Consider the following 55,158-nt stretch of genomic DNA (forward strand, 5'->3'; position numbering starts at 1 on the left):
AATTATATAAGTATGTTTACATACTTATATTATACTTAGTAAATCGATGGTCACAAATGTTAAATTTTTTAGAACCATTTAAATTCTTTAAATATTTCAAATCCACTTTAAGTATTTTTAAATGCAATTTTTTATTTATAATTTAACCAGATTTTATGCAAAACCTACTGTGAAATTATAATTTGTTAGAAAAGTTAATATTCTACATTTTTTTAAATAATTCTCGAGAGGGAATATAATGGATTTATTATAAATAACAATTATTATTATTTTTTAATATGGACATATTATATTTTCCAATTAACATTAACAAATTAACATCATAGGTGCATAGCTAATTTTTCTATTTTAAATAATATAATCGCAATTCAATTTGGACTTATTTTTATTAATTCAAAAATAACATTAGTTCATTTATTATGATTATGTAAAAATAATGCAATACTTTTGATACTTGATATTTGGCAGTATCGTAAAGAAAGCCTAGATATCTTGATTGGACATAATATACCAACATTTTTTGAAAAATTGGACATATCATATTTGGCCTTTAAGCCACCGATATATGGTATCTGTGAACAGTGCCTATACCTGAGAAATGTTTAAATACAACTACGCAGTAAATTGTATAAATATAACCACGGATCATGGGTAACAAAATGGATCAATAGTTATTTTGAATTTTCGTGGATGTGGGACAAAAACGGGAACATTTAAAATGGCAGACGCACGTTTCAAACAAGCAGCACGGTCAGGTCACACCACAGACCTAAGTCCGCGGGTCATACCAACATTTTAGAATTTTTTTTAGATATTTCCTCCGTGGAATTATTATCGAGGACCTTAATCGACTATGCGGTACATGCACGTCGAGACCATCAAACATAAATTTTTTTCGATAAAAAGAACTATGGCATTGGTATTCTCGCTGCAATAACATTATAGACAGGTACTACATCACACACACTGAGGCGTCGTATCGTGACTATCGCGTATTCGCGTGTTGTAAATAATATCATTATCGTTGTGCGCAACAGAAAACACGGTGTGCCGATAACGCCCATCAATATTAGAAATGTTGTGGTTAGCGTACCGTCACCGCGGTCATACACTGTTTGTGCATGACGTATAAAACAGTGCGGGTCGCGGAGAAGAGAAAAATCATCGGCGATGGTAACAACAACAACAATAACAAATCCCGGTAAACAGGTCACGGGCGGGCGAGAGCTACAACGACTACGCCTACAACTACGTCCCATACTCGCATACGATCGCGGCGGCGCGTACGTCGCCTCCAAACGGCAACGCCGCGGACGGTGTGACCATAATGATGAGTGAAACAACCGTGACGGCTCGGGAGTGATAAGACCGTGGCGACGTACCATTATATTATCAGCAGCAGCCAGCAGGCCATTCCGTCGCGGTCCCGGCAAGACGAAACAACAAACAACGACCCGCACCGCCATATTATTATCATATATACATATATATATATATAATATTATAACATTCACGCTACGCGCCGTCAGCACCAGCAGCGCTGCGGCTGCCCAGGACGTTGTTCAGACCGTTCAGTTGCTCAGTTGCAGACTCGAACTCCACGCTCGCCCGTCAACGCCGTTTTCGTCGTCATCGTCGTCGTCGTCGTTCAGTGTTTTTTGCCCTTAAAGCGCGTGCGTGCTGGTGGTCTGTGTGCGCACACCTGACCGTGTGTTTTTCTCTGCGCGCGCGTGCGCGTGTACCGCGTCTTCATTGCGTTTGTTTGCGCCTCTTTGAGTTTGTGCGTGTGTGTGTGTGCACAACACTTTGCCGTTTGGCGTCCCGTCGATTTTCCGCTGTTTAGCAGCGTCTCCTTTCGCCTTCGTCAGTCAACACCGCGCCGCTGTCGTCATCGCCGCAGTCGTTTTTAAACGTCCCACCGTCGTCACCGCGACGGTTACTGTCACGCAGCGAAACACGCCCGTGTGAACGATAGGGGTTCCCAGGGACCGGACACGCGTCGTCGTCGTCGGCACGCCGTCGTGCGGCTGTGCGCGCGCGAACGCAACCGTGGAAACCGCACGCTCCCGGAGATGTGACCGTCGGACCCGTGGCACCGCTGCAGACGCCACCCGCAAGCACGCCGTTCAGTTGACGCTAGCCGCCGCCTCCGCAGCCGCCAGCCGCAACATGGCGTCGTCCAACACGGATTCGCCTGGTAAGTGTCTTCTTCCCTGCCCATTGCCACCCCAACTCGTAGAGGCAACACGTCTCCTCCTCTCTTTCCCCCCTAACGACGGTCCGAACTGGTTGGCTGTCGCTCGCCGTGTTCTTTGATCGTTCAGCACTAGGTACCTACCTAGTGATACATATATATACATAATATATAATATATTACATTGCCTACCTATGGCGAGCATCAAGCCGGGTTCACACGCTTGCAATGTTTAGGAAGCTATTTCTGCCCTCGTACGACATTAACAAATGGTATGCCATTTGATTCCAACGTTATTACGGCTTGCAGTATTTACATTACATTCAAGAACTTGCATGCGTATTAAGATCCGTACGATTTTGTTCTTGGCACGTCTAACATAACGAAAGCGAGATGAACCAATCGCAGTGCTATTAACTCGGCTTTGTGCAAACATCGACAGCTAGTTTGAACGCTATTGGTGCAATTGGTCATTCTTTTCTCCGTCACTAGGCATCACAGCGCTAAGTACCCAACTGTATTTTGTTGGTGCTGCTGCTGGATGCAGATGTCTATTAAAAAAATGTAACACCGTGACTCACACTTTATTGCAACTTATCATCCAATGTTTATCAGCATAGTTTGTGTTTATTTTTTACTATTTTGGTTCCTTTAGCATAGGTATAACCTTTTTAATATTAAAATATAACTATACTCTGTCCAGCAAGAGAACCCAACGCAAACCTACCAAAATCAGTTTTTCTGCACATCCCCTAATGATACCCAACCATAAGCGAACCAGTTTTGGTAACATGGTGACGCGTGGAGTTGTGCAGAATCGGCGCGGTCTCTCGCTGGACAGACTATAGATACACATTTTTTCTATCTATTATTATTATTTGATATTTTATTTACCAATTTTCTTCATTGTTTTTCTGTTTTAATAATGTCAAAATAAATTTCAGGACTCAATATTTTTAGGAGAAGGCTATTCTGATGCTAAATTTAAAATATATCTTAAATATAATTTGAATTATGTTAGATAAAACTGTCCTTGAGATGACGTTATACCCACATGTGTTGTCTCTGTTTTACTAATGTAGATCATAACAAATTTTCGTGCAACAGAACATAGTTTGGGATGTTAACTTTAATATTACACTAAATTTACCTATTATCAAATTTAAAGATAAAAATATTATATAGGGCATTTCACAAGCTTTTATTGATATCTTAATTTTTAAGTGAGTTATGGTTATGTAAAATATTAAAATTTTAAAATGCTCGTAACTCGCTTAAAAATTAAAATACCAATAAAAACCTTTGAGATGCTCTAGATAACATTATTACCTTAAAGTTTGATAATAGGTAAATAATTGATTCTAATATTAAAGCTAACATCGCAAAATGTGTTCTGCTGAACAAAAATTTGTTATGATCTACACTAGTAAGACAGAGACAATACATGCTGGTATAACGTCCTCTTAAACATAAAACTAGCTAGCTTAGGGTGACCATTTAACACGTCGACTGCCACATGGCCACCGGCGGTCATTCAATTGGTATTTGTTTTACGCCAAGAATATTTTTCAATGTATTCTAAATTTGTATACTCAAATATTTGAAAAAATAGAAAAATTGAAAAAAAAAAGGGGAAAAAACGTAATATATCAAAAAAAAATTGTAATAATTCCCTCTACGCCACGGTCCTTTTTGTTACCTTTTGAATTAATTAACCTAACCTAAATAATAAAAGTATTCAAATGTTTAGGAATATTTATTTTTTTATTATTATTAATCATATTTACCATAAAATAAATTCTCCAATTTCAATATTGACCATAAAATAATTTTTCCAAAACATATTTATTCAAATTTAATTTAATATTTTCCAATACAAAAGTCCTAATCTAATTTTGGTAATTTTGGCATTTGTGTATAGCTGTGTCATGTCATTGAGATAATAGTTTAGACTAGTGGTATGCGTATGTAATCATTTTTATTGCTGGGTTAATCGGATAAATAGTAGTATCGATTATCGAATGGCTTTATTATTTACCTACCTGGTTTAGTCTACTTTTTTTATTGTACTTTAATTATTACTAATATCACCAATAAATCATTTTTGTTTTGTATTGGAAAATAAAATTTTGAAAACAAATAAACATCTTTTTGGGAAAATGGTATTGAGAAAAAAATGTGAATGATTCTAATAAAACAACAAATTTTTTAATTTGCTAAATGAATATAAAAATATTAGAACTGGAATTTAAAAGATATATTTTATTATAATTTATGAATAATTACATTTATTTTAAACATATGTAGTTGTGTCTTATTTAGTTAATTATAAAACATGTGACTGTTATATTACAAAACAATAGGTATAGTTCAAATTACTATACTATTATATGCCACAAATTATATTTTATCATTTTATTAATTTCTACTTTTTCCATAAATTTTTAAATTTGTTATTGATAATACAAGTATATTTGTATTATTTATTATTGAAAACTATTTTGGTTCAATATTAAAATATAATTAACGTGTTTTCAAATCATGTACAGTCGTTGCAAGATAGATTGACGTGGCGGCACTTTTCAGTAGGTGTAGCCCAAACTCATCGCGGTGTGTATATTGATGTCATTATTACTTTATTTTATTGATTAATACAATTTCTACTTTTTGTCTTAAGATGAAAGAATATTACCAAAATATTTGATTTTAAATTAATAACGTAAAATCAATTTTAAAGTGTTTTGTGACATTTGTAATTGTTTATTGATAAATTTTTGGTAACAAATTCAAAGTACGGGGAACACCTGGTTTTTCGTTATTGCGCCACCGCTGCCGTGGTATCAATTTATTTGGCAATGACTGTAAAAGTATTAAATTATAAATTTAATTTACAATAAAAATGTAGAAGTTCTCTTATCGCTGACAGTTGATTCTTATCAGTGATGCATATCCTGCTTTTGTAATTAAAAATTTCTGAAAACTTACTTACTAAAAATGTTTTCACTAAATATGTGACAGCTGTATTTATATTTAATAACTAAAGAATTAGTGCTTACTTAATAAATAACAATAAATGCACAATACAATATGTGTTATAAGAATTAAAACAACTCTAATACTATTTTGTTATTTAAATACTTATTCTCAGTAACAATGTATAATAAATCAAGAAGAATAAGTTATAATCCAAAATTAAGGCTGATTTTATTTTTTTGTGGTTTGCAATGCTATTTTAAATAAAAACTTGATTAATATCATGTTGAATGTTAACATATTATACTATATTTACATAGGTACACAGTAAATTTATAACCACTGAACACAATTAAACCAACTTAGGCATCATTAAATAAATATATCATTAGCAATTATTATGTACAATAATTAATTAATTAATTAATATTAATTAAAGATTTTATATAGGTAGTTAATATGTTTATTGCAGTGTTTCTTAAACTTGTTTTATCCGTGGAACCCTTTTTGATGTCCGCTTTTATCACGGAACCCCTACTTTTTTTTTTTTTAGCTTTTTTTAGGATATTTTGCAAATAAATTATAATCATATAATAATATTGTGTTAAAAGTATTTAATTCAAAAAACATGTTAAAATAAAAATAAAAATAATAATAATTGTATATATATATAATAATACTTTAATAATAATTACTTTAATTAGACTAAGTATACATTTTAATGGGATAACTGAAATTGCTTTTTATTTTTACAAATATTCCTAATATTGAGCTTTATTGATGAAAGTTGTATTACAATATTAGGTTTGGCATCAAGTTTGTTGCGGTATTTTGTTTTTGTCAATACATAGGTGGAGAATCTAGTTTCACATATATAAGTGGTTGTAAATGGTAAAAGTCTCAACACGGCCTTTTGTGACAATTGAGGATATTCATCTTTTGAACTGCACCAAAATTAGACATAGGCTATTTTATACGGCTTATATAATTATTTAATATACAAATATTTTTTTTCTTTAATGCAAACTTTTTTTCCCCACTACTAATCTTTAGTTTGATATTTTAAATTAATTTTCTTGAAAATTTTGAAAAAATTACTTAAGCTTCGCGGAACCCTGAAGTGATCTCACACAGTTTAAGGCTGGTTTATTGTAATAATAGTTATGCATTTTACAAGTGTATTATTTTAAATTATTGGTATAATTTATAAGGGTTTTAAAATATATAATTCTTAGCCTTACTTGTAACTAAGGGTTGGATTTTATGTAAATCTATATTCTTCTACAATTTACCTAGAATAATTTTGATTAATAATGTTGATGTTTTGTAGTGTGTAAAGTCTATTGTCAATTTTTTTTTTTTTTAATTTGCTTTGATTCACAAAATTAGTTTTTATTATTTAAATATTATTTGATCAAAATAAAATTTATAATCAACATCTGAATGTATTTAATTAAGATATTTGTACCCCTATGGTGGCAAATTATGTTTCACTGTAGAAGTTACAAAACTAAAAATTTAAATGATTTTTTCAAAAAATATTGAACTTAAATCACCCGAAAAGTTGTCACTACAAAAAAACTATACTATGTTATAACAATGTGTTACATAAAATCACAAAAAGAAAAGTAGGGGACTGTTTTATTTGGGCATCAACAGATATTCTGAAAATTTTTCTGTCGTTAGTTTTACATTTATATAAATATAATAATAAAGAATAATTGTTTGTTATTTTAATTGTATTTTTTATTACTAGTTATTTTTTTTTCATAATTTTATGTGCACATTCAACAACATTCGGTTAGGTTGAGTTAAATTATTGCAAGGCATATTATATTTTTTAACTTCCATACTGCCTTATTTATTTTTGTAATCCAATTATTTCAATCGTAGCTAATGATATAAAAATTGAATTTTGTTCTAGGTACAATTTATAGATGGATAGAGAAAAAGCCTCTAACAGAAGTAGTAGCATGGACAGCAAAAGAAAAATTTTGGTTATCTATAGCTATGTGTCATTATGGGACTCATGATTGGTAAATATAAATCTTTGTTAACAGTCACATTCTGGGTTTTGAAATTAATTCAAATAGTATAAATTCATAAGAAAAAAAATTTAACAATTTGCTTTTTATTGAATTCCATCATATTATTGTTTTTAGGAAATCAGTTGCTCAAGTTCTTAGACATGCGGGAGAACCTTATAGACCTCGAGAATGGTTTACACCAAAAAGCTGTGAACGCCAGTTTAAAATTCTTGTATCTAATCTTAGCAAGGAAGCAAAGTCATTGCCCTATCTTGAAATGGTGCAACACATTGCTGAAGGTTTAAAAAATGGTAACTAAATGATAATAGTATAATATTATACTTAAAAATTGAATTGAAGTTTAAAGAAATATCTATATTTTTTTTAATGAACATAGATTATATACGAGAAATTAATAAATCAAGAGACACATTAAAATCAAAGTACTGTAATTTATTCAGTGTTTTAAATCGTGTGAAACAAGGAAATTTGTCAAGAAATGAAGTTGTTAACCTTTATTCACAAGCAAGAAGGTTGAAATTATTTGTTTAATAGTAAACAGCTCATATATTATTACTTAAATTTTATTTGTGAATATTTTTATTTTTGCAGAACTGAAATTGAGGGTAAACAATATATGGATCAACTTATGACTAGGCAAAATGCTAGTTTAGCTTCTGAAAATTCAAGTTCTGGGTTAATAGAAGAGGTATAAAAAAAATATACACATTAAATTAAATCAATTGATTATTTATAAAGGTTGTTAGGTTAGGTTCGAAAAATAAAGCATTTGGGAAATTAAAACATTACCTGAATATCCTAGAACTTATTACTTAGAATTAATTTGTATTAAATTTGTAAATTATGATACAAACAACTTATTTCAAAAGTGAAAATCTGTCCTTAATCATAAAATGTATTTAAAAAAAAAGTAATTTTCTAAAAAACTGTTGTCTATCTATCTTTATAAATAAACAATTTAATATACAACCTATATATTATATATATATTAATATATAACCTTATCAATAATTTAAAAAAAAATCAGTTTATTATATTCATAACCAATTATGTTAATTCTACAGCCAATTAAATGGAATACACCATCTGCACCATTATTAACGAGTCTTCTAAGATCTCGCAATACCATACCAGCTAATAGAACTGCCACTACTATTACTTCTTTATTACAATCTCCTGGTGGCACATCAAGGACTAGATCTGGAAAATTATTACCATTAACTCCTAGCATTAGAACTACACAAGGTAAATTTTGATTTGTTTAGTATCTTTTATTACAATATTATTATCAAAAATATGTGGTTTGATTTTATTGAAAATATCTTAAAAATTATTAGGTACTCCTACACTTTCTAAACTCCTTGAAGCTCCAGCAAATCCTTATATACCAAGTCCACCGCAAATAACACAGAAGAATAAGCTAAGTAAGTATAAAAATGTGTATAGTATATTGGGCATTTAAAGTTATTATACTATAAATTTATATTAATAACATAGTTTTATTAATAGTTTTCTTTGATCAATATTAACTTTATTTTTATTTTTAGGTGAACTTGTAGTAACAGAAAAGCCTCCTGCGAATACTTCTAGAAAAGTGAGTTCAAAATTATGTGATTTATTATAATATAATTCAAACTAGTGTACTTTGTTTTAATATTTGCTTCATAAAATCATTTCTATGTCTGACTGTCATTTTAAAGTTCTATAGGTATGAAATCTGATTACATCATATTATTTTTCAATATATTACAAATAGATATCATTTTTTTTTTTTAATTAAATACATTTTTCATAAAAGTTCATTATAATTTTGATTATTACACTCAATATTAAAAACAAAAAATAACTAAATTTAATCTAATGGTAAAATAATATTACTCATTTATATTTTAGTTCTTCAATATTGTATTTAAGAGAGCGTCTTACTCGCATGTATTATCTGGGTCTTAAAATTATGTAACAACAAATTTATGCTCAGAAAATTACGTTTAGCTCCATTAGTTTAAAAAATAGAGTGAATTGATCTTTTATGAAACTTGATGGTATGAACATTATCTGTGTTTGTATGTTGGTTTTTTAAGATAGTTCAATTTTTTTACAAGATGCGTGTGAAATATAGCATAAATTAATAATGCTCATAACTCACCTAAAAACTGAATAATAATAAAAATCCAATGTACAAACATAGATAATGTTCTTATTATCAAGTTTCATAATAGGTAGATTCACTCTAATTTTTAAACTAATCGAAGTTAATAAACGTAATCTGCTGAGCGTCAATTTGCTATGTTGCACACTTGTACAACGGAGACAACACATGCGGGTGTTGCATCCTCTTAAGTATAAAAATAATACATTATATTATTTATTGATTATAAATTATTTAAATTATATTAGTTTTAATGAATGAGATTTAAAGAATTTGTAGAATGTAATAATAATCGAAAAGCATTTCATTTTAAACTTGTATCTTTAAAAGTTATAAAACAATATATTTTTGTATGTAACCTTTCTATTTATTTTAAGGTGTTGAGAGCAGGCCTTTTTAAGGGAGATAATTAATATAGTAAATATCTTTTAATGTTTATGTGAGAGTGCTGTAATATGAGTGTATACTTCATCAGTCTGCATGCTATACACAAAACTATTAGTAAGAGACTATTGGTCATAAGGTTGAGAAAGAGAAACTTTAAAATATTATATGCATATCATACACATACACATAAAGTAATATATCCCATTTATGTGTGTTTAAATTTAATATGTTTATATTCTGACACAACTATGGAAGGTACTAAAAGTGGAAGAAAAATTCACCCAATATTGACCGTCAAATTTTAATTATAAAAATATTTTTCATTCCTCCATTCTAGATTTTGTAGGAAATTTTTTATGTTATGTTTATTTATTATGGTGCTTGATGAGTACTTTTTTTAAAAAAAAAAATTTACTTTAAATAATTTCTAAAATTAAAATATAAGCTTACAAATTTCAATTAGTTCCTAAAATAATTAATTTTTCTTTCACAAGTATGAAGAAATGCATGTAAAATTAAACTGCTTTAAATTGCTTTAATATTCTTATTTAATTGAAAACAAATTAAAATTAACATGTGAATATTTTATAGGAGAACTCGCAGTCACCATCATTAAATAGAGTACGAGTAGATAATGTGACAACTCTGGGGTCTTTTAATCAAATCAATAAATCTGATTTATCAGCTTCAAAGAAACAGATATCAAAGAGTCCTGTTTCAGCAGTTAAAAATGGATCTAAAGCAAATTTAAGTGTTCATTTAATAAGTGACAGCGAAAATGAAGAAGATAAAAATGTCAGTCTCAAAAGTTCATTTGGAGATAAGAAGGATACAAGTTACAGAGTGGAACCTAGAGCAACAAGAAGTCAAACTAGAGCAGAAGGTGGTTTTAAACTATTCAATGATAATAAACAATCTGATGGAAAGAAAGAACGTGAAAGTTTGCGACAACAAAGTGGAGGATCTCAAATTATTGAAACACATTTACTTGATGATATGGCTGATATTGACCAAATTGAAGTTGAACCGTTATCATCCGTTCAAGATGAAATACCAAATCAAATTCCTTCTAAAATGACACGATCTTCCTTGCAAAAACTTCGTTTATCGAGTCCAGGAGATAATTTATCAACAAATAATAAAGTTAATAATAGTAAAGAAATAAGCAATAAAATGTTGGAGGAAATATCAGCCAATTTTGTTTTAAAGCCTACAGAACCTTTATCAGAACAATATCAATGTTTGTTAGGCACGCCTCAGAACAAGGACAAAAATTCGGAATGCCTGATCCCTGTTGATCGGACTGCTGTTAAAGATGCTATTTTGTTACGCAAAGATAGTCAATCTTTGCAAAATACATTGACTACATCTGATGGAAAACTATTAAAACAAAAAGGTGTAATTGAACTAAAATCAGCAAATATAAGGTGTGTTGATAGCAGAAATGATTCAAAATTGTTGTCATATAGTAACCAGCCTATTGTAGTAGTTAACAAAATCAAGAAACCATTTAATATTAAACTTACTTCAGAACAGCGAGTGGCGGATATTCAAGTCACAAATGCAGATGTAAAAAATCCTACAAGATTAAATAATAGTTCTCAAAATGTGGTTAAAGTAATTGACAATAATTGTACAGTTACTGCTGCTGCTGCTTCTACTGCTGATGACGATGATGATGATGATGATGTTATTTGTATAGAAGATGATCATAACACAAATGATGATAATAAAATAACAATGAAAACCAATAATGTTGAATCACAAAACTTATCATCAATAGTTGTTGGTTCTAACATTTCAAGTAATTCAAGATCATCCTTACTTCAGTTAGATGGGAAAAAAAATAAAAATGACAAAACTCCATGGAATGTGTTTGGAAAACCACAAAATATTTTAGATTCTACAAAAAAACAGTATCATCAAGATAGTGTATCTAAAGGTAGAATTAATAGTAATGTAAGTGAGACTAACAACCGATTTATTAAAGAACTAGATTTTGATTTTGATCAATCAATCTCTCAAACATCCTTGGCTGAATTATATAATGGCGTCGAAGAAATTGTTGAAATGCATTCTTTTGATAATGAAGAATTGAATTCTTTAATTGAGTGTGGTTCATTAGATAGTAATGAAACAGAGGAACGTAGAAATATAGTTAGTGTAGATCAAGGCGATTCTTCTGTGAGTGAAAGTGATTCAACTATTGGAGCTTTTGATACCTTTGCTCAGATCACGAGAGTACGACAAAAGTCATCTACTTCTAAAGACATTAAATTAAATACCAGAGAATTGAAGACTACTAACCAAGGAATAAAACATTTAAAAGAGAGTTTTTGTCAGTCTGATAAAATAGAAGATGATCAAAGCTCTGTAGTATCTGTCACTGGAATACCTGTTTTACAGGGAATAATATCAGATGTTATGAATCAAATTGGTTTAGATAGTGTTGCATCACTTACAACATCCAATTATCATAATCCACCTCCTAGTGAAGTTGTTGAAATATTTAGCAGTGATGATGAAATGACTATGAAGAATTTAAAAGCACGTCCCTTAAACGTGCAAAACAAACCTATTCGAACCCAGGATAAAGAAGGAAAATCCTATAAATTTAAGGAAGCTGAGTTGGTAAAATTACATGAAGTAGAATCCAAGATGTACAAAGGTAATAACACAAATTGTGGAATCAGTACTAATAAACCTATTGAAATTGAAATGCCACCATGTATTGTTGTTTCAAATGATAAAATATCTGTTAACGATAGAATACAATTTGACAAAATACTTCAAATTAAAAAAGAAGTGCATCAGGAAAATAATGAAGAAGTGTTGTATGATACAATTCCTGATGAGATAATAGTCTTAAATGATGACGAGGACATGGAACAAAGGGAAATAGCAGTTAAAATTGCTAATGAAAAATTATTAAAAGAAACTGAAAGAATGAAAAAAGAAGCCGAAGAAAGAAAGAAGAAAGAAGAAGAAAAACAGAAGAAAGAAGAAGAAAGAAGACGAAAAGAAGACGAAAAATTAAAGAAAGAAGAAGATGAAAGAAAGAAAAAAGAAAATGAAGTTAGAATGAAGAGAGAAAACGAAGAAAGGAAGAAAAAAGAAGAGGAATTAAAGAAAAGAGAATTTGAAAATATGTTACTTAATGAGAGAAAGAAAAAAGAAGATGAAGATAGAAAAATCAAAGAAGATGATGAAAGAAAAAAAAAAGAAGAATACGAAAAAAAGATGAAAGCTTTACAAGCAACAATGAAAAAAGAAAAAGAAGATCAAGAAATGCTTGAAGAAATGGAAGAAAAAGCAAGACAGAGAAGTATAACTGAAGAAAAGTTAAATCAATTTCATTTAAGGATGAAACGTGATATGAATATTTTAAATAATAGAATGGAGAAGAGAGTTGTTGTTAAAGAAGAAATCATTGACGAATGTGTTGATAATATTTTGGAAGAAAATATAATAGATGAAGATATTTTGGAAGATGATTTGTGTAGAAACGATGAATATGTAGATGATAGGAATGATGTGGGAAGAGTAAATTTGTCAAACGTTAATGATAAAACAAGAGGTATGAACAATATTTTAAAGCGTACAGAATTGGCTCAATTAAGGGATTATGAATCACAATTGAAAGATGAATCCCTTAAAAGTCAAATTAATGTAAAAGAAAATCAAGTTCAAGACTTGTTGAATAAAAAAGAAAAAATGAAATTATTAGAAAGAGATGTTCCAATACAGAAAGGGTTTATTAGGACACCAACACCAACTATGATTAACAAGCTAGACTTAATCAAAGAAGCTGATCTACAAAAAGTTATGGAGGCTGAGAGACAAAGAGCTTATGAAATTAAATCCAGAGAAGCCAAGGAAGCTGAAATGAAAAGAGTAAAAGCAGCTGAATTTGAAAGAATTAAAAATGAAAAGATAAAAAGAGCAGAAGAAGTTGAAACAAAAAAGTCTAAAGAAGCCGAGTCAAGAAAAAATATAATTGTTAAAGAAACTGAAATAAAGGGATTGGAAAAGAGAAATATTTTGAAGAAAATGAATGAACCAGAAAATAATCGATCTGTTGCACGTTTAGAGGTCAGTTTGGTAAGGAATTTTGGAATTGTTCCTCCTGTAAATATTAAGAAAAGGAATGAACTTGTACAAAATGATACAAATATAGAACAAACATTAATTGAAACTAAAAAAGCAACAGCAAAGGAAGATATTGAAACATTTAATGTTAGAGAACGAGGAATAAGGAAGTCTATGGGATCTGAAGGAAAAAAAGTCATAGAATCTAAGTTACCTGAAATTAAAATGGTTACTAGGACAAGGGGGCTAAAGGCTGAAGAAAAGCTTAAAGAAACAAATGTTTCTAAAAATATGTCCACTAAACTACGACCACAAATAAAATCTTCTGGATCCACATCTTCTATTCCAAGTTCAACTATTGATGAAAATCTATCAATTTCTAGTTATGAGTATAAAAAACAAACAAAGAATGCTGATGATGGAAATAAACGGAATAGCACTTCAAACATACCATCTGATAATAGGCACTTTAAAGATTTAAATGTTGATTCTAGTGCTATTGTTAGAAAAGAAAATTTGAATCATGAAGCTATTGGTACACCAAGAACTCGTACCCGTTCTTCATCATTTAAACAAAGAACAATTTCAGAAACTAAGTCTTCTAAGCAAAGCCAAGATAATGGTGCAGCTATCATTCCAAAAGAAACTACTGGAACAAACACTATATTGACTTCTACAATCCCTGAAAATCAGACAAAAAAACATATTTTAAATAAACATTCATTTAATGATGGTAAAACATTGATTGTCCCTGTAGTAATGTTAAGTTCAAGTGATATTCCAGCTAGCATATCTCAACGATCAGTTATGAACTTTCTCAAACAACCACAAAATAATTTGTAAGTAAATTACACTTTACTAATATAAAATTTAATGTTAATAATTACTTATTGTAACTATTATTATTTTTTTATAGAACACATAATAAAATAATAAAACCAGTTGAAATTATTAAAGAATTAGAAAAACCACCTCCTAAGAAACGAGGTCGTAAACCTCGAATTGATGTACAAAATGAAAAACTTCAAGAGTCTATTAGGTATGATAAACTAATTGATTAATCAATGTAATTTATGATATTTAGTATGGTGTATGACTTGTTTCTATACTATTATTGAGAATTGATTAAATTTTTTTTTTAAATTGATAAACAAAGACCTTAAACAAAAAAATGTATTATTTTAAAATTATGAAAATATTAATTTTAAATAGATTTTTAGTTTTAAAATTCTTATTTATATTTCTAGATTAGTCTTCTGTATAGTTGAATTCTTCTTCTTCTTTGGTTAGTAGACTTTCATAAAGTGAATATCTATTAATTATGTTATATTGAGTTAAATTACTATTTGAAAAACTGTGTTGTTTTTAAATAAAATCTATAAGTTAAATGTTATTACAATAATTGAAATATCATGTTTTTCGTTAATATTCAAGAATTACGGGTCTATTACATTAAAACTTTTATACATATTTATTTTTCATTTATATATCATTAACTGTAATTGTTTTTCTATAGTTAAATGTGCTATGTTGATAATTGTAAATTCTTAAGATAGAAAAAAAAACCTATTGTAGCTACATGTATTCTTCCTTTGGCAATAGGTATTATAAATTATTTTAAATTTAAATTTCTATCATGTATGTTATTTTCAGAAATAATAAATTAACACCTCAAAATTGCCGAGTAACAAGAACATCAATCAAGGTATGTTTATCTATTAGTATTTTAAAATTATATTATTTTGTTAATTTTTTAAATGGTTTTCTTTAGGAGGTGGAACCCCTAGCTAAAAGAACCAGAAGAAGTCTTGGGCTACTTAATATTAAAAATGAATCTGTGAACAAGTAAGATGCAATTTTATATTAATTTTTGATCAAAAATGTTTAAAGCTTAAAGTTTGTTTATGCTTTTATATTATAAATATTTGTATTTATTTTATTATTGTTATTGTGTTATGTGTTTATTTAGGAAATCTGTTCAGCCACGTAAATTTAAAAAGGGACTTGTGGACAAGTAAGATAAAATATTATATTCATTTTTAATAAAACTTTTTATTACTAATTAAAAGGATGTTGTTCTTGCATGTATTGTCTGTGACATTCGTAACAACAACTCCATGTACTAGATTTTTCCTACAGCTTGTTTAATATTTTTATTTTATCATGATTTATACATTTAAAAATATGAAGAAAAAAAATGAACATGAATAACTTTTAATAAAGTTTGTTTCTAAATAAAACATTTGATAACATATACATTTGCCCTAATATTAACCACAAATGAGCTGTTGTAAAAACTCTGTATTTTAATTTGTATATTAATTTGTATTATAAAATTTAAATTTGATATGTTTAAATCTACTTATTACAGTTTTATTTAAATTTCTAACATGCAAATTGGATCATTGTTATTTATTTTATAATAATTATTAGAAGATAGGTATAAGTCAAAATGGTTACTACTAGTAACAATGGTATCAATGGGGCATATACCTAAACTTTGGAAATGCTAACCCAATAGTATATCTAGCATGGAGATAGCTTATTCTGTCTATAATATCTATCCATGTGTTCCATTTTTTTAAACAAATCTTTTAGCCTGTTGGTTGCTTTTAGTGTGTATAGCGCAGTATACATTATAAATAGCAAGACGGCATAACAAAGTATACCATATGGAAATATCAAATTCATAGATTTGTTAAAAAGCTTATACTTTATAAGTTTATCCTTTCTAATTGAAGTTCACAAAATAATTGTTCCTAGTTTGGTCTAAATATTACATTTGCTATATAACGACCTTTACAATCAGTTGTTTCATCAATATTAATATTAATATATCAATATTAATCAAAAATTGTAGATTTGGATATGCATAATTTAGATATATATAACTTGACTAATAATATACTGCTTATCTATCTGTCTATTATTTCTATTTTGCTTCAGTTGAAGTATTCTCAATTGTGTTTTTCATTTGATCATAATAATTATTTTATTGAAATCAATGGTAATCCTGTATATTAATCAAAAAATATTCAATGTTTGTTAGCCAAAATAAAAGTCAAGTGTGTGCCACTCTATATGGCGATATTTATTATATGAATTAAACAAATTAAATATTATCCTTGAGTCTTAAGAAAGTAGTTTTTAATATTTAGCGAACAAAGAAAAAAGTAAATTTAATTTTTATTTATAAAGATAATATTTCAACTGAGTTAAAGTTCTATATTTTATTTTGTAATAAATATATATTATTTTAGTATATACATAAATATGTTCAATTATGATACATTTTTTTTTTAGGTCTATTGAAAATATTAAAATGAACAAGAAAGTTTTGAAATTTGTTTTTAACAACTTATGTGAAAGAAGCAAATATATTTCAAGTCTCGACAAGGCAACTAAGAATTTACCTAAAAAATGTTTAGCCATTGTAAAATTGTAAGCATATTTAAAATTAAAATTAAGAATTATAAGATATGAATGTAATTAATTTTAATAAAAGTTTATTGGTTTAACTTATGAATAAAGATTAATATTAGTGCTATCATATCAATACCATTATCTGGCAATTTTTCCATTATTTGAATTTGGAACGTACCTATTATATTTTACAGGATTTAACAATCTGATTGATTGCAATTCAACAGTAAAATGTAAAATATAAAATATAGATAAAAAAAAAATTAAATTTGATTAGAATTATATATTTAATTTTACATCGTTTTATATTATTTATTTAAATTATTATTTTATTAATTCTAAATTAATTATTGTTTAATATATATAATTAATATAAATATAGATGGATGAATATTTATTATTGTATATGTTTTACTAGTGTTTAATCAACTTTTATGGTGTTCTAATAATTTAAGATTTGTTTATTTTACAGTCCAATTGAATTAAAAGAAATTAAAAGGAAGATAACTGCAGGAAAAATAACAAGTATTGCTGAACTTCAATCTAATCTTTTAATCTTGTCATATAATGCTCTAATGACTAACAGATCTGACAGTAGAGTTTTCAGTGATGCTTCCAATTTTCAATCTGAACTTGAAGAATATTTCCGGGTATAACATATTATCTTAAATATTGTATTTAACTTTTTGTATTTATATATTTATTTGTTTATTTTTAGTTACTTAAAAATACAGTTAATGATCAAAATGTTAGGAAGTGTCAAGGTGAAGATAACTCATTTTACATGTACAATAAATGTTTTAACAAGAGAAGATATCCTGGTTCAAACTATGATCCCAATAATGCGCATTTAACGGTTAACAAAAAAACAATTGCTAATATATATAAACATATTGATAATTCTAGTGATGAGTCAAGTGGTTCTGAATCTGATAGTTATATGCCACCTAAAAAGAAAAGAAAAAAAAACGTTTCTGATTCTTCCAGTTCAGAAAGTGACTGAATCCCATATTGTTTAAGATAACTTTAATAATTTATCATACCTTTATATATATTTATATATTCTATTAATAACTATAATTCATATTCATTATTTTAGTTAAGAATAATTATTTTTAGAGCCATTTTTTTTTATAAATTATATAGCATCTAATTTTATTTTTATTTGCTCAAGTCTAAATTATTTTGCACGCAAACCTATAATTTAGTCTTTTTATTTCAGATATATTAAACTCGTGGCATTTTTTACTGTAGTATCTTGATAAAACTCTCTGTGTGTTATTGTACATATTATGATTTTAAAATAAGGAACAATAGTAAACTGTTTCATTAAATGCTTACACTAATTTTTAACCTTGAAAAATCTTAGAACCAAAGTATAAAAACAATTCAATTTAAATTATTGCTTATAAAAAAAAATCACACAATTACTAGTTTAATACTCACAGTGTATAAATATAATAAAGATTTTATTAATATTTCAAAATTTGTAAAAGAATTTAAATGATGCCTAGGCAATTTTAAAATATATGTTTCTAATTTACATCATGGATGTGATTAACTCATCAATAATTAATTTAACTAATTAATTTTACTAAGTCACATGCTACTTACTGTGAATAAAAACCAGATAACACTAATAATATTTTAGATTTACCTTGTGTAAATTACTTTATTTTATTTTAAATCTTTTAAAATTATTTATATAAATAAAAAAAGAATTAGCACCTCTCAGAGCAAATAATTAGATCCGTTACAATAATTTATTATTATTAAATGAATCAATACAAATGTTTAAAATAAATGTAGATTCAATTTTCTTTTTATTTAAAATTTTTTTTTACGTTTTAGGTTTTAACATTATTCAATAATGTTGATCTTAGTGTAATAAATTTAACGTTTTGAATGTGTTGATTATGTTACATCCTCTTCACATTTAGATTTGTATACTCATAATTTATTTAAGAATCCAATAATCGTTTTATTTTTGGATAATTAATTTTTTTTATGACTTGTGCATAAAGAACATTTTACATTTGTTTCACATCAAGAATAATTTTTATTAGGGATGTTTCTCTTGTATTAAATTATAATTAGTATGTAAAATATTGTAGACATATTGTGATTGATATTTATTTAAGAGAAATATTTTATAGGGATACATGGTATTAGTGTGTAAGGTAGTAGTAACTCCATTAATTGAAAATTCAAAGAAATCACATTCTTAAATGATATTGTAAATAATCAAATACCAATGGCTTGTACTGCTATGTAACAATCTATTTAAGTATAGTTTTTTTTTAAATTTAAGTTAGATTGTGTATTATTAATACTGTTTTGTATCAATATTTTTATAAAGTAATAAAATATTTATAGCAGCTATTTACTATTTTATTTTTATTTATCCTTAGATTGATGAATGTACTAAGCTTAAAGCAATAGCTTTTTTCCTTTGAGTTCAAATTTTCTTTTACTCAAAAAAAAATATTTTAAATAATTAGTGTTAATTTCAAATCAATATAGTATATTATAACTTTATATGTGTATGTATTAAATTCACACATACCTTTAACTTGCCAAAATAAATATAACATTACATAAGTCGTAAAGTATAGTTATGATTGGAATTATATTATAAGAATAGAAAATAAATAAATAAGTAGGAATATTATTAATTTAAAAAAAATCTGTTAATATTATTATTTTTTGTATTATCTTTATAACTTCATATCTTAAAAATAATGGATTATATTTTTGTTTTATACTATTTAAATTGTTATGCATTAAAGTAGTTTTAAAAATAAATAAACGGTATTTATTTGTGATAGATGCATATTTAATAAATAAGAATTGTATTTTTTTTAAATTTATTGCACGTTTGACTAAGTTTATTTTCCTACTTTCTAACTTGTTTCTATTTTAACTGAATTTTTAGGCAAACCTTTTATATAATAGTTTCTTTTATTTATAACTAAAATTATTTTGTATTGGCCAGTAACATTTGTTCAAACGGGGATTATTATTTTTATTGAAAAATAGTTTGTATTAAATTTAAAATTATTAAGTGATAAAAATTGTCATCATGTTGTAAAAAAATAAGTAAAATATGAATTTAATTAGATATGTAATCATGTGTTACCTGAGTGTTTAAGATATTATTTTATTATTTTATAATAGTCAAAAAGTTGCAACTCTAAAAACTCTCTTTTGGCATTCAGTATCCACATTGTGAAATCGATCATTACATGAAATGGAAACAAATTTTTCTCGAATTGAACTAACTTCAATCCTATACATCTTTTTTAGGTCTTATTGTCTTTCATCCATGCACGAAGCATATTTTTTACGTTCTATGCTACTTTGAGGATGTCTTGATCTTCCTTGTACAATAATACTTAAGTTTCTCAACTTAATTAATTGTGGAATTTACAAACTCTACTTCTAAGATAATGTTATTATCTTAAATTTATTTTAGATTAGGCATCCACATTATATTATTTTCTTTATCTTCTTTTTTTTTATGTATTAAATACTTTTCCTTGGCCACTGTTAATTTTTTATAATATAATAATCTTGTATTTTCTTAGCACTTCTGCTAAAAAAATATTAATTAAATTTAAAAATAAATATAGTAAATGGTTAGATAAATTAAATAATTATAGTTCTTGTATCATGATTAATATACTATGATACACTTATTTGAATAAAGGTGATGTGAACAACCAATGATAAAGCCGGTTTGCAAGAAATTCATTGTGTTTAATCTTGATTGAATGTGATAAATGGTAATTAATAATAAGTAAATAATCAAAAATGGATTTCGATGCACCCTGTATATTTTTTTCTATTAATTAAAAAAAAAAATGAATGCAATTTGGTTGATTCCATAGAACGATATTGTTATTCCCATAGAATTTATTTAATGTCTTAAATAAATATAAACTTTCAATTTTAAAAGTTATATAAACTGTATTTATTATTAATATTATTTAAATCAACTCATTAAATGGTAATGAATTTGTCAAAATTATTCATTTTTCGTTGAAAATATATCAAAGTTTAATATTAGACCATTCTTTTAATAATCAGAGTCATATGTAATCTTTTAATTTCTGTATAAATTCCTAACTTGTACAGTTCTGAGTCAGGACTTTAGAAATTCCTTCCTTCTCTCTTTACTCTTTAGACCCCAGGCCTGGTGTCAATTAGTGTTATTCTTACTTCATTGAGATTGATATAACTGTTTAAAAGAGCTCAAAATAACATTAGCTATGAGACCTATGGTCTAAGTAATAAATGTAAACTAGAACCACGTACTTTATATGTTGAATTTGTAAAATATGTTCTACGGACGATGATTGGTAGTGGTGATACAATTTAGAATTAACAATTATTATATCAAGTGACTAGTAGGTACCTATATAATTATAATAGGAAAAATCAAATAAATTAGAAAAAAATATATTCATATTAATATTTTTTTATTTAAATTAATTTAATACCTAGGTACATCAGATATCAGTTCTGTTCGGAGCAAAAACAATGAAATTAAAAAATATATTAGGTTGTGATTTAAAAATTAAATTTTTGTTACCGTGAAGATGGTTAAACAAAAATTAAAAATTACTTAGCGTTAAAAAAAAGGTTTAGCAATCTGACAACCTGTACCAATGCGGTCAAATGATTTTGTTACGGGGGGGGGGGGAGTGTGTTTGACGTAAAAAATAAAGCAAAATTTAATACATTAACACTATAGTACAATATACATAAATTTAATTTTTATAAATATTAAAAAAAAGTCAAGGGAGGATCTATCCCTCTCATTTCCTCCCGTTTGACCCTCATTTACCTGTACTTATTTAACTAGTAGATTGATTTACATTGTTAAATGCTAGTCAATTTGCGTTGCTTTAAGCTAAGGGATTTAAATAATTATATGACGTAGGTAAACTGAAAATATTAAATGAAAATTAACTATGAAAAACATAATATTATGACAGGTGGCACATGTAGGTATAGTGCCGTAACCGAAAAATGAAAATTATCAGTGGCGGCTCGTGTGCTTTGAAAGTGGTAGGGCGATATAAAATTTCTTATTTATGGAAAGTATTGAACACAAATAATATTAATAACAGTTATTTAATTAAATTCATTTAATACATATATAATGATAATGAAATAATAAAATAATAATTGATTACGATGAGTTACGACGGCAAAAAGTAAATAATAAACACACGCAAGTTCGGAATCCGTACATATCGGGGCATCGGGCGATTAAAATCATCGCCCCGGCGTCAGTGTTATTATTGTGGTCCCCCTTCTTAGTTTTTGTATTCCGATCATAGTTATGACGGGCGACTTTTAACATCGCCCAAGATCGCATTCGCTGCTCGCGGATTTCGGCAAATTGTTATTGGTAATCGTTTCTCAGAAATTGTAAACTCCCATTAACTGATAATGTTTTCATAATATTTATTAGTGTAAATATAGGAAAATTAATTTTTATTTTTGACAATAATATTATACTGCAATATAAACTTGAAATTTTATATTAAACTTATAAATTAGTAATAAATAATAATTTTAGAAGGGGGCGACCGCCCCGTCGCCCCTATCTACGAGCCGCTACTGAAAATGATGCACCTCATTTCACACTAGAACTATTTATAGGTATATACTGACTATGTGTACTGTGTAGTTAATGCGATGTGCTAATGTAGGATTCATGGAGCTAATATTTTATAATTCTCAACAACTGTTGGTGTTAAAACTTTAAAAATTAAAGGTGTCGTAGAAAGTTATTTATAAAGACAATTTGAAGCGATTTCGGAATTATATGACCATAAAGACATTACAGGAACGACAATTACGCTTCGTTGAATAAGTAGTCGGATTTCGATCTTTTTTTTTTTCTTACTTATTAAAAGAGGAAAACTTTATTTAGGTCGAATTGGACTCTCATTTTTGAATTATCTTAGAACAAGTTGTTTCTACCCTTGGGCCTTGGCTATGAATATCTACGGATTTATACAGGTTTTAAATGTTAACCATTTTAATAAGATAAAAGTAGATAGGTACCTAATATTAAATTGCGGTGATAAAATAAAAATACGTAAGGTTGGCTATGACTGTTATGAGTTTATGACTTATGACTTACAAATTGGTATACTAAATACCAAATAGTACACAAATAGTAGATACCTACTATCTACTTTATAATAATATAATAATGTAGCAATGGTTAATAATATAGAACTAACAAAAAATATTTGAATAGTTACATTAAAATAAATACGGGTAAAATGTCAATTAAAAATAATATATGTATGGAGTTTATCTGAGCTGTAGCTAACTAAGAAAGTATAGTGAGAGAGGATACATCGTCATTAAAAATAATACATTTTATATTTTTATTTGTGAAAAATTATCCATTGTCGGCATTACCTCCCGATCCGTAATATTTGTTTGCATAATTGCATGTCCACACGTAAATAACTATATAAGAAGCTCAAAACTCATAAGTTCCACGAGAGTATTCATCGTTTTAGTATTATATATTATATAATATTGGCATACAAATTTTGTTAAATATAATTATATTTTAAATTCAATTTTTGTAAATCATTTATTAAAATTATAATAATTGGTACTTGGTAGACAATATTTTTAATTCATTTAGGTGCAATATTTTTCCAAAATCCAAAATATTTAAAATGTATTTGTATTATATTTTTAAATTATACCAACTTAAATAATTTTATTTATTTTTAGTCATACTTCCGGTTCTATAAAAACATGTAATTATTATAGACGTATAAAAATATATTGATAATGATTTAAAAATTATGGAAATCAATAAAAATAATAATAGATAATATATAACATGTCATGAACCTGAGAATAATTAATATATACATTGCAAACTGAAGAGTAGGTACCAGGATAACACTAGATATCTATATACCTATACGGCTATATCTATGTATAGTTCTAGATGCCTTGATACCAAATATATCTAAGTATAATAGCCACACTCATCATAGGCGCCGCCAGGAATTTTGTAAGGGGAGTGCAACGTGCATAGTATACGGTATACGCTGATTTATAAAGTGCTTAAACTATTTAAGTTAAATACATAGGAATATTTTTTGACGAGAAGAGGATACCAAATTTGTTAAAAACCGCAATCGAGGAATTTGGAAAAAAACTAGGCGTTTACAATTATTATTTAAAAAAAAAATAGGTATTTATTTTATTTTAATGTAAAATATAAAAGTTTTTTACTATTTCTGAATTTTTTTAAAATTATATTCTTCTTTTGAAAATCCACGGTGTGCAAGTACTGCAAGTGCATCCCTTGCACCCTCCGCAGGGCGCAGGTACACACAATACATATTATTTACTAAGTATTGGAATAATAATTTTTATAAAAAATTGTTCGGTTTTTTGAGTATTCAAGTTTCCCAATTTGACCAAATAAGTAGGTATTTAAAAGATGTTTTTTGGCGGTATCTTGGCAAGAGATTTGACTAAAATAATAAAAAGAAAATATTCAGTTAAGTTATTTTGTATTTATACATTATACATAATAAGTAATAACATAACTGTCACTTTTGAAAGGATATTTTATTATAGTATAATATAATATTATAAACTATTATGTGATCTCATATTTATATAAAAATATAAGTGAAACAGTGTTTACTAAACCATTGAGAAATATTGTATTATTTTACGGTTTGGCGATTCGGCAAATCGCCGCTCGATCGACATAATACCTACATAATATAATAAATAATAATATATAATTATATAGATACGTTTGGTATCCTTTTTCGTTTGTCCTACTAGCTGAATAACTTTTTCATTGTGTGGCATTTAGTGTTTTATTTTTGAAAAATGTTTGGCAGGTATGAAGCTATTTTTATAGTTGCAAAAAATTGCAATTTTACCATTTTTTAAATTTGAAACTACGATGATGATGTTATACAGTGAAGCATGAAATATTTGATTATATTAAAAAAATATTTAGGTAAGTATATTGATAATGATTTAACAAAAAATAAACGGGCTTAGGAATAAAAAAAATTATTTACAAAAAAAAAATTGAATTTAATATATAGGTATAATATGTACGCATATTATTATTATAGTAGTCAGTATAAATAGGTATATCCAAGGATTACGATTTAAAATTAATCAAAATATTTTCAAATTGTCATATATATTATTATGTGGGCACCTAAGCTAAATATTATAATTATAGATGGTAGGTAGAGGCGATAAGATTTAAAAATATATAAACAATACAAAAGCCTAGCCCAAAACAAGAGTTACATAATATTGTATATATATTATATTACATTATCAGGGCTCGGGACTTAAAGCATTTGCTTATTTATATGGATTGACTTAAAATGTAGCAGAGTGCTATGGAAGTGTATGTCATGTTACAACACGTTCATTTATAAAATTTTAAAGTGAATTTTTTTGCTTTTTTTGACCAGTTTTTCTACTTTTTATAGTTTTTTCAGAAAAGCCCTCGGAAAATCTATAAACAATAAGGCAAATTGTCTCGGAAGTGAAGTTTGATTTTTTTATAATATAAAGATTAATTTAATTTTTTTTTATTTTTAATTAGAAACTTTTCCTAATCATTTTGTTTCAATATTTTTTGTTATCTTTAATTATATTATTTTTAACACGGTTACAACTTATAAATTAAATTTAGTGCCTGCTTCATCATGTGAAAAGAAAATTTTTTTTTTAATTAAATGTTTTTGCTCAAATTTAAGTTTTTTAAATGCTTATAATGATGAAACGCTTTTTTAAACGCTTATTTTAATGATTTTAACTTTTAAGTGCTATAAGTCCCGAGCCCTGATTATTATATGTATAATATTTCAAAAAAAAAAAAAAAATCGGTAAATTTCTTCTTTAAACTGAATAGTCTCTACCTCTCGCACGTATCAAATGCTTTTCAACGACTTGATACTTATTGGCTAGTCACTTTTTTTAAAAATTATAATATATTGTTAGCTGTTCTTAAAAATTGTTATTCTATGTACATGATAACCAGGGCTTGGGAGTTATAGCACTTAAAATCATTAAAATAAGGGCTTAAAAAGCGCTTATAAACATCATTATAAGCAATCTAATAAGCATTTAAAAAACTTAAATTTGAACAAAAATATTAAACCAAACTTCACTTCCGAGACATTTTGCCTTATTGTTTATAGACATTCCGAGGGATTTTCTGAAAAAACCATAAAAGGTAGAAAAACTGGTCAAAAAAGCAAAAAATAATCAGAAAAACTGGAAATAAGCATCTTTTTAAAAAATCGTTGAAAAAAGCAAAAAAAAGCACTTTCAAATTTCATAATTGAACGTGTTGTAACATGACATACACTTCCATAGCATTCTGCTACATTTTAAGTTAATCTATAAAAATAAGCAAATGCTTTAAGTCCCAAGCCCTGATGATAACAATGTGTGTAAATTATATGATATAATATATTATTCGTGTTAAAAACACTGCTCTAATATTATTTTTATAGACCACACCTCTTTGATTTTACGAGTAGGTACACAAGACATGTTTTACATTTTACACCGTCAAGCGCGCGATACCGTTCTAATGCGACGGAGCAAGTGTCATCACACTCATCACACTCGAAGCACAGGCCTAATATCTACGCCACACCGGATAGGTAAATAAAGACACCAAATAAGCGAACTCTGTACAGTGACGGACACCGTTCGCATACACACTTTTGCAGCTCAGCCAGCCGTATAGAAATTAGCAAATTAGGTATGCTGCAGCCAGTAGCGTAACTACCCTCGTCAGCGCCCCGAAGCAAAATATATTTTTCGCCCTACCTAATATAAATTTGATTCTTCGACCTTTGTCATAAAAACTTGGCCGTAACCAAATTTATAAGATTAACCCAATCACACTTATATCACATTAAATATTTTGTTTCAAATCAAATAAAAATAAATTAACAATTACACAAAACCTATATTATTTTATTTGTTATTTTGCGTCCCGAGGCAACTGCCTCTGTTGCCACTGCGGTAATTACGCTACCGGCTGCATTGTAAAGTGATATACAACAGCGATTAAGGCTGTACCGATGCACCGCGGTGCATCCATAAAGAGATTATTCGCAGTCCTCTCGATGCGCATTATAGTTGCCTATCTACGCGTAAGACCGCGCGCGTGATCATAATACAAATCATTATTATCATTCGCCGCCGCCGCTGTAATTGATTTCTCCTCGTCGTCCGCATTAGGAGGACTGCTACGCGTCGTCGTGTTTCTACTCGTGTGCATTTCGCCTCCTTCCGCCGCTTTCCTCTTCGAATATATAGTAATATTATAACATTTACCTTATCTTTTTATAATACACATATTATCTTGGCGTGCATAACGTTTCACGCAGTCGGAATGGCGCGTGTTACGTTATTAATTTCCCGGCACGGTCGGTGTGTACCTATACACCCGCAGCTCCTGCAGCCGCGCGTACACGTAGGCGGTTACACCACATTTAAGTACCTATCATAATTGGGCGATGTGTTATTTAATTACCGACGCGGTTTCGTAGACCGCGGAGATGGACGGACACGAGGACTCTTCGCTCTTCCCCGTCATAACAAAAGTATATAGAAGGTCCCTTCTCTTCGCGTTGGTCGAATCGTAATGTTATTATTATTTTTATTATTCATTACACGTTGTTGTAAAAGTGTGACTACTGTATTGTAACGTATAATAATGTTTACGCTTATCTACCTAAGTCCTAAATAATATATATATATATAATACATAGTATACGTTATATTTTACGCTGCCTTACGTGTGTACACTTTTACATCACGGGACGGTTTGGGTAGTATAAATAACACGCCGAGCTTGTGGATAACCACAGTCATCAGTCCATCAGTGCACCGAGAAGAACACCGAGAAGAACACCGAGAAGAACACCGAGTGCAACACAGTTTATACATACATATACATATAGCGTCACGGCGAGAAAAACATACCTGTACATCAACGACCATATATCACTGCAGAAAATAATATGGCCGCTAAAGTGAGTACACAGTATACATGTAGTAAATAATGCACCGTGGTATGATAAGTGATAACAATATGGTGGCCGCAATTCAAATTTTCTACGATATTATTCCATTTTTATTATTCGTTAAAGTGACTGCTCCTTGGAGGTCTGGACAGGTTGGTTTTTGCAGCTACTAATCCATCATACAATGTCTTGGAACTTTTTAATTCGTGTTTTAACTGATATTTTTCAAATCGCGTCTACACATGCAAAATGCTTATTTTGGCGTTCCTGTAAGTCTTACGTCGCATATACAATACCTATATACTTGCTTACCTACTTCGAGTTCGGGTATTTCCCTTCGAGACTTCCATTTTATCATAGCACTCCTGGATAAATTTCGTCTTTTACTCTTCTCATGACGGAGCCAAGTGTTTCGATTTTGGTTCATAATTAATTATTTTACTGTTTTTTTTTTGCCATACGTTTTGGAAGTTTATTGAAAAAAAACAAATCAACATAATATAATAATACATACTATTATAATATAATTTCCGGATTAAAAGTAATAATTGGGTTAAAATAATGATAAATCTGTCGAAAAATAAAAATATTCCACAGCCTAGGTAGGTATAGACTATCTGACTATATATATATATAAACTCTATAGAGTTTAATTTTTAGAAACTTTTCCCATTTATATAGATCATGTGAAATTAATATAAGTGTATTATATTAAAATATTTTCCAATTGTTCATTATTATTTTAATATCTATTATTAATAATATTATTCGAATTTAAAGTTAACGCACACCAATTTTATAAATTGTAGAATATGTTTTTAAATTTGAATAAAAAATAATTGACGGTTACCTATACTTAATCTTAACTAAAAACAAATTATTTTATCGGAATAAACAGATAATTGGCTTTTTATAAATAAACACTGTTGTGTGAAATAATTTTCATGCGAAAAAATGATAATTTTTGAGAGGGATAGGTTTTATCTACAGTCTACACTACTAATAACTAATAAGTAACAACAATCGTTCACAAAATATGTTTTTATAATGCTCAGATAATCATGCCGGATTTTTTTTGTACAATATACTTTGATGAGCTGACAAATTTGTAAAAACTGTGTCTTAACTGCTCGATCGAATTATCAGAGCTATTTTCGTTTTTTTTCAGAAAAATAAACGTATATCATAAATCAAACATTTCTCATATATAATCGAATATATTTTAGGGATATGAGAATATTTAGCCTATATTTTCACATTTCAAAATATATTGTAAAGGTATTTATTATAAGATTATTATTTTTTGTTGATGTTTACATTACACGTTACTCGTACCATAATATAGAAGCAATATTATTAATAATCGTGCTTATCCTAAGCGATTTTATTATTTAATTTTAGTATACGATGAACAAACGACGAATACTCAATTCTGTTAGGTACAAAGATTGTTTTCGGATTAAAACCAATTTATTATTTTCCTCGTCGTAGTCATCATATTATATTATATAATCAACGAACCGAGGTCGGAATACATATACATTATCATGATATATATTTATCGCGTTTTTCAGTTGTCGTATTGCCGCGCGGTCGCGGTTTTCATCGTAGCCGTGTGCGCCGTAGCCTCAGCGTTTCCGTTTCAGCCGTCGCAAGACGAGTACCTCACGCAGCACGAGCACGACGGCGCGTCCACTGCAGCTGAGCACGGTGACGACGATGCAGCTGCGGGTCACGGCGGCGTGGTGCCCAAGCCCGGGTCGACGTATCACTTCCAGTACTCGGTGCACGACCCGCTGACCGGCGACGAGAAGAGCCAGAACGAGGTGGGCGACGGTCACGGGTCGGTCAAGGGATCGTACAGCCTGGTCGAGGCGGACGGCTCCACCCGAGTGGTCGAGTACACGGCCGACGACGTGCACGGGTTCAGGGCCGAGGTGAAGAGGATCGAAGCGCCGGCGCACCGTCAACATCTGCACGACCAGTCCGCCGCTACCGCTGCCACCGCCGATGCCGACACACCGTCGTACAAGTTCGACTTTGCCGCCGAAAACGCCGCCGCCGCTGCCGCCGCCGTCTCAGCTCAGCCGGCAGCCGACTACGAACTGCAACAGTCATTACACTACAACTACCCGTTGCAGCAGCAGCAGCAGCAGCAACACCAACCAGAATTGCACTTTTCGTCGTCGCACCGCCGTTGAAGTCCCTCATCGTTCGAGTCGTTGTTGTAGCCGTTTTTATACATACCTTTATTGTTATTATTATTATTATTATTGTTATTATTATTTCACATATGTTCACGCGACGCATAGTAAAATATGTGACAAGTTCGGATAATATAATCGCATCATATTATTATCATAAAATAACGTCTAAATACAGTGTGATTTACCGAGCATCAAGCTCATTGCTCATTCCCGCATTTTAGGTATACATTTAATAATACGCATATTTTATTCTAATTTAAATTTTATAAATACTCGAATACACTTTATCTTCCGTGTGTTTGTCAAATTCGTGAGATTGTTTGTATACTAATAATTGAGAAGTGTGGAGAATCTTGAGAATTTAAAAATACGGTCATTGAGTATATTTAAAAATGGCGAATATCAGATTTCGAATAACTGCACTTTATTAAAGAAAAAAAGAGGAGAGCATGTTTGATGAATCACTCATTATGTAATATATACTTACGTTACATATGTACTTACTCGGACTTGAAAGTATGTAATGCGTGTTCTCTCCTCCCCACATAACACACAAATAAATAGATAGTTTATATAATATTAACGTGATTGCATGAAAAATTGATTAATTAAAAAATTAAAATTAAATGTTCGGTGATCGTTCATGAAACCTGACATAATATAATATGTACCGTTCAATAAATATTTAGATGTGTTTAAAGAAAAATTTTAATGTTTTATTTGAATCATTTATATCGCCATAGCGGTAATTATTTCCATTTTGCATATACTTTCAGTGCCAAATGCCTATTCAATATATATATCCATTATTCCCTCTCGTAAATACTTCCACAAGATGTGAGTACCAAGGCTAATTGGGCCATATCTTGTAAACAGTTTTTGCTATTATTTTTATACTCGTACAGTATTGTGTAACAATTTATAAATATTTTGTAATATACTAATATACCTAAATCTATAATTATATTATCATTTTAACAAGAACGGATTTTTTTTCATGATTTATTTCGTGATCTCTAAGGTTTCACTATATGCAAGAGCTGACGCAAACCATATATAATTATAAATTATAACATAATATAATAGGTATATATTAAATTTCAATTAAGTACAAAGTATCTATAGTTAGTCGAGAATCACTGACCATACATATAAAGAGAAATATTCACAAATTTTGTGTTTGAAAAGCAAGATAGTAACAACTGACAGCCTTCTATGCGGGTTATATTTTGATCAAGCAAGAATATTTTCCTATTTAGCACTTTATCAGTCTTATATTGTAGTATAAAAACATAAATTTTGTTCCACTTAACCACCGTCCAATATGCTCATAGAACATAAAAAAGATTACATATTAATGTAATTAAACATATTTTTTTGTTAAGTTTAAAGTCTCTATAATCTCTATAATCATTGCATTACACTTACCTGTTCAAAAATGTTTAATTTTTTAATTTTGCATAACGTTTAATACATCTATGAAATGTTACATATCCAATAGTTTACATATTATGGACAGATTAGTTTTAATAATTAATATTAATATTAAAACGGAATAAGTGTATATGCTATGTATTAATAATAAGCACACGTATTAAGAATAATACATATTCCAAAACAATTTAAATTAAAAATATATTTAAAAAACAGATTTGATTCTTGTGAACAAAATGTAATTAAATTGAACAAAAATAATAGCACTGGAAGTAATATAAACTGTGTGATTCATGGTTGTCCTAAAATCTCATATGGTGGTATATATGGTCATTATCAGGGCTCGGGACTTACAGCACTTAAAATCATTAAAATAAGCATTTAAAAACTTAAATTTGAGCAAAAATATTTAATTTAAAAAAAAACTTTCTTTCCACATGATAAAGCAGATAGTTAGGTACTAAATTTAATTTATAAGATTGTAACCGTGCTAAAAGTATTATACTTAAAGATAACAAAATATTGAAACAAAATTATTAGGAAAAGTTTCTAATTAAAAATCAAAAAAAATCTTTATACCTATAATAAAAAATCAAACTTCATTTCCGAGACATTTTGCCTTATTGTTTATAGATTTTCCGAGGGATTTTCTGAAAAGACCATAAAAAGTAGAAAAACTGGAAATAAGCATCTTTTTAAAAAATCGTTGAATAAAGCAAAAAAAGCACTTTTAAATTTCATAATTGAACGTGTTGTAACATGACATACACTTCTATGGTACTCTGCTACATTTTAAGTTAATCCATAAAAATAAGCAAATGCTTTAAGTCCCGACCCCTGGTCATTAAATAACTAAATACATATTATGTAGTTATATAAGTAACATAAGTAACTACAGCTGATGTATTCATAAATATTCGTGTTATGATGATATTTCAAGTTTTTTTTTACCAAATAAACATATCAAAAAATTAAAAAAGGTTGTTATTAGGATATAATTAATCATACCTACTAAACATTTTTGATAGTAAAAATATTTCATATTATTATTAATCAGTATGGATAATATAATAATAGGTAAGGTTAACAATTAAAATAAAAGTTTATCACAATAATCGTATTTCCTTTAATTTTGCACTATACTGACAAACATACAGGTTTGAATTACCATAATAAATACTATAGTATCTATATAATAATATTAATATAAATAATACAAAGTTAATATATATAAAAATCATAGATGTATTAAAAATTAATATGTGTTGTATCTTAAAATTAAATTTTGTCAGTTCTTTAAAAAAAAAAAAATAATGCTATTACGTTTAAAATAATTACCTATACTTGAACGAAACATTAAATCAAAAGTAAAATAGTTATATTAAAAAGGAATAATTAAAATATATCGAGCCAAGACCCACACAGTTTAGAATCTAAAGTTTAGATCATAGCGTTAATTATATTAACATTATAGTGCAATATTTGCAAAATTACAGGCATTAATAAGGCTATTGCGTATGAATAATTTATGAACGAGCGTAGTGGCCTGAACTTAATAGGCTAATGACCTATGGTTAATGCCTCTATCCCTAATTAAAAAATAATAATGATAATAATAATAATATTTAATATGTGTAATTGAAAAAATTTATAACATAGCATGCAATTATTATTATATATTATGTATAGACATTATATTGTAATTATTATAGTCTGCAGTCTCGAAGCATCTATCTATCTGTTTATCAGTTATATATAAACGTGTATATAGGCACATAGGTATTTATCATCAAATATAAAATGTCAACAAAGTAACCTAAAAAATAATGAAAATACAAAGAAAACAGTTCTCAATAAATAATTGAAAAATTATACAAAATTGAACGACAAAATACAATTTTACGTTCTGTCTTTCGTTTGATAGTACCTATAGCTATTTATATAAAGTTACACAACAATATAAACATTCAAAAGTATTATTACTGAATTCATCCGACATACAGCATGTACAATAAATAGGGACGTGTAATAATATTAATTAATAAATTATACAAAATAAAAATATATGCTTAATAATTACAACTACGTGAACGAGAGCCTATATAGAAATGCTTAACTATACAATGCTCAAAAGTGGACATTATACGCACATATTATTTCCCCGAAAAGTTCCAAAAGGTTAAGATACTAAATAGACACCAAAAATACGAAGTGGATGACACATCTTCCGTACAGTGCATTTATCAATAGCCGGTTTGTTTGTTCGCGGACGTTAATAATCGTCTTATAAGCTTCTTTTTTCAACCCATACGGGTCGCTACAAGGGATTTCGTTTTGGCAATCCAGTGTAGTACGATACTTATATATATATATACATATATGCTTGTAGTTTATGTACTAAAAAATTGTGGTACCGAATTTAAAGAACATTATTAATATGTTTTTTGGAAGATATCAAGAAGATTTAAAGAGTAGTCTGCGAATCACGCCGCGTTAAAAAAACACCGTCGACTAAACACCAACGTACAGAATACGGGTTTTTCGTCCCATCTACAATATAATAAGAGACTTTAAAATATCGATGCGTCTAATGACCGTTATTTTTCGCGTTTAATGCGTATTATGTTCTCAAGTGGATTTACCGGAATCTTTTTTCAGAGGAATCTGTGCGGGGAATACGTATATATAATAATAATATAGTGATGCACGTTTACAGCGACGGACGTCCGGTCATCAGTACATCCAGGTGGACCACGTGTTGTTGAACCGGGCCGGGTTGGCGGCCGGGTCGAACGGCCGGTTGGTCTGCGGCACCAGCAGCCGCCTGTAGTACTTGAGCGCCTCGTACAGCTGACCGCTGACCGTCACGTATTTCTTGGCCACGTTGTTGGTCTCGCACGGGTCGGCCACCAGGTCGAACAGGCACGCCTCGCCGGCCGGGCACGGCGACCGGGCCCGCGGTCCCTCGGGCGACGGGTTGCACCGGACCGTCGACTCGTACCGCATGGCCAGCAGGTCGCGGACGCCGCTCATCGGCCCCGCTGTGCCGCCGGTGGCGAACGGCAGCGAGTTGGACAGCCGGGCGAGCGCGCGGCCGGCCGGGCTGTACAGCACGGCGGTCGCGTTGTACGGGGTCCGCGGTCTGGTCGCTCCGAAGAACCCGTCCAGTGACCCGTTCGCCGTGGAACCTGCCGGAGCGCAACAGACGGTTTTACAACGATGTCAGTCGTTCATAATGTTAAAATATCATATTATTATTATTATTATCGATAAAACGAGTCGCCGTAAATCATACGACGACCCGTTTCACTAATCGGTTGTTATAAATAAAAAAAAATATGTCAAAAGGTACGAACATTTTTGAGGCCAATTATTATATCGCGGTGTTTCGAGACACGAGGTAATAAATTTCCGAATAGCTATTTAATTATATTTATATATATGCATATGTTTTGTCTTTTTCAAATGATATTAACTTTTTGTTAAAATAATATTTCAAAACAACTTACCGACAATTAATTTCCAGTTGTCTTTGAGAATACCCGCGTAACGCTGTTTTTCATCTATATTGAGTAAAACGAAATTACGAAGCGATGGTAAATTTAATGTGAGAGATGTCCATTGATCGTATCCGTCTAGATTTTTTGGTAAAAATCCCGCATTTCCGCCTGAAAAAAAGTTACCAATATTACCGTGAAAAAAATATATAATATATTATATTGTTTTTGAAGCACCAATATTGAATATATTATAATTTTTTTCAACACAGGCGTGCGTTTTATTATTTACGAGTAGATATGCATTTTTAAAACAAAATTAAATCGTATTTTTGTTTTGGATTCTTAGTAAGAGGAAGGAAGCTATTAGTTTAACGATTAACTTACTTCTTGTCTACAACTGTTAATCAACTATAATGTAGTAAAAGTAGTAAAACAGTTTGTTGAATAGAACGTGGGTAAATTGTTATAACGCGACGTGGTCAACTCAAATCTTTGCATTGTAGAATCGAGTTGTTAAATCTAAGTCGTTAAATGTATATGTACCATTACGCGTCTGAAGTATGACACTATGACTCTATATGACATATGTGAAGACGTACCTGCAGCCGAGTATAACGTCGGCAACCAATCGGTGATGTGCATGAGCTGTTTGGAAACGCGAGGATTTTCCTGGAATTGTGGAGCCCAGATAAAAGACGCGCTCTTAACGCCACCTTCCCATAGTGTGTTTTTTATCTGCGAAAAAAATTCAAGCCGATATAAAAATTAATATGTCATATTATTCGTTTATATAATGTAGTTATTATATTTACACCAACTACAAGAGTCGCATATTTATAATAGATGACGATTATTGCTAAAGAGGGTATGTTTGATCAAAGTCTCTTTTAATACTCAGTAAAGAGTATTATATTTTCAAGATTTTGAGGTGCTAATATAATATAGTATTTTTAAAAATATTTTTATGATCATGGATTCATCGTCTAATTATGTTCATGAACCAGGGCTGAGATTTCCACGCATTTCAATTTTTTTCTAGAGGCAGTATTCTTTATTGTTGTACGATTAGGTTAGGTAGTGATTTCTGTATTGTATCCAGCTCAAAAACATAATATACATGTTAAAATTGTATTTCTAAATTCTAATCAAATTCTAATATCAACATTAACGCAAATAAGTAAAATTGATCTAATCTTGCATTTTAAATTCCATACACGTATTATACAACTAATCAATATTGGTCGATACAGCCGATACAGGCCAACAGCCAACAGGCAATAATATAATATGTGTAACATAGCGAACTGTTACGGTGGTACTTTAATACTTTTATGACTATGAAAGCAATTAATCAGACCAAATTCAGCATAATTAAAATTAAATCAATTAAATCATTATTGCTCCACATTATCATAACAATTAATATATTGATTTTAATGTATAGATACTATGTATGCAATAACAATTTTAAAGATTTTGTATACTTATACTTAATAAAGTTGTCGTAATAATAGTTTTCTAGAGTGTTATGTTAAATATTTAGGTATTTTCTTAGATTTTTTAATAAGTCTAATTCCTAGCTTAAGATCTAGCAATAATATATAATGAAATTGAATTCAAGCCACGATTTATATATATGAAACTTACACCTCTGTACGGGAAATTGGAACCCCAGTTGGCTGTTACACCGACGTTGGGTCCGAAACCCCGACCAGAACTGTCGAACGACGGTGACCCGTTGTCTGACATGAACACGATAATAGTGTTCTGCAACATTTTCTTTTCCGTAAGTGCCTCCACTACTCGACCCACAGACTCGTCTAGTTTGGACACCATAGCTAAGACAACACGATATTAACTATTAGGGTTTTAGTCAGTAAAAATCTATCTTTTACTTATATTGTTTTAATCCAACAACGTACCTATATAATATTATTAGATTATACTTAATCTGTTCTACAGTATTAATGAAAATTGAGCAAGTTTAAACGTTAAACGAGTTACCAATGTTACCATATTATTTATATAGGTAATATTATAATCAATTTTACCATTTATAACGATCTTTATTTTACTGTTGTAAAGTAAGCACAAGTTAAATAAAATAGACGATTTTATATATCTATTATAGTTAATTAATCAATAATTTGATCGAGTTGAAAAAAAAAACTATGGTTATTAACATAAAGTTAAAATCTACTCAATTTTCGGAAACTTTACTTTTTGAAAAGCAATATGAGTAAATTAACAAAACTTTAAAGAACATGATTAAATTATTGTTAGGAGAAAACAATTCATCATTAATTATTAATTACTGATTGCGGCCTGTCGTCGTACCTGCGTAAGTTCGGCGGTTTGGATCCAAAATGTGATTAAACTTGTTGATTTCGGACTGTGGTGCCTCCAAATTCTTACCCCTGTTGCCTGTGTGCACGGCCACGTGCGCTAAATACATGAACAGAGGCCGGTCGGCTGGTTGTTCTTTGATCAATCGCACAGCTTCGTCGGTGAATACGTCAGTGGCGTACTTTCCGGCCACGTCCCAGGCGATAGTGTCGTTTCGTCGCATGTCAAACCCGTGGAATTCGCCAAAATTCTGGTACTGTATAGTAACAAAATTGTTGTTTAAGACGATCGTGAGTTTTTTTTATAGGATGCCAGAGTCAACTTATTTGTTAGAAAAACTCAAGCGTTTGGTGAAATAGTAGGATTTCTATCAATTATTTTCTTTTTTTGAAGGCACAGGAGACTTTTTCAGGTCGCATTGGACTTTGACTTTTAAAACTTTATATTTTTAGAGTTGTAAAAAAACTGTATATGCGCGCATAATATTATCACGAATTTTTTTAGTATTTTGAATGGTATTTTTCTAGTTTTATTTAGTGTTCATTCAAATCTTAAAGTCCAATTCAACTTGAATAAAGTTTTCCACATTTAAAATAACAATAAATTATGATCGAAATATTATGAATATTCAATTAATTTTAATTTCCTGAATTTTTACTTTTTAATAAATAGCCGGTACACGAGTATTTATTTGTTCCGATAATTTTGTATTGCAATAATAAGCTTATAGATATATAATATAATGATTAATAAATAATGTTAAGAATACTTTATTTATGCTATAAAAAAAATCTTAGATATTAATTTAAAATCTAAAAAAATGCATCTATCCATAGACTATAATATACACTATAAATCACGAAAATTGCATAACATTTAAGCATTTTTACTGGTCCATAAGGTTATTACTGATATTGTAAAATAACTTAAACAGCCCAAAAAGATCTAAAAAAACCTAATAAAAAATAGATAATGTCAAAATAAAAGGCTCAACATTGAATTCGTTTTTAATTAATTAAAATTTTATGTCAAGAAAGCTATATGTTTTTTGTAAAGCTAAAATGCATTTTCATATAAAGTCTAATACAATAATATTTTACGTTGAACTAGCGAAACTAAACGGACGTATAATCGACTTACGACGTCTTGAAGTATGTAATCGTAATAACTGATGTATCCTGTGTAATAGCCAAAGTGCGAGTCGAAACCTCGTCGCGTGGGTGTATAGGCCTGTTTGTAGAAACCCAAGTGCCATTTTCCTATAGCTCGAGTCGTGTATCCCAATTCTCTGAGGTATTCCGGTAACAGTTTCTCAGACAGCGGTAAGCCATTTGGTTCGGCGCCGTATGTCGGAGGACCTTGCATACCTGTTCAGAATTTTCATCATTTATTAGAAGTTATCACGCTTATTAAAAGTCAACGTGCAGTTGCGTTGATACGATTTTTACCAGGGAGAGAAGTTTTAAAATTTTATTTCATTTGTTTGTAACTCGTAAATAATTTAAAATAAAAACGATAACGTTATTACTTTTGATACGTATACATATATTTAATATTACTTGGTATTAATTTAAAATACAATAAACTATTGATAATTTTATAAAAATAAAATCTACCCTTCGCTCATGTCATACGACGAATACATAAATGTATATTGTTAATTTATATTATAATATATTGTTATTTAACAATATTTGTATGTACAGACTGGAAATAAAATAATAAATAAGTAGGTATATTCAATAATCAAAATAATAGTTTAAGTGAAACTCATAGATTTTATTGATATTTACGGTTAGGAAATAAATTATTATTGAATTTCCTGACATTTTTTACTCTTTACTTTTTTCAATTTCTTAATATTAATATATTTTTATTTGCATAATAAATTTGATATATTTATTCATCTATTTTTCGTTTGAGGAGTTCGAACTCTAATGGCTCCATACTTTTCTCGCCTAATTCCGTAGTACATAAATACTAATAATCTAATATTACTAGAAACTAATAAATATTTTCTTTTCTTTTTTTTCCACAAACCATCTTTTACATATTTTTGTGAAACCGGAGAAAATTTGATTTAAATAATTTCGTTACATTTGCGTGTCTTGATAATGATTATTTACCTAATTTAATGGGATACTTTCCAGTCATCAGTGCCACTCGAGACGGCGTGCATACCGGTTGAGTATATAAATTGTTGAGTACAACACCGTTGAATGCCAGCGCATCAATGTTGGGTGTCGGGATTTCATCAGAACCATGAAAACTCAAGTCGTTCCATCCCTGTAAATAGGAAAATTATTACTATTATTTTATCGTAATTTATTTCATAGGTATATGTGGATAGTTTGAACGAGATTCAGGAAAAGGTCTTTTGAAGATTATAAAAAAATTCAAATTCTGGTCAAGATTTCAGTTGAAATATATATCTGCAGAAAAAACATCTGATAAATTGGAAAACTTATATAAACAATATTATGGTCTATTATAATAATTATATCATTTTTTTTTATACAAATGAATATAGAAATATTTAATTTTAAATTCATTTTTTTAAACATCATTTCTTTTGAAAATATGTCTATACCGTTTTTATAATTGTTAAAATTCAAGTAGTCGTTTTCCATTATAAATTGTTGATTTTCTTTTTGGTAGTGATACACAAATGTCAAATGCTATAAAGTTTAATTTTGCTCTACACTCAAAAATTGCAAACAGATCGCAACAAATGACGTTGTAAGAATAAAATGTATTAATTGATATTAATTAATTCGCATTATTACAATACCCATTGTAAATAGTCATAAAGAAATTTTTTTTTCGTTGCCACGCAAACATATTTTTTGGCAAAAATGTCAACTTTCTATTTTTTCCTCGATTCCAAATAACAATCAATGTATTCAAAATAAACCAAACTGTGCTACATAATGCGACCGATATACGTGCGATTTCATCCCATGTGACTTGTCATAGGTAAGATGTAAAATAGTTTTGTTTCAGTTTTGAGCGATTGTACAATTGCAGTAAATCACATACCAACGAGTCAATACAATTATTATTATTTTTTTGTTATAAATGTTTGTATTTTTTATTTGATTATTATTTAATATAAGTATCTACCTATATAGTTTTAACAATCAGTGTACTTATTGTACACTCGTAAGATGTAGGTATAATATGACAAAGTTATTTATATCGTAAATACACAAAACGGGTGCTTTGTAAAATGCGTAAGTGGGACAATAAAATATCATTTATAGATAATATTGTATTGTTTCTGACACGGAACGGCGGGATGCTGACTAAAAAGACATGAACCGACAAATACGGTGTGTTATAATTTATATTAAACGACTAATAGTTATAATATGTAATTTAATATTATGCTGTACTCAGAATTTGTTTTCCGAACGCAATATTTATACAGATTACAACCGATAATATGCTTTCGCCGGTCTCGTGCCGGATTGAACGAAGCGATAACGTTGTCGTTTTCGTCAACACGTATTATCAAGGTCAATGTCAACGTATTATTTATACATAGATAATTTAGAGGCTGGACAAAACACACACATACACACACACACACACACGTGCGCGCGTGCTCGTAAGCACAGTGAGTATACTAATATTGTCGAAACACGGCGGCGGCATATGCGGTCGACCTATTGCGCTTTCTATATCCGCAAGACTAAACGCACGCGCCGCCGTCATGACTGCGTGAAGCAACGCGTGTTGTATTATAATAATAATAATATATAACACATAGTTGTGCAGCAGGCGGTCGGGTTACGCGAAATGGAAAACGAGCGAAAAACTAACCGTCAGACGTCATGTTCCATCTCTCGCGGTTTTATAATAAAACCATACAAACGTGCCTATTCGATAAGTCGCCGTATTTTTGAATTCGGTTCCGTTGACTTTATCTCGGGGCTCGGGCCAAAAATAAAAACATAAATCAGTCGATACTGTACGCGATATCGTACGTAAATTGCTGTTGTAACTACTATAGTCTAGTGGCGGCTCGTAAGTAAATATTCGGGGGATGTGGGTAGATACTGAATTTAAACTATTATAATATGATGTAGATATCAAAACAATAATATACCAAACCAGAGAACAAATTTCAATAATCTATGGTCTAATTAATTTAACAACTGAACTTCTAGTATATCCGAGTAGCGAGTTAAACTACAGTGTAAAATTGTATATAAAACATGTTATGGTGTTAGACTGTTTGGTTTACATCGAGCCGACAGAACATGTACGAGACAAATATAGGCGTATAAACATAGTATATTATACATATATTTGTAATTGACGATGTATACAGTTTGTTGAATGTTGCGCCAACAGTCGTTTACACATAAAAAACTATAATGTCACAAAACAGAAATTGTGTGATGTTAACCGCTACGAATCCAGAGTCCAGACACACTATTACTGTGCATGTTGCGAATTTGGATAATGTCGAGAAAATGTTTCCGTTTTATTTCATACTTATCGCAGATTTTTTGGAAGACGGAAAGTTGCTTTTTTAACAGCTTGGTATAAACTAGGCCTACGGTTAGAAAAAATATAAGATTTTTTATTACCTATGCAATAATATAGATATATTTTATATTTTTTAAATGTTACAATTTTTTCAAGATAAATACTTATTGAAAAATTAACCAAAAAAATTTGAAATTCATTTAAGACTTTAAATACATAACTATAATATAATTTTAACGTGTTTCCCAAAGAACACTATCAGTTTTCTGTTTTGTCTAATTTTAAAAAGTTTTTATATTTGAATACTAATAATTTGAGTATTATTTTAGTATTATTTAATCACAATATTATACTATTGACCATTAGCTGTGATATTATTAACATATTTTTGATTAACGCTGGTGAGAAATCACTTTATTATAGCATTACTGCGAAGGTAAAAGTGGACAAATTGTTGTATTTGACTGATTTTTTTATTATATTTATCATAATATTAGTCTTATGGAAAGGTAAATATTTTACTCAAATTTGACGTATTGTTTTTTTTCAGATTTATATCCAATAATTTTTATAAATAATGAAGTACATAATCTGTCAATATTTTAATTCTGTTGTATAGGTAATTTTCTTATTATTTATTTTAATGATGGGCAATAGACGATATGACGTTTAATCGTATTGACAAATAGGCGATAAATCTGAATTATTAATATTAACTAGGACTGGTGAACATTTTTAAAATATTTTTTTATATTTTTCCAAGTACCCCAAGCCTCATATTATTGTTTAATGTGTGTTACATGTTATATAAAAGAAAAAATGTTCTGATTTACAAATTCATGTGTAGATTCTGCGGTAGCATGTTGAATTAATTTGATGCTTTTGAAGAGTCAAAATTAAAAATTTTCAAAATAAATTGAATAAACATAGAAAAAATAAGAAAAATAAGATTTTATTTTCTATTTTTTAATTTCTGTTATATTGTAGTTACTAGTTACACAAAAAAATTTAAAAATATTAATCGTATAAATTTTGAAATATTTCAACGTTACTTAAATTATCACTTAATGGTCCAACTGTCTCCGATCTGTAGAATTATTATTTCATGTGTATTGATTTATCATTGAATTCAATTTTGACACACCTATTTCAGTGACTTACTCAATGACAAGATACACTCGTCACCTACTGTGTAATAGTGGGGTTACCTATTTGTTCACTTTAAACCTTTTATATACACTTGTTTTTGTTTAAATACTTTCATTAGATTTGATTATTTTGATTTTTTAACTTTGTAATTATCTAATTTAAAAAAAATGTAGCTCATTTATAACGAAGCTTAATTCCTCTTTAGATTTCGAGCGGAGTTATGAATGTATTAATTTTACAATAATACATGTTTTTATTTAAATATACCGTGGACTTAAATTTATCTTTATTAATTTAACTTTAACAGCCTTGAAAATTTCGACCTTAGATGTACTTAAAAATGTACGTTTGATTAATAATAGTATTTGCAATCAATGTTAAAAACAATTAATAACAAATAAAAAGTGTGTAACACTGGCTATTTCCTGTTAATATTTTGTTATATACTGTTGAGATATTTATATATTTATTGAAATACTCTGACACTTGATAGCTGTGGTTCTTAAAAATAATAAGCAATATTATATGGTTTCAGAGTTTAAAAATAAAGAGGATAAATTGGAAAACATACTTTCGATTAATTTTAATATTATGTTAATTTGCAAAATATCCAATGTAAAAATAGAAATATGCATTAATAATTTTGTAATAATATCACGCATATATAGTTATTTTTGGCGTGTTACAATATTTCAATCATAAGCGGACTGTATTCGAGAAGATCGTTTAACAAAATACCAAATGCGGTTGACATTTAAAAAAATAACTTCGTAGAATTCATTAAACCAAACACATTTTCACCGCGCGTTTTAATATCGCCTTAAAAATACGAGCTCTACTTATGATTAATGCGTATACGTGTTCGACGGACCGGGACAAAACAAAGTGTTCGTTTTGGAATGTCCTCTCACGCGATGGTTTATCAATACTCGCTGCAGTATCAAACGGTGATCCGCGGACGGCGTACATGACAGCTGCAACCTTGTCAACGGATGAAATTTATTAGAAAAAAAAAACCATCATAGAAAATATGTCTCACTAAATACTCTATTACTACTCGTCCATTCACGTGATAAAATGGCCCATAGAAATGAAGGTGAAAAGTATTATAGTAGGAAATAAGTAGGTACCTATATATATATATATATATATACCCACCTATTATGCCCATCTACATAGAGTGTATCACAATGAACACATTAAAATTACTTTTTAATGTAAAATTGGCATAATATCTCCATGATACAACGTGTATTTATATTATTATGATTTATGAATGTGGGCTGCTATAGTGTATCGGTACATGTTGTAGTTAAGACCGTTGAGCATTATAACAATACTTATATATCTGTAATATTATTACAGTTCAATGAAAACCGTTTTCGCGTCTATCAAACAGATATAAGTACTTTTTTTGCCAAACGGATCTCAAACTGTTATTAATAGGTAGGTATTCAAAATATATATAGTAGACGATTTTCGTTATGTTGAATCTCAAGAGGAACAGGAAAAAGTTCGGGATATCGAGTTTTATTAAAATTCTTAAAAAAAATTGGTAGATAATTTGAATGCTTAAAGTACTAATATTACATACATATCAATAAACTACAATAATGAATAAATACATTTTTTTTTAAATCTGTCATTAAAGTTTATTTAATACCTATTACTTTTAATTTTGTAACATTGTTACAATGTTACTTATTTTCCATTTCACTACATTCTATACGAATGATTATAAATATTAACTACCAATCTGTGAAATCATAATCACTATACTGAATGTACCAACTGCTTAATTTCTTGTTCTTACCGTAATAAAAATATTATTTGTATACTCGAGATAACGAAAAACGATTTTTTATTTCGAATTATCGAGAGCAAACGCTATTAAGTGTAAAATAAGTGTAATGGTGGTTAAGGTAGTTTCAAGGGATTTCAATGTAGTTCGACATAATAAGAATCTACTGTATAAAATATGATACGTGCGTTTAGTGCTTAAACAGATATAATATTATAGTGTCCGCGGTCAATAGACAATTTATTTTTGAAATTCCAATTGGCTGGTAAAAGAGTTTTCGAATTTATTATTGTGTGACACGATTAGTCTCCACTACTATAATATACACAATAATGACGGATTCATGATATAAACACATCTTTGGGCTCATTTTCCATGTCAACGTGATTAGTGTTTTAAGATACACGAAAACGTGGGCAAACCTACGAGCTATGAACATGCAAAATTAGTTGTTAAATTATGTTTAAGTAGGTGTATATTTATACTATTTTGTCATTGCGAATATATAGGTTCCCCACACATCATTATTATAATTTTAATATATAAAATATCGAACATATTCGTATTATATTTCCAAGTTCCTATTATAATTTTACCATTCATTGTTTTTAAGCACGTTTATTGTTACTATAGTAAGTTATATATAATTTTAGTCACATGATCTTTTCTTAATAGTATAATAAATTTAATTTGTTAATATAATATTATTATGTTATTAATCACCAGGGAATACATTTTGATAGATACACAACTTACAAGTATACAAAAAATTCATAGACATTATATTTTAAAAAAATGTGTTAAAAATTGTATATTTCAAAATAGGTCTTGGGTAATAAAAACGTAATTAGTCAGTAAACGAACTAAAATAAATTGCAAAAGCCGTTTATAAAAACAATATAAAAATGACATTATAAATCATTAACAACCAGTAGGTTTCTACTGCCGTCCACTATATATTATGTCACTTGATTTAAAAAAAAAAATTTTCCGTGCATGAAGTTGTGTTTTTATATCCCTCTATCGAGAAAACACGAAAATACAATACTATTGTAATTGTATTGTTTTTGCAGGGCATGAAAAATATTTACTTTCTTACGAATAGTCGACCGCCGCGACGACCACAAGGACCGCAAAATATTTACAAACTATATTATTATCATATGCAATGTCAATGCTCTCATCGTGTACAGTCAACATTGTATTATTACAGTTTATTTGTTTATTAATGTCAAGATCGTTTATGGCTTTTACGTAACGTCTGAAAGCGGGTCGTCATCCTATTTTTCTACGTCATCGTGATCAGTTGCAGTCCTTTGCCCTTATACATAAGACGGAAAATCTAAGATTTCAGTAGAAATATTTCAGTGAATCGACCAGATGAATAAATTTAAAAATTACATTATTATGCTATTCAATATTTATTCAATTTTTATTCAACTTTTTTTCCCCTTACGAATTGCTAACGTACGCCAAAGAGGCGAAGTGCATTAGCATTCATTTTGCTTTCATCATTTTACCTACAATATTGTATTATATTAATATTTAATATATCAACGATATTATATCTTAAAAAAAAATAGTATTTTTTCTGCTTCAAATATACGAATAATGGTAGAACTTAAAAAATATACAGTGTGATTTACCATGTTTGGTACCCTTTTTTTCTTTCATAATAAAGTTAATCAAAATATGATTTTTAGAATTTTTAAATTTACTTAAGGTGAGGTACTAATGAGTAACCAATGCCGTTTCGCACATGAACTGAGGTATCCTAAAATTGTGATACACCTATATAGCACCGTATTTTATAGGTATTTATTTATTTTTTCACGGACGAAGTCGGGTTATAGGCACAGTAGGTAAACATATAAATAATAATACCTACCTAATTATCATAATCGTTGCATCTATATAACATTACAAACGTGCTGTTTATCTAGAAGCGGAAATTAAATAAAAAAAGCACGTATACATGTAATTATAAAGACGATTATCACCTATAATTTATTCACGTATTTTCCCAACAGTAATTAAGAATAAGTCTAAGTCACAATTTTCAAGATATGTTATAATGTATGGCTATCTAGATTATTAAATACATAATGTAGTATTTTAGACAGGTACTTATAAGAAACAACACAGTGCGTATACATAATTAACGTTTAACGCCAACAATAAGAAGTAACATTTAATGGAAATTATCAGTATTAATAATAATTTTTAAGGGGCCAGTACTCCTTAATTATAATTCGTGGAAACTACCAAAATATAATTATTAATAAAAAAAATGTTAGATAATTATAAAGCAATACAAATTGAGAGTTACAAATCGTATAGTATGTAGTATTGTAACTTGTTAGTAAATTATTTATATAATAACGTCTGTTGAGAAATAATTATTTTTTACAAAAAAACGATAAAGTGATTTAACACTTTACACTTCCATAATAATATACGTGTAGTTAACAAATAATAACTATATTATATTGTATAAAGTACAAATGACGAATAAAATATGAATGAAATACATATTGCTTCCGAATCAGCTATTTTATGTTCACAATAAATAATAATACAGTCGAGACGAGATAACTCGGACCTCGATAACTTGAAAAATTTGACGTCGAATTTTTTTTTATTCCCCTAGAAATATAAATTATGTATTAATATAAATTCAAGTTAGATATCTTGAAGCGAATTTTTATCTCCCTTCAACTTCGAGTTATCGCGATTCGACTGTACCTATTACAAATCGGATTATTGATTTGAAAAAATTTGTTTTTCCCTATTGATTTGAGTTTGCAAAAACTTCGAACTTAGAAAGAACTTAAATAATAATATTATAAATTATGCACTAATGAAAAGAGAGAGTTGAAAAGAATAGAGAATAGAGTTGAACTACTTACGAAATTCGAGAATAGACAATTATTTTATTTATCTAAAGAAAACAATATTTTAATAATTGTACCACTGTTTATTATATAATAATAGTTGAGTAACATAAACTTTATTTACATGGAATATACAACCCTTCCATTCGCACTGACGTGCAGTTTATTTTTCCGTGGCCAAGGGTAGTGAACACCTGACTAGAATGTGAGAACCTGCAACAAGGACACGTGTTTCACAAACAGTGAAAATCGTCGATTGGTTCCGACAAAATACGTATACGCGTGGGTTTTTAATATAATATTATAGGGGTAAACGAATAAGTGACGCTCAATTTTTGCGATAACATTGCGATTTAGCGAATGCTGTCATTATTGTTATAGGTATTACATCAAGCGCTTTCGGCATTCCACACAACAGCAACAATATGTACCTATATATTATATGTATACATAATATTCATAATTGTGGTTTATTAAAATATATTATACAACCCGGTCGCGCCGATTACTTATACTTGGCCAATTATACCGAGTTCGCGTGTCGCAATAGCAATCAATGTGAGTATTTGTCGAAGGTGACGAGCTCGTCGAGCGTATAGGTTATGCCTAAATATACCTAAGAAACGTATTGATAATGTCAAAATCGCATAATTCGCCCTATCTACGCTTGTTGGTGGACACAAATCTTAATCCAAAAACTGACGTATAAACCCGGGATTCAAGGATTGTACTATTGTAGATTTGAATTGATTAAACGTAATGATTATTATTAGAAATGCGTGTCATTACAACTAATATTTTTAGAAACATTTTTTTAATAATTTGCAGTAGAATAAGGAGGTGGTCATTTGAAAAACAGAAAGTTACAGAATATTCCTTTATAAGTAATAGGTACAAACAAATCTCAAGAATTTGAAAATATGGTCTTTAATACTGCCAAGATAACCCTTTGGTATATTTTCGAACATGGTTCTAACTATTCTTTAAGTACAATCTATGCAATTTTCAAAATATATCGGTTGAGTACTTTTTGATTATATATATTCATTCGTTTATAATATATATAAATAGATTATAAAAATCTATTTTAATTCTGTAACAAATGGAAACCTTGTATATAAATAAAACAATATTCGATTATTGTGTGCCAAAATGAACTTCGTATGTAAGTCACCCCATATAGGGGTTGAAAAACGAAGTTATAAGTACTCCCCGAGTTTTCAATTAATACGTGTGAATAATTTGGTGCCAATTGGTTCGATAGTTTTCAATTATAATCCCCATAAAAACGTATACAACAATTAACAATTTTTTATATAAATAAATAGATATTATATTTTAAATTATGCATTAGATTTGAAAGGATTTAATTTTTATAACTTTTAGGATATATGTGTTATAAATCGTTTTGTTTTTTTTTTTTTTTACAAAACGTACTTTAAGATAATTTTTTTACAGTAAATATTAGGTAGTATGGTGAATTTTATCAGTTTATGTTTACACATTATTGGTAATTTTTTATAATGTAACTACACTTACTTTTACATTTTATTTTACGATACACATTTACTTGTCAACAGTATAGTAATGGTCCATTAAGATTTTTGAATGTTTTGACTGAAGTTGCATAATAGTCTCAAATATATACACATTATATAATGCAACATACAACATGTACTATAGCTAGCGTGTGAGTATTCGGTAAAATTATAGTAATTTTTAAACAGTTTATATACAATATACTTGTTAGTTTTTTTTTCTAATATTGCCAACTATTGGGTTGTTAGATATATGTATAAAAATTAAAAATTGACAAACCTACTTAAATAAACAACGCAAACACGCGGAGTAAGAACGGTGAATTTTCACGCAATAAACTGTGCACGGCGATCATAATTCATAATAATATAATAGCAATAAAGTAGCGCGTTCTTCGTTTTGTCAATAATGACGATAAGTATCGTAAATATTAAATTATTACAATAGGCGCAGATATTTGTTTCACGGCGACCAAGTCCATTAAGTCCATTCTAAAGAATCAGGGGCCAACAATTATTGGCTGTAGTAGTCCACCACCGATGTAAAGCGAAAAAATTCAGTCAAACAATAAACGGTTTAAACATTATTTTACCTTCTATTATAACTCATAATAAACGGTATAAACATCGTTGTATTTAAAGTAAAATATTGAATGTGTTATACAAAATCAAAATCTATAATAAATTACGTGCAGATATGTAGTAATGAAACCTAACTTATATATTGCAAGCATTACAAATATGAAATAAATTATTATTTAAACGGAAAAATAAAAACTGTTAAAAGAAATTTTTTAAGTTTAAATATACTCTCCTGTGTGTTTTATATAGTTTTTTTTAACTAATCAGCACAACTAAAAGATTAACGATGATTTTTGTGCTAAAAAAAGTAGGTACGAACCCACTTGATATAATAATAGTATGTATTTATCATAGTCGTTCCGTGGGCGAACGAGTCTTAAACGTAATGTCGTGCCTTACCAAATCGTCGGCCAAAATGAAAACGATGTTCGGCTTGGAAGTCTGAGGTCGGGCTGGTTGCAAGACGGCGGCCAACGCGACCAGGAACCACAGTGACGACCGTGTAACTTCCATGAGTCCTCAGCGTGTGGGCGGCGGTGACGGCGACTGTGCGAGTGACTGCGACGAAATTTGAGCGAATGTGTTTAGATACCGAACGCGATTATGGCGGCCTAGCTGAGATCGGTTTTCCGAACGGCGACGGCGGTGGAGTGAATAAAATAATAATATTGATATAACGTCAAAAAACAACGGGTTTTCCCTCTTCTTTTTTTCCTATATATGTGCCCTAATTCGCGTACGGACGGGAAAGAAAAATCGCTACTGCGCCTACTGTCGGCAAAGTGTGCCGTCGATAAATATTATTATATTATTGTGATATTATACCTTTTCACAGACTATTCGACGTGGGTATTAAACATGCAGTGTACACCTATACAATATATATATATATATGTGTGTGTGTGCGTATATTAAATGTTTCGGCACGATTTACACGGTGTAGCGCGATTCGCGGATATCTCGATTATATATCTGTAAGTATAATATAATATTTTATCATAATATTGTGCTTGCAAATGGAAATAACATTATTTGTTACCTACATATATGCGCGCGTTGAATTATTTCGAATATACCCGGAAGACGCGCGAAATGTAAACGGACACGACCGGAGCGCTTGTGCCGACTGGACTGCGTCCGCTAACGAATTCGCGGTACCTATTTATACTAACGCTTGATACGCGGCCATCGCTGGCCAGCGATTTTTCTCTCATTATCCGTCTTCCGCCAATAGTCCTAATGTTGTGTCCTCGTGCAGTACAATACTTAATGTTTGTTGCGATGAGCCCAAAACACGGTTATTATACGTACGAACATACGATTATGATAATCGGATTATCCTTCTATATACTGATAAATAATGTGTTAAATTAGAATATTATCAATGGATTATTATATATATAATATATGGCTAAACAAATAATACTGTATTTTTTACTATTGAAAAGTATCAAAGGTTAAAATTACATAGTTTCATAATAATTACACTAATTAATAGGTTTTTGATTTGAAAACAAATTATTTTTTATGTTTGGTTAATGATAAAAAAATAATTCTCAAACAAAAATGCGTTTCATTTAATTTTTAAGGTAATGCCTAAATGTGTTTTAGCTTTTTTTTTTTTTTGCCTTTTTTCGTATATGAAAATAGGTTTTAGTCTTTTTTTTATCTCTTTTTTTCGTGCTTAATTATCAATAATTAGTCATAATAGTTTTATACTTACGGTACAAATCAATAAAACCTTGTAAAGACGACGTGTGGTCAATGTTAAACTTAAAAATACCTTTAATTGATATACTTTATTATCGCTGTTAGACGTATCGATAAAGTTAATTTAGCGTTTATCAAAGTACCTACCTATATTACCAATAGATTAAAATGTTTTTAAAATTAAGATTGTTTTTAAATAAATGCTTTTCATGCATATTCACATTTAAAGTGATCTTTTTTTTATTTTTTATATTGTTTATATTTCTATCAAATTCAAACCTTAATAACTATTAATATAGAACAATATATAATTATTATAATGTGTGAAATAGTAGTATAAGTATACATTCATACGTCATATCTACCTAGCTAGAGTCTAGGAGTCTTACAAACAGGAATAGATCACTTATTAGCATCAGTCAGAAATTATTATGTAATTCAACACTTCACTTTATTTTATTAAAGATTAAATATAATAGTTTTATATATGATATTATTTAAGTAATAATGTTTGCTCTTATTATTATTATTTTTTTGTAAAATAATTGATACATTGCACTGAAACATTTTGGAAGCATATGGATTTTTTTTGCTATTTCTGGGATTCTGGATTTTAATGTCTAATATAAATATTAAATATTATGTTTATAAATGCTTTTTAAGCATTAAACATAATCTTTTTAACTATAATTATATCTATAGCTGATATATTATTTAAAAAGATGCCCATAAATTGTTTGGAAAAATCTTTTCAAACAAAAATAATCACTTAAACTACAGTCATGATTCATGTTGTTGAGAAAACTAAATATATACAAGACACAAAATGTATAATATCTTGTAATGTTTTATTTTTTGATATCATTAATATAATACAATATTATTGTTTTGTAAAAATATTTAAATACTAACTTTATTAAATTTGTTGATAGATTTTTTATTATTATTATTTATTTATTTATTTGACAAACTATAAATATTAAACCTACTTAAATAAAATTTCTAATCACGGCAAATTCATAAGAGTTTCTAACATTAAGTATCATCATGAAACTATAACGATTCATGATTTTGTTTATTTTATCTGTATACCGTTTACAATCAACTTATAGATTTTAATATAGTATATAATAATATAATAATAGATAAGCAGAAAACACTGACGGGACGTATCACTATGTATTAAAAAGACCGAGTGCCGTGGTGCGTATTATTTTAATACAATATCTATAGTAAATAAAGGAAAAATTGTTTACTTTTCTACCTTTCTTTCTAGGCCTGTGACATGTGATAAATTTGGATCGATAGAGTCGTCAGACACCAGGCAAAGATTGCAGTGATACTTCAAAATGTCATTCCATTTTATGCAGGTACCTGCTAGTAAACTCTCGAGTGTTGTTCTTAACCTATATAAGTATATAATAGTCCGTAAACGTAAAAATACAAATTCTTACAATATTGGACGATGACTCTTATATTCGTATTTCGTACACATAGGCATCTATACATATTACACATACTCGTAAGATACATTGTAAACCAATTCGTTGTCGTCGAGTCCACGTTTGTACATAATAGAAGAATATAATATATAGTATAATATTTTGTCAAGTACAATGTAAAAGTAATGCATCATGTATTCATGTATAATGTAAATAATACAAATATATACAAATAAGTACTTACATGTTTTTAAAATAATATCACTGCGTTTAAGTTCCTAATTTTCCAAATTCTCGCGATTTGATTTTTGATCATGTATGTCATCTGGACAGACAGATAATGTAGTATTCGCATCGCTTTTTCAACTTAACTCAATCTTGTAGCCTACAAGTTGTAGCCTAATTGAGTTACATTTATAACAATTATCGATGAATCATATATCATTAGTAAATACTCGTAATAAATACATAAGTTAGCTGTTATCGTAGTAATATCTTATATTATTTATTATAATCATAAATGCATAAATCATAAATCATAATACATTAAAGATTGTTTATGCATTATATCTTAAGTCTAGGGAAAAAATTTGTATAACGAAAAAAATGCAATGTTTTTTTTGGTTTTTCTATTTTACAAGGTGAAAACTATAACAGTGTGACGTGTTCCCGCAAGTATACACATTCAAAATTCTCCATGTTGAATATTTAAAAAACAAAATTATATTTCCTACTTTTCCCGTCATAATTTATTTCTTACAATAATTAATTTTTTTTCAAAATAAATAAACCTCAATATTACGAAAACATAAGATCAGTAATATGTTTTATTGCCTACTATAACTCATAAAACATACGATGAGTCTGTTATTAATAATCTTATGTTTTTTTCTAAAAGGGAGAAACTAAAGGTTTTCAAAAAATAAAATGTAAAATTTACATGAATAATAAATAATGCGCCAAACTCAATAATATGTATAAACTCATAAGTTATAAAAAAAATAATTTGTAATGAATAACATTTAACTACAATATTTATCAAACAAACCATTTTTGATGCAAAGATATCACTGTTCATTATAAAATAATACGGATTGAATCATAACTAATTGAATTCAAAATGAAAAAATATTTTTTCGTCTTACTACCATTATCAACGTAAGATTTATCGTGTAAAATAAAAAAAAACAAAAACACAGACAATGTGTTCTTTATTTATCATTAGTGTAGACGTGTAGTATATGTATGTAATGTGTATTTAATCTTATAATCTTTCCGTTGTTTGTCTTTATGATAATTCACATTAAATCAATTAAAAGTTGCTACAACACAATAATATAACTTTTTAAATTTTAAATCAAATAAAACAAAACTCTTTATCGTTAAATTGTTTGTATAAAGAATGCCCTTCAGAATCCTATTTTATTCAGGAAACTATGTTAAACCACCACATTAAAAAAACGATTGAGATTCTATGTTATCTATTATTGTATTACCTATACATATTATTACTATTGTTACTGTTTGATTTATTAAATTTCGTTATGATGACCGGTTTTTGAGAATATCTCAATAATACATCATTTCCTGGTAGTTCTATCACATAACATCATTTAGTATCTATATGTTCTTACTTCTTAACCTAGTCACATTATGTGTTTACACCTACGAGTAAATGATAATTTTTAGAATATTTGTGATATTATAC

The 55,158-nt window shown here is 28.8% G+C and overlaps 3 protein-coding genes across 4 annotated transcripts; 2 read left to right on the plus strand and 1 right to left on the minus strand.

The window, feature by feature from the left end:
* Window positions 1–1,423: 1,423 nt before the first annotated feature.
* Window positions 1,424–19,645, plus strand: LOC132927880 (centrosomal protein of 290 kDa-like). Its single transcript, XM_060992458.1, has 16 exons — window positions 1,424–2,197; window positions 7,092–7,203; window positions 7,330–7,505; window positions 7,592–7,727; window positions 7,807–7,903; window positions 8,280–8,460; window positions 8,553–8,639; window positions 8,763–8,809; window positions 10,343–14,679; window positions 14,757–14,879; window positions 15,494–15,545; window positions 15,612–15,685; window positions 15,810–15,854; window positions 17,144–17,281; window positions 17,736–17,913; window positions 17,982–19,645. The coding sequence occupies exons 1-16, from the start codon at window positions 2,170–2,172 to the stop codon at window positions 18,264–18,266; spliced, it is 6,096 nt and encodes a 2,031-aa protein (XP_060848441.1). The 5' UTR covers window positions 1,424–2,169; the 3' UTR covers window positions 18,267–19,645.
* Window positions 19,646–28,172: 8,527 nt separating this feature from the next.
* Window positions 28,173–31,541, plus strand: LOC132927411 (cuticle protein 7-like). Its single transcript, XM_060991931.1, has 2 exons — window positions 28,173–28,359; window positions 29,925–31,541. The coding sequence occupies exons 1-2, from the start codon at window positions 28,348–28,350 to the stop codon at window positions 30,549–30,551; spliced, it is 639 nt and encodes a 212-aa protein (XP_060847914.1). The 5' UTR covers window positions 28,173–28,347; the 3' UTR covers window positions 30,552–31,541.
* A 1,552-nt stretch (window positions 31,542–33,093) lies between these two features.
* LOC132926565 (arylsulfatase B-like) lies at window positions 33,094–51,525 on the minus strand. Of its 2 annotated transcripts, none has more exons than XM_060990933.1 (9): window positions 51,342–51,525; window positions 50,698–51,270; window positions 39,964–40,123; window positions 38,978–39,204; window positions 37,829–38,093; window positions 37,139–37,329; window positions 36,091–36,226; window positions 35,501–35,659; window positions 33,094–35,179 (listed from the first exon to the last, which is right to left on the minus strand). In XM_060990933.1, the coding sequence occupies exons 2-9, from the start codon at window positions 50,809–50,811 to the stop codon at window positions 34,725–34,727; spliced, it is 1,707 nt and encodes a 568-aa protein (XP_060846916.1). In that variant the 5' UTR covers window positions 50,812–51,270; window positions 51,342–51,525; the 3' UTR covers window positions 33,094–34,724. The 2 variants fall into 2 exon arrangements, with proteins under 2 accessions (XP_060846916.1, XP_060846917.1); XM_060990934.1 differs by having other exon boundaries at window positions 51,338–51,525.
* Window positions 51,526–55,158: the final 3,633 nt, after the last annotated feature.

This window comes from Rhopalosiphum padi, chromosome 3 (assembly GCF_020882245.1).
Source record: "Rhopalosiphum padi isolate XX-2018 chromosome 3, ASM2088224v1, whole genome shotgun sequence".
NCBI lineage: Eukaryota > Metazoa > Arthropoda > Insecta > Hemiptera > Aphididae > Rhopalosiphum > Rhopalosiphum padi.

Coding starts and splice junctions, on each gene's coding strand:
- LOC132927880 (XM_060992458.1), top strand. CDS start 2,170: ATGGCGTCGTCCAACACGGATTCGCCTG. Junction 7,204..7,329: donor CATTATGGGACTCATGATTG/GTAAATATAAAT, acceptor TATTGTTTTTAG/GAAATCAGTTGCTCAAGTTC. Junction 7,904..8,279: donor GTTCTGGGTTAATAGAAGAG/GTATAAAAAAAA, acceptor TTAATTCTACAG/CCAATTAAATGGAATACACC.
- LOC132926565 (XM_060990933.1), bottom strand. CDS start 50,811: ATGGAAGTTACACGGTCGTCACTGTGGTTCCTGGTCGCGTTGGCCGCC. Junction 35,660..36,090: donor GACGTTATACTCGGCTGCAG/GTACGTCTTCAC, acceptor ACTTTTTTTCAG/GCGGAAATGCGGGATTTTTA. Junction 35,180..35,500: donor CAACTGGAAATTAATTGTCG/GTAAGTTGTTTT, acceptor GCGCTCCGGCAG/GTTCCACGGCGAACGGGTCA.